Source organism: Erinaceus europaeus, chromosome 17, assembly GCF_950295315.1.
Source record: "Erinaceus europaeus chromosome 17, mEriEur2.1, whole genome shotgun sequence".
NCBI lineage: Eukaryota > Metazoa > Chordata > Mammalia > Eulipotyphla > Erinaceidae > Erinaceus > Erinaceus europaeus.
This window is the reverse complement of record NC_080178.1, coordinates 1,924,485-1,991,488: the sequence shown is the minus strand read 5'-3', so window position 1 is coordinate 1,991,488 and position 67,004 is coordinate 1,924,485. Positions and strand designations below refer to the sequence as shown.

Below are 67,004 nucleotides of genomic sequence, written 5' to 3'. Positions count from 1 at the left end.
ACAATGACAACAATAATAACTACAACAATAAAACAGCAAGGGCAACAAAAGGGAATAAATAAATAAAAATAAATTTTAAAAAAGGAATTCAAAAAAAAATTAAAGCTTCTAGGGACAGGATGGTCCGGGCTGGAAGACAGCAGGATGGTTCAACAAAAGTCTCTCCTGCCTGAGGCTCTGAGGCCCCAGGTTCTATCCCGAGCACCGCCAGCAGCCAGGGCTCTAGTGAGTCTCTCTGTCTCTCTCTCTGTATCTCTTTATATCTCCCCATCTATCTCTCCCTCCCTCCATCCCCATCTCCATATATATATATATATATATATATATATATCACTAAAATTAATATATTTTACTTTTATTTATTTTTATTATCTTTATTTACTTGTTGGATAGAGACAGCCAGAAATTGAGAGGTGATAGAACGGGAGAGAGACAGAGAGACAGACACCTGCAGACCTGCTTCACCGCCTGTGAAGCGACTCCCCTGCAGGTGGGGACCGGGGACTCGAACCTGAGTCCTTCCACATTGTAGCCTGTGCGCTCAACCAGGTGCGCCACCACCTGGCCCCATAAAACTTACTTTAAAAAAAAAAAATTTATATTTATTTATTTTCCCTTTTGTTGCCCTTGTTTTTTTTATTGTTGTTGTAGTTATTGTTATTGATGTTGTCGTTGTTGGATAGGACAGAGAGAAATGGAGAGAGGAGGGGAAGACAGAGGGGGGGAGAAAGACAGACACCTGCAGACCTGCTTCACCGCCTGGGAAGCGACTCTCCTGCAGGTGGGAGGCCGGGGGCTCGAACTGGGATCCTTATGCCGGTCCTTGCGCTTTGCGCCACCTGCGCTTAACCCGCTGCACTACCGCCTGACTCCCTAAAATTAACTTTTTAAAAAAGAAACAGGACTACCTTTATGGATCAGGGGCCCAGCCCCAGGCACCAAGCACTTGCTGAATGAAATGCTGGGGTGTCGGGGCACCCCGCTTCACACCCCGACATGGGCACTCGAACCCAGGGTCAGCCAGTACCGGGAGCGTCCTGGGTCCCTTCCCATGTCGGGGCGGCTGGATAGGGTGTGGAGGTCTCACGCCCCCCCTCCCCAGGAGCGTCCCCTGATGGGCCCCTGAAGCTACTGCCCGACGGCCACTTCGACATGGTGGTCATTGACGAGTGCGCCCAGGCCCTGGAGGCTAGCTGCTGGGTCCCCCTGCTCCGTGCCCGCAAGTGCGTGCTGGCCGGAGACCACAGGCAGCTGCCGCCGACCACCGTCTCCCTCAGGTGAGGCCCAGCCCCACCTTGTCTCCCTCAGGTAAACAAAGCCACCGGCTCCCTCGGGTGAGCCCCCAGCCGCACCTTGTCCCCCTCAGGTGAGGCCCCTGCTCCCCGTCCTCTCCCACCTCCCACGCAGGAGCCCCCAGCTGCACTTCCAGGCCCGCCCCCAGTCCTCAGGTGGGGTCTGTCCCCCCCCCTCCCCCCCCCCCCCCCGCGCTCTCCCACCCCGTCCCCTCTTCCTCTTCTCCCTGGTGCTGAGCACAGCCCCCTACACTGGGTCCCGCCTTCACCGTGGGCCGCCCTGATCTGGACGCCCCCACCACCTCCCTCCACTTCCTGTCTGATGGCAGCGTGGGGGGAGGCGTGTCCCAGGTCCCCATTGTCACGGGAGGGTCACGCAGGCCCCAGGATCAGGGGACCCCAGGTCAGGAGGGTCCCCAGTTGGGGGTGTCGCCGCCTCCCTCTCCCGCAGGGCCGCGCAGGGCGGGCTGGCGCTGAGCCTCATGGAGCGGCTGGCGGACGCCGTCCCGGAGTCGGTGCGCCTGCTGACAGTGCAATACCGCATGCACCGCGACATCATGCTCTGGGCCTCCCGCGCGCTCTACGGCGGCCGGCTCCTCGCCCACCCCTCGGTGGCCGGGCGCCTGCTGCGGTGAGTAACAGCCGGCCCGGCCTTGCCCTGCCCTGCTGCCACCACCCGCTGGGCTCCTCACCCTGTGTCCCCTCACCCCTGTGTCCCCTGAGCCCCGTGTCCCCTCACCCCTGTGTCCCCTGAGCCCCGTGTCCACTCACCCCTGTGTCCCCTGAGTCCCGTGTCCACTCACCCCTGTGTCCCCTGAGCCCCGTGTCCACTCACCCCTGTGTCCCCTGAGCCCCGTGTCCACTCACCCCTGTGTCCCCTGAGTCCCGTGTCCCCTGAGCCCCATGTCCCTTCACCCCTGTGTCCCCTGAGCCCTGTGTCCCCTCATCCCTGTGTCCCCTGAGTCCACCGTGTCTCCTGCCCTATTTCCCCTGAGTCCTGTGTTCCTCACTCACCCTGTGTCCCGAGTCCCCTGTTCCTCACCCTGTGCCCCCTGCCCCCTGCCCCCCACCCATGTTCTCCAGGTGGAGTGAGCCCTGCAGCTGTCTTTCCAGCAGGGGAGGTGGGACTGGGGTTTGGTCTGCTGTCCTCTGGATCCCGCCGTGGTTCCCCAGTTCCCGGGGGACAGGGTGTGAGCTCTGTCTGTCTGTCTCTGCCCCTGCCTTCAGAGACCTCCCGGGCGTGGAGGACACGGAGGAGACGGGCCTGGCGCTGCTGCTGGTGGACACGGCGGGCTGTGGGCTATGCGAGCTGGAGGAGGCCAGCGAGCTGTCCCGGGGCAACCCCGGTAGGCGGGGCGGGGGGAGCAGTCTCGGGCGGGACCCAGGGTGCCTCTGCAGGCTCACGGGGGCCGGGGCTCACCCTGCCTTCTGTTACCTTTTTTCTTTGATATTATTTATCCTTTCGTTGCCCTTGTTTTTTATTGTTGTAGTTATTGTTGTTGTTATTGATGTCATCATTGTTGGATAGGACAGAGAGCAATGGAGAGAGGAGGGGAAGACAGAGAGGGGGAGAGAAAGACAGACACCTGCAGACCTGCTTCGCCGCCTGTGAAGCGACTCCCCTGCAGGTGGGGAGCCGGGGGCTCGAACCGGGATCCTGACTCCGGTCCTTGCACTTCGCACCACGAGCGCTTAACCCGCTGCGCCACCACCCGACCCCCTTGCTGTTACCTTTTAACTGCTGCTGTTTCCTCTAAGTCTGGGAACGGACCTCAGCCGCCAGAGGCCTGTGCTCCACCCGCTGAGCCGTCTCCCCGCCTCCCCACAGGCGAGGTGCGACTGGTCAGTCTGCACGTCCAGGCGCTGGTGGACGCGGGCGTCCGGGCGGCCGACATCGCCGTCATCTCCCCCTACAACCTGCAGGTGCGTCTCCTGCCCCTCCTGTCCATCTGTCCGTCTGTCTCCTCCCTGCCCAGCCGCTTCCCGGCCACGTTTCCCGGCTGGCTCTCCCGGTGGCACAGGGTGTAACGAGGCCTCGCGGGCTGTCCCTGGGCAGGTGTCCCTAGCCGGCCGCCATGCCCCCCGCCCCGCCCGGCTGGAGCTCGGAGGGCGCACTGTGCTGGAGGCGGGGTCCCCGCGCCCCCGGAGCCACTGCCGCACCCCTTCACTTTCATTCCCTCTCTCTCTCTGTCTCTCTCCCTCTCTCCTGAGCATCCCTGGGTCAGGGGGTGGGGAAACATACTTGCCTCCCAAGCTTGAGGACGGGCGGAGTCCTGTGGGCAGCCTGGCACGAGGGGGGTGGACACGTCACAGGCTGAGGGGACCGGAAGCCTTGGGGGTGGGGCTGGCTCATTGAGAGGTGCTTCTGCGGGGGCCGGGTGTCCACCTTGGTGGCATCGCCACTGGGAATGTCTTGGCTGTCGTGGGGGGCCGGCACTCGGCTGCCTGTGACAAGCCTCCCCCACCCCCCATAGGTGGACCTGCTGAGGCAGAGCCTGGAGCCCCAGCACCCGGAGCTGGAGATCAGGTCTGTGGACGGCTTCCAGGGCCGCGAGAAGGAGGCCGTGCTCCTGTCTCTCGTCAGGTCCAACAGGAAAGGTGAAGCTGGGGGGCTGGGAAGACGCAGAGACCCCTGCCCCAGCTGCCCTGCAGGCCCAGTTGACGACAGTACACACCCACTTGCCTAGTGTCCAGTCTGATCATGTCTCTGGAGTGAACTGAGGTGGGGCTGCATTGTGCAGTCTAGTGGCAGCCCTGCCCACCCTCCACGGACTACTGGGTGCTGTGCAGGGTGCTGAGAGAGGAGAGACCCCACAGCCCTGCCCACCCTCCATGGGCTCCCTGGGTACTGTGCAGGGTGCTGAGAGAGGAGAGACCCCACAGCCCTGCCCACCCTCCATGGGCTCCCTGGGTGCTGTGCCTGGTGCTGAGAGAGGAGAGACCCCACAGCCCTGCCCACCCTCCGTGGGGCTCCCTGGGTGCTGTGCATGGTGCTGAGAGAGGAGAGACCCCACAGCCCCGCCCACCCTCCATGGGCTCCTGGGTGCTGTGCATGGTGCTGAGAGAGGAGAGACCCCACAGCCCTGCCCACCCTCCATGGGCTCCCTGGGTGTTGTGCATGGTGCTGAGAGAGGAGAGACCCCACAGCCCTGCCCACCCTCCATGGGCTCCTGGGTGCTGTGCAGGGTGCTGAGAGAGGAGACACCCACAGCCCTGCCCACCCTCCATGGGCTCCCTGGGTGCTGTGCAGGGTGCTGAGAGAGGAGAGACCCCACAGCCCTGCCCACCCTCCATGGGCTCCTGGGTGCTGTGCCTGGTGCTGAGAGAGGAGAGACCCCACAGCCCTGCCCACCCTCCATGGGGCTCCTTGGGTGCTGTGCATGATGCTGAGAGAGGAGACACCCCACAGCCCTGCCCACCCTCCATGGGCTCCCTGGGTGCTGTGCCTGGTGCTGAGAGAGGAGAGACCCCACAGCCCTGCCCACCCTCCATGGGCGTCCTGGGTGCTGTGCAGGGTGCTGAAAGAGGAGAGACCCCACAGCCCTGCCCACCCTCCATGGGGCTCCCTGGGTGCTGTGCCTGGTGCTGAGAGAGGAGACACCCCACAGCCCTGCCCACCCTCCATGGGGGTCCCTGGGTGCTGTGCAGGGTGCTGAGAGAGGAGAGACCCCACAGCCCTGCCCACCCTCCATGGGCTCCCTGGGTGCTGTGCATGGTGCTGAGAGTGGAGAGACCCCCACAGCCCTGCCCACCCTCCATGGGCTCCCTGGGTGCTGTGCAGGGTGCTGAGAGAGGAGACACCCCACAGCCCTGCCCACCCTCCATGGGCTCCCTGGGTGCTGTGCCGGGTGCTGAGAGAGGAGAGACCCCACAACCCTGCCCACCCTCCATGGGCTCCCTGGGTGCTGTGCAGGGTGCTGAGAGAGGAGAGACCCCACAGCCCTGCCCACCCTCCATGGGCTCCCTGGGTGCTGTGCCTGGTGCTGAGAGAGGAGAGACCCCACAGCTCTGCCCACCCTCCATGGGCTCCCTGGGTGCTGTGCCTGGTGCTGAGAGAGGAGACACCCCACAGCCCTGCCCACCCTCCATGGGCGTCCTGGGTGCTGTGCAGGGTGCTGAGAGAGGAGAGACCCCACAGCCCTGCCCACCCTCCATGGGCTCCCTGGGTGCTGTGCCTGGTGCTGAGAGAGGAGACACCCCACAGCCCTGCCCACCCTCCATGGGCTCCCTGGGTGCTGTGCAGGGTGCTGAGAGAGGAGAGACCCCACAGCCCTGCCCACCCTCCATGGGCTCCCTGGGTGCTGTCCCTGGTGCTGAGAGAGGAAAGACCCCACAGCCCTGCCCACCCTCCATGGGCTCCCTGGGTGCTGTTTCTGGTGCTGAGAGAGGAGAGACCCCACAGCCCTGCCCACCCTCCATGGGCTCCCTGGGTGCTGTGCCTGGTGCTGAGAGAGGAGAGACCCCACAGCCCTGCCCACCCTCCATGGGCTCCCTGGGTCCTGTGCAGGGTGCTGAGAGAGGAGAGACCCCACAGCCCTGCCCACCCTCCATGGGCTCCCTGGGTGCTGTGCATGGTCTCCCATGGGTGCTGGAGTCAGAACCCAGGCCTTGTTCTCCCAGCTGAGCCTCTCCCACCTGCAGGTGAGGTGGGCTTCCTGGCAGAGGACCGACGGATCAACGTGGCGGTGACCCGTGCCCGGCGCCACGTGGCTTTGGTCTGTGACTCTCGTACGGTGGGCAGCCACCCCTTCCTGCGGACCCTGGTGGAGCACATCACCGCCCACGGCCAGGTGCGCACGGCCTTCGAGTACCTGGACGACCTCGTTCCTGAGAACTACTCTCACGAGGGCTTCCAGGGCCCCGGCCCCGCCGCTGCCAAATCCCAGGGCACTGCCACCTCTGCCAGGAAGCCCCCCAGACAGCGGCGGGAAGTGGCCAGGCCAGAGCAGAAGGCGGCGGGCGGGAGGCCCCGAGGCCTGGAGAGCCGGACCAGGCCCAGCCTTGCCCCCACCGAGGGCGGCCCCCAGAGAGCTGACCGCTTCCGGGAGCTGCTGGTCGAGTTCCTGGCGGATGGGCGGACGCGGCTGGACTTCCCGGCCTCCCTCAGCGCCCACGAACGCCTGCGGGTGCACCAGCTCGCCGAGGAGCTGGGGCTGCGGCACGAGAGCTCGGGGGAGGGCCGGGACCGCTTCCTCACTGTCAGCAAGAGGGGCCCCCCCCGAGCCCGCCTCCACACAGCCCTCGGCCCCCGGCCCCCCCCACGCACAGCCCCCGGCCCCTCTGCCCCCGGCCCCCAGCCCCGCCCCCGCACAGCACCCGGCCCCCTCGCCTCAGGCCCCCAGCTCCCCCCACACACCGCACCCCCAGCCCAGAGGCCAGGCTCCCCCGGACCTGAAGGCCTTGCACCTGGAACGGCAGCAGAGGGCGGGAGGCCGGGCCAGGCTGGATCCTGGGGGGCCGGAGCATCGCAGACCAGCCCCGAAGAGCAAGAAAAAGGAGGCGGGAGGTGAGCAGGGCCCCTCACACCGCACCGGCCACCCCCAGGCCCCCTTTGCAGAGTGAGAACTCCTTCCTGGCTGCACCCTCCCCACACACCACTTGGGACTTTGGGGGCCCTCCCCTGCACACGGGACTTCCCCACTCCCGGGCGGTTGGGGTGTTTCGGTTTCACACAGAGAGAGCCAGCGGCCCAGGTAGGGCCCTGAGTTCCGTCTGGGGGAGGGGAGTTAGAGAGCATCATGGTTCTGCAAAGAGACCCTCCTGTCTGAGGCTCCAAAGTCCCAGGTTCAGTCCCCTGCCCCACCATAAACCAGAGCTGAGTAGGGCTCTGGGAAAGAAACAGGGAGGGGAAACAAGAAGGGCAGCGACACAGCACTGTGTCATTCGTGACGGTCCCCGCATGAGCGTGAACCTTTAAAATGCTGTTTTTATTTATTTACCTCATGACTAATGAGCGAGAGAGAGACAGAGATCTAGTGTGATCACTCCTGCCCCTGCGACATGAGAGGTGGCGCCAGGAGCTCCCGGGAGGGCAGACCCTCCCCGCCGTGCCGGTGCCCTGGCCTCGAGCCCTGTTCTAGTCAGTGGGGTCCGGGGTCCCTGCGTCTGTGACATGTCGCAGTGACCTGCCAGTCCCCAGAGTCTGACCCAGGGCCTCGCGCCTAGTGGGGCAGCTGCTCTCCCGCCCTGGCCCCGGGGGCTGGGGTCAGTGTGACGGGGCCCCGGAGGGTCGGTGGCGGGCGGGGGGGGGGGTTGCTGACCGCTGCCCGCTCTCCCTCAGGACGCCCCGCTGCGGAGCAGGAGGACTTCGACGCCCTGGTCGAGGCCGCCGTGAAGGCCGACAGCACGTGTGCCCTCGGCCCCTGCGTGGCCAGCGTGGTGACCCTGGGCCAGCTGTGCCACCACTGTGGCCGCCGCTTCTGCCTCAGCCACCACCTGCCCGAGGTGACGCCCCTCCCGGGGACCTGCAGGGGGCACGTGGGGGCACCTGCCGGGCACAGGGCAGAGGTCAGGTGGGGGCCGACTTCCCCTCCGGCTGGGGACTGGCCAGGGGCCGGGGGATGGTCCCTGCAGAGGCAGAGGCAGACGGGGGGCGTCAGCACGTGTGCCAGCCTCCCACATCAGCCATTAGGGGACACCCCCTGCCCACCACCGACCGACCCTCCAGGGCCTTTCACACCGACCACCATCCCCACCCAGGTGCACGGCTGTGGAGAGAGGGCGCGTGCCCAGGCCCGCCAGAAGCTCAGCCGGGAGGGCGCCCGGGGACCGGGCAGCGGCGGCAGGGGGCGCACCCTGGATCCCACCAGGAGGGCGCAGCTGCAGCGACGGCTGGACCAGAAGCTAGACGTGCTGACCAGCCAGCGCAGCCGCAGGAAGGAGCGGGAGAAGTGATGAGAGCGGACAGAGGGCGTCCCCGTCCTGCCGCCTGCTCCTCTCACGGACGCGTCCCCACCGGCCACCGGGCCTCCAGGAGCGCGCCTGCCCTCGGACCGGGGGTCTGTGTCCACCTGCTGTGTGCCCCCGGGCTCTGTGTCCCCCCGGGCTCTGTGTTCCCCGGGCTGTGTGTCCCCCCGGGCTGTGTGTCCCCCCGGGCTCTGTGTCCTCAGGGCCCCAAAGTTATTTCGACATGAAACTGCTCACACACTGCTCAGCCTGCCGCGTCTCTCCCCGGCATTGCCGTCTCCTGGGGGGAACCAAGGCTGGGCACCCGCGGGTCTGACTTGCTGCCCGTGGGGGAGGTGGGTCCAGCGAGAAGTCCTTGCCCTGGGAATGGTGACAGGAAGAAAGTGTCCACTGCAGGGAGCAGACTCCCCCCCTTCACTTCTGAAAGAAGGGGCACCACGGCCGCTCTGTCGTGCTCGGGGCTTCCCCTGCTGCTGTGCGTACTGTGTGTGTGGTGCCAGGGGGCTCAGACCTGTGTCCTCAGCGAGACGTGTTCAGAGGCCGCCCCCTCCAGCTACGGGCGACCAGAATCCATCAGGCCCACCCCGGCCCGGGCCCACACGTTGGTGCTGGAAGGGGGCTTTCTGCGTCGGGCGCCAGCCTGATGCCGAGGTTCCTGGATCCGATACCCACCTGAGCTCCACGCGCCCTCCCCAGCAGGCCCATCTCAGCTGAAGGCATCTGTGCAGCCAGAGCCTGTGCGGACAGCTCCAAGGGGACCCTGGCCACCACCCCGGAGCCACTGGCCTCCAGCCACACCGGTCACAGCCGGGAACTGCCAGCCCCGTCACCACTGTTTCTGGGACTTGCCGCTGGGGTCTTTGCTGGGGCTCTGGCTTGCAGGACTCCACTCCTAGTGGTCTCTGCGATTTCAAGGGTGAGGGGTGGAGAGACAGACAGATGGAGAGAAAGAAGGGGAGAGAGGGTGAGGGATGGAAAGGGGGAGAGACAGAGGAGAGGGAGGGTGAGAGGAGGGAGAGGGAGAAAGAGAGAGGGAGAGACATCTTAGCCCTGTGCCCTGCTCTCAAAGCTTTCCAAATGCTGGTATTTTGTGCACTGGCCGGAGGCTCGAACCCAGGTCCTCCTTGTGCCCACAGTCCAGTGTGTGCTCTGCAGGGTGAGCCCCTTCCTGGCCCAATTGCTATTTTTTAGCTTTGTCCCCTGGACCATTTCCTCCCAGGCTACCTGTCCCCGGCTCTATGTCCTCTGGGCCTTTTCCTCCAGAGTTCTGTGTCCCCTGGCTCTGTGACACACACACACCCCGCCTCTGTGTCCCCTGGCTCTGTGACACCCCCCCCCCCAGCCTCTGTGTCCCCTGGGCCTTTTCCTCCCAGGCTCTGTGTCCCCTGGGCTCTGTTTCCCAGAGTGTTTGGTCCCTGGGACGACCCGGCCAGCAACGCCTGTGCCCCGGAGGACCGGAGTGGGCAGGGGCACTCCTGAGCAGGACATCTTTATCCCTGGGTTACAAGCTGGCATAGGGAAGAGTGGCACTCGTGCCAGGGCCTTAGCAGAAGGGCGGCCTTATTTGGTCTGGAAACTTATTTGTTTGGAGGGAACAGGAGCGAGGGAGCCGAGTCCCCCGGGCAGGCTGTGCTCCCTGATGCCGGGGAGCGGCAGCCGTGAGCCATGTCTTCCCATCACCCTCTGTGCCCGGCCCTGGGTTCTCTGCCCTCCCCGGGGATGCCACCCACCCTCTACCCAGGGAGGCGTGATTGGCACGCTGTTGGGGTCTGCTCACCGTTCCAACCTGTGTGCTGAGTTGGGGTGGGGTGTCTCTTTGTTCCTGGGTGTGGTGGGGACAGGAGTGTCCAGCTGTGTTTTTTTTTTTTTTTTTTTTTTTATCTTCGAGAAGTAGCTGGAAGTTTCACTGTGCCTGGGATGCTTATTTTTTAAATGTTTGTTTCTTTGTCAGTGCACTGCTCAGTTCTGGCTTATTGTGGCGCCGGGGGATTGATACTGGGACTGTGGGGCTTTAGGCACGAATCTCTTAGCATAACCATTATGCTACTGCCCCCCACCTCCCACCCCTGGACTGCACGAATCTCTTAGCATAACCATTATGCATGCTATCTGCCCCCCACCTCCCACCCCTGGACTGCTTATTCACTCATCCAGAGGCAGAGACGGAGAGAAGCAGAGATAGACACCATAGAGGGGCAGGGATAGATAGCATAATGATTATGCAAACAGCCTCTCAGGCCTTAGGCTCCGAGGTCTCAGATTCAATCCCCCGCATCACCATAAGCCAGAGCTGAGCAGTGCTCTGATAAAAAAAAGAAAATAAGGGAGCCGGGCTGTAGCGCAGCGGGTTAAGCGCACATGGCGCCAAGCACAAGGACCGGCGTAAGGATCCTGGTTCGAGCCCCCGGCTCCCCACCTGCAGGGGAGTCGCTTCTCAGGCGGTGAAGCAGGTCTGCAGGTGTCTGTCTTTCTCTCCCCCTCTCTGTCTTCCCCCTCCTCTCTCCATTTCTCTCTGTCCTATCCAACAACAAGGACAACAAAATGGAGAAAATGGCCTCCAGGAGCAGTAGTGCAGGCACTGAGCCTCAGCGGTAATCCTGGAGGCAGAAAAATACTATATATATAGTATTTCTTACCAGGTATTTCTTATTGGATGTATTTCTTATTAAATAGAAATTGAGGTGGGGGAGACAGGGAGAGAGACAGGTGCCCTGCTTCCCCACTTGTGCGTCTTTCTCCCCCTGCAGGTGTGGACTGGGGGCGTAAATCGGGTCCTTGCTCATGGCAATGTGCTCAGCCAGGTGCACCACCACCTGGCCATTTATTTTCCCCAGAGTCCTGCTCAGTTGATGGTGCTGGGGATTGAACCTGGGACCTCAGAGCCTCAGGCATGTAGGCTTTTTGCAGAACCGTGATGCTGTCTCCAAAGCCCTTCTGGTGGCTTTTCCCTCTGATAGAGAGTTCTAAGGGAGGTAAAAAGAGACACCTGCAGCCCTGCTCCACCACTCAGGAAGCTTCCTCCCTTGCAGGTGGGAAGCGGGGCCTTGAACCCGGGTCCAGGTGCATGGTGACATGTGCGCTCAACCAGGTGTGCCAGTGTCCAGCACCAGGTTAAAGCTTCCTAGACCGCGTCTGTCACCCCACCTCTTTGACTTGTGTCCCCACCATCCTGGGGTCTCTCACACCCTGGGTGCTTGGACTCGGCCCTGGAGTGTGCTAGTTCCGCTGTGAGGGAACCCCGGGCCGCAGGACAGGTGTATGCCGTGTGCATGAGGCTGCCAGGGGGCCCTGTCCCCTCTCTGCTGTCCCCTCGTCGTCCGTCCCTCTGCCCTCACCCATGCCGGTCAGACAGTGGCATCCCCCGGGCTCATACGCTCGCCAGCCCCTGCTGGGTGCTGGGGTCTGACTCCTGCCTGCCCACCCAGAGGCCCCGGGCCGCCTCCACTTCCTGGGCCACTGTCCCCGGGGCCCTGGAGACAGGACGCGGCTAAGCCCGGCTCTCAGCCCTGATGCCTCTTCCCCAGAGAATGCCCATCCCAGGAGGCTGCCCACAGCCTCACATGGTCCTTCGCATTTCCTATACGCCAAACCCCCCCCCCCCCGAGAGGGTGATGAGACCCCCCACCCCCTCTGCCTGGGCCTGCACAGCTGACCAGCTCAGTCCCCAAGGGCCCTGCCGTCTACAGGGCAGTGCCTGGAATCTGCCTTCATGTTCAGAATTAAACAATATTTTACTTACTCATTCTCTGCATCCAGGGTTATTGCTGGGGCTTAGGGCCTGTCCTGTGAATCCATTCTTTTTATTTTTTTTGTATTAGATAAGACAAAGATATTGAGAGAGGAGGGGAAGACAGAGGTGGGGAGAGAAAGACAGACACCTGCAGACCTGCTTCACCGCCTGGGAAGCGACTCCCCTGCAGGTGGGGAGCCGGGGGCTCAAACCGGGATCCTTACGCTGGTCCTTGTGCTTTGTACTATGTGCGCTTAACCCAGTGCACTACTTCCTGGCCCTATTTATTTATTTATTTATTTATTTATTTATTATTGGATAGAGACAGAAAAATTGAGGGGGGAGAGAAAGAGAGACACCTGCAGCTCTGCTTCACAATTTGTGAAGCTTTCCTCCTGCAGGTGGGGACTGGGGGCTTGAACCTGGGTCCTTGTTCATAGGAACAAGTTTGCTCAACCAGGTGGTGTTCACAACCTGCTCCTCCTTTTTATTTTAATGAGAGAGAGACAAACTCACTTTCAGAGAGAAAGAGGCATCAGCGCCCTGCTCAGCTCTGCCAGATGGTGGTGCCAGGGACTGAACCTGGGACCTCAGAGCCTCAGGCCTGAAAGTCGTTTGCAATCAGTTTTCATCAACCATCAGACATCCTGCTTTAGCATATCCCATCTGTTGGTTTGTTGAGTTCCTGATTTTCTATTTTTTCATATTTATTTTCCCTTTTGTTGCCCTTTTTTTGTTGTTGTTGTAGTTGTTGTTGTTATTGATGTTGTTTTTGTTGGCTAGGACAGAGAGAAATGGAGAGAGGAGGGGAAGACAGAGAGAGGGGGAGAGAAAGACAGACACCTGCAGACCTGCTTCACCGCCTGTGAAGCGACTTCCCTGCAGGTGGGGAGCTGAGGGCTTGAACCGGGATCCTTACGCTGGTCCTTGCACTTTGCACCACATGCGCTTAACCCACTGTGCTACCACTCGACTCCCTATTTATTCTTTTTTGTTGCCCTTGTTGTTTTATTGTTGTAGTTACTGCTGTCATCGTTGTTGGATAGGCCAGAGAGAAATGGAGAGAGGAGGGGAAGACAGGGGGGGAGAAAGACAAGACATCTGCAGACCTGCTTCACCGCCTGTGAAGTGACTCCCCTGCAGGTGGGGAGCTGGGGGCTCAATCTGGGATCCTTTCGCCCGTCCTTGCAATTCGCATCACGGGCACTTAACCCACTGAGCTACCTCCCGGTCCCCCAGACTTCTTTTTAAATATTTATTTATTTATTTATTTATTTATTTATTTACTATTGGCTAGAGGCAGAGAGAAATTGAGAGTCAAGGAGGAGGTAGAAAGGGAGAGACAGAGACACCTGTTCACCACTCGTGAAGCTTTCCCCCCTGCAGGTGAGATGGGGCCTTGAACCTGAGTCCTCATGCACAGTAATGTGAGGACTTAGCCAGGTGCGCCACCGCCCAGCTCCCTCAATCACCTGGCTTCCTCTCGTTGCTTCATGTGGTGGATATTTGTGAGCGTGACCAGGTTGAAAGGTGTCTGTCCTCACTTCCGTACCGTGAAGCAGTTCTCCCGTGCTGAGTCTTTCTCTGGGGACTCGCTCCACTGAGCGGACTGGTGTGGACAGTGACTCTGGCCCGTGCTGTCCCCCACTGGTGTCGTCTTTGTCTGTTGTCAGATTTCAGAGCTGGGGCGTTACTCCCCAGCTTCGTGCCGGGAGCTGCAGAGAGCGGAGCCTCTTCTCTCCTCCCTGAGCAACCTGTGTCATGTGAGGAGCCTCACATGAAGGCCTGGCAGAAGGCAGCCCCATCTGCTCCGGTATTTTTGTGTTCCTGCTAGTGCATATGCCTTGACTCAAAATAAATAAATAAATACAAATAAAAAATAAACCTCTAATTTACTTACTGTTTCGTGTTTATTCCGACACTGATTCCTTCTGTAGGGCAGGAATAACTTAGAAATAAGTAGTCCATGCTTCAAGATTCCATGTTTTTAGGATAACACGCCACACAATTATTTTCTTTCTTTTTAAAAAAATTTCTATTATTTATTTTCCCTTTTGTTGCCCTTGTTGTTTTGTTGTTGTAGTTATTGTTTTTCTTTTAGCAATATGTTTTATTATTTTTATTTCTTTATGTATTGGGTAGAGACAGCCAGAAATCAAGAGTAAGGGGGTGTGATAGAGAGGGGGAGAGACAGAGAGACACCTACAGCCCTGCTTCACCACACATAAAGCTTTCCCCCTGCAGGTGGGGACCAGGGGCTCGGACCTGGGACCCTGCGCATTGTAACTCGTGCGCTCAGCTAGGCGCGCCACCTCCTGACCCCGTAGTTATTGTTGTGATTGATGTCGTTGTTGTCGGATAGGACAGAGAGAAATGGAGAGAGGAGGGGAAGACAGAGAGGGGGAGAGAAAGACAGACACCTGCAGACCTGCTTCACCGCCTGTGAAGCAACTCCCCTGCAGGTGGGGAGCCGGGGGCTCGAACCCAGGTCGTTGCACATTGCAGTGTGTATGCTCAACCAGGTGCACCACCACCTGGTCCCTCCCTGCTTAAAAGTTCTGACCATGGCCCTGCTCAGCTCTGTTGGGGCTCCTGGGATCAAGCCTGGGGCCCCAGGCGTTCAAGTCCTGTGCGTTGCAGACATGTGGCCCTGGCCTCATTTGCGTTATAGTTGGATCCCTACCGCTTGAGCGTCTGTTTAAATAAGCCAGTAATAGTCTAGTCTTTCCATCTTCTGGCCGTGCAGGGATCTCACTGACATACAGTTTCACTGCTCCGTTTTCATTCCTTCATTTTTTAATATTTATTTATTTATTTATTCCCTTTTGTTGCCCTTGCTGTTTTGTTGTTGTAGTCATTATTGATGTTGTCGTTGTTGGATAGGACTGAGAGAAATGGAGAGAGGAGGGGAAGACAGAGAGGGGGAGAGAAAGACAGACACCTGCAGACCTGCTTCACCGCCTGTGAAGCGACTCCCCTGCAGGTGGGGAGCCGGGGGCTCGAACCGGGATGCTTAACACCGGTCCTTGTGCTTTGCGCCACCTGCGCCTAACCCGCTGCGTTGCACCCCGACTCCCCCATTCATTTTTTTTTCCCCAGAGCACTGTTCAACTCTGGCTCATGCTTATGGTGGTGCAGGGATTGAACCTGGGGCTTCAGAGCCTCAGACACGAGTCTCTTTGCATCACCATTATCCTATCTACCCCGCCCTCCATTTTCCATTCTCATTCTTTGTGAGAGAGAGACACTGCTGCACTAGAGCTGCCCCCAGTGTTAGTGATAGTGCCATGTGGTGCCAGGGTTCCATCTCGAGTCGGAAGCACAGTGAGGCAGGTGCCCTGCCCAGTGAGCTATCCCCCTGGTCCCCCAATGTGATCTGAAGCCATGTCCTTTGGCAAATTCCCAGAAGAGGGAGCTAGAGTTAAGGCACCTTCTGGGAGTTGCGGGGGGCTCCAAGGGGGCAGTCCTCACCTGCACCCAGGCCAGACGGGGCCCAGCTGCAAGAGGCTCTGCCCAAGAGGGGAGGGAAGCTAAGGCTCGGCTGGGCCCGGGTCCTCCCTCAACCCGCTGCCCGGTGCTGCCCGTCTCCACACCTGCTGGCATGGCATCCTTGTCCCAGGCTGCGCTGTAAACAGTGGAGACAGGAAGTGTGGGGAGGAAGACACTGAGATCCCCTCACCCCACCCCCCTGTTGTGCTGGGGAGCCGCGGGGCCATGGGCCGGACACAGGGCTCTTTGTCCAGCTGCCCAGAGGCTTCCAGGCTGAGCCACAGCCCCCCACCCTACTTCTCCTCTCTGTGTCCTCCCTCAGCAGCCACAGCCAGCCCCTGGCTCACTCTGGGGGTGACCCCTCAGCTTCCTGCCTTTATGAGACGCACAGAGAGTGTGGAGAGCGGGAGACGGCTGTGGGGTTGAAGCACATGCCTACCAGGAGAAAGGCTCCCTGGGGTTCTGGCCCTGGCACCACATGGTAGCACCACGGATGGCACGGGGGTAGCTCCGCAGCAGTGGGGCCATGTTGTGGGGCCTCTCTCTGGAGGTTGTTGGTTTTTCTCCCCCAAAGCAGCCCCCCAAGCCCCCTTTTTCGTGCAGCACCTGGGAATGAGCATTAAACAACTCCAGCGAGAGGCCTCCCCAGCCCAACTCACAACTCTGCCTGCCAGGCCATCTGCCGGCTCCCCAAAGCCCCTTCTCTCTGGGTGTCTGGTCGGGGTGGGCTGGGCGTCCTTGCCATCCTTGTGGGACGCGAGAATGAGCTTCCCGCCCCGGCCCACCAGGGAGCACAATGCCCTGCCCCACGGGAAACCCTGCGAGTGGTGGGGTGGTGCTGTGTTGTCTCTCTTCTCTTTCTTTCTTTCTCTCTCTCTCTCTCTCTCTCTTTCTTTCTTTCTCTTTCTTCCTTTCTCCCTTTTCCTCCAGGGTTATCTCTGAAGGCTCAGTGCCAGTACTATGAAGCCACTGCTCCTGGAGGCCATTTTCCCCCATTTTATTGTATAAGACAGAGAGAAATTGAGAGAGGAGGGGAAGATAGAGATAGCTAGCTAGATAGACAGATAGATAAAGACACCTGCAGACCTGCTTCACCACTGTGAAGTGTCCCCCCTGCAGGTGGGGAGCCGGGGGCTCAAACCAGACCCTTGCTGGGTCCTCGGGCTTAGTATTATGTGTGCTTAACCCACTGCGCCACAGAGCCAGCAATGTTTTCTCCCTCTCTCCCTCTCTTTCTGAAATTGGAAGGTCAGAAATGTCCAAGAGGAGCAGTAAGTGGCATCGTGCAGGTGTAAGTCCTCAGGGGAATCAAAAACTGTTTTATTTTTATTTACAAAGGGTAAAAAGCTTCCATGGGGTTGGCGGGAGATAGGGCACCGGGGTTAGTTGACAGAGCTGTTGTCAGAAGCCAGAGAGGCCAGAGGCCACGAGGCAGAGCATGGCGGAGTGGCCACGGGGGTGTGGGGACAGGATGGGCTTCCAGGGTGGAGGGCTGCAGCTGGGAGGGCGGGCAGCCTGTGGGGGCGCCTGGTGATGGGGGCGGGGGGCTGCCTCCGCCAGACAGAAGAGCGACTGTTGACTGACTTGTCGTCGGCTGGAGAATGGCCCCTGGCAGTTCTGAGCCACAGCCAGTGTCTGCTCCTGGGGGGAGAGAGGGGCGGGGGAGCCCAGAGATGGTGGGGGGGGGGGGCTGGGACAGACACTCAGAACTCAGGGGCCCCGTCGGCTTGGATCAGGGGGCACAAGGGCAGTGCCCCCCCCCAGCTCTCGGGAAGGGCCTTCCAGCTGCTCCCTCCAGAGCACAACGCCCTCCCCCAAGTCAGCAGAGCTTAACCGAGGGGACGGGGCACTGTTGCAGGGCTCCAGGCCCCACGCCGACCAAGCCTTTCCCACGGAGCACCAGGGCAGCCGGGACGGCTGCTGGGCCGAAAGGGGACGTGGCATCGGCCGTGTCCGTCTCAGGAGGGCTGAGCAAGGAGCCGGGAGGTGGACAGGGTGGGGCCCGGGGGTGTCCTCCTGTCCCCCCACCACCCGGGCCTGGAGATGGTCCCCGCCGACTGAGGAGAGAGCAGTGTGCGGGTGTGGTTGCTAGTCTCCTGGCCACCGGCGGCCACTCAGTGTCCCAGCCATCCCGGAGCCCACAACCCAGACACGAGTCCATGGCACAGGGGGCCGTCTGGCTCCTGCCCCCCAGCCCGGCCCGGCCCGGCCCAGGGTCCGAGTGGTGCCGCCCGCCCGTCAGGCCGAGTTCCCGCGGGGAGCCTGCATCTCCAGGGCCTCCCCCGGCTCTCCGGGCTCCCCGCCGTCGCGCAGGGCCCGCTGCAGCACCACCCGAAAGGGCTCCCACAGCCGCTGCGAGCGGTCGCGGCCGGCCAGAAAGTAGACCACGGGCTTGGCGCCGGCGTTGAGGCTCAGGCAGAGGTCGGTGACGTACTCGGGGAAGGGCGCTGGGATGTGGAAGACCCAGAAGAGGAAGCAGTCGACGCCCAGGTAGATGGACGACACCAGGAACACGGCCACCAGCGCCAGCACCACGTGCGTGAGCTTGGCCGAGGGCCGGCGGCGGGGGGCCCGGCACTCGGCGAGCAGCACCAGCGCCAGGCAGGGCAGCACCATGAGCGGGCAGCACACCAGGAAGAGCAGCACGCCCAGCCCCGCGTCCGCCCGGCCGCAGGCCGCCGCGCCCGCCGGGCCCAGGAAGGCGCAGAAGTAGTGGTGCAGGCCGGTGGCCAGCAGCGCCAGCGCCCAGAGCAGGCCGCACGCCACGGCCGCCAGATGTGCGGGCCGCCGGCGCCAGAACCAGCCGGGCCACAGCACGCAGGCCAGGCGCTCGGCGCTCAGCGCGGGCAGCAGCCCCACACCCGCCAGCAGCCCGCACAGCCCGGCCAGGCGGCACAGCGCCCCCAGGTAGGCGGCCGGGGCGCCCCCCACGGGCCCGGCGCTCAGCGCGGCGGCCAGCGCCCGGCTCAGCAGGAAGGTGGCGTCGGCGCCCGCCAGGTGCAGCAGGTACACGGCAAAGGGCCCGCGCCGCGCCCCGCAGCCCAGCACCCGCAGCACCAGAGCGTTGCCCAGCAGGCCCAGCAGGCCCAGCAGCAGCGCCGCGTACAGCGCCGGGGCGGGCGGCGGGCCCGGGCTCAGCTGCTCCATGCTCAGGAAGCCGCGGCCGCACAGCTCGGGGGGTGCGCCCGGGCACAGCTGCTGCACCTGCAGGACAGGAGGGGCCGGTGAGCGCGGCTCTGGACCCCGAGGGCGCGGACCCCTCCCCGTCTGTGCCCGGGGCGTCCACCCTGCCGCCCAGCCGTCCCAGCCGGGAACACAGTCCGGGAGGGCAGGACGGGGCAGGGGTCCTGAGCTCCATGCCCACGTCGCCTGTGCTGACGGGCACTGCTCTGCTTTGTGCTCTCTCTCTGCTCTGCTTTGTGCTCTCTCTCTCTCTCTCTAAGCATCTTTATTGATTATTGGATGGAGACAGCCAGAAGTTGAGAGGAAGGGAGAGAGAGAGGCGGGGGGTGGTGGTGGTGGAGAAACAGACACCTGCAGCCCTGCTCCACCACTCGCGACATTCCCAGGGGCTTGAACCCGGGTCCTTGTGCACTGGAACATGTGCGCTTGGGCAGGTGTGCCACCGCCCCTGCCCCTCCTGCCTTCCTCAATCACCGTCACCATCAGCATCTTATTCCCAGCAGCACCATAAGCCAGAGCTGAGCAGTGCTCTGGTTTTTCTCTCTGTGTCTTCCTCCCTCTGTCTCTCCTCTCATTAAAAAAAAAAAAAAATTGGGATTGTGCCGTAGCGCAGCGGGTTAAGCGCATGTGGCGGAAAGCGCAAGGACCGGCGTGAGGATCCTGGTTCGAGCCTCCGGCTCCCCACCTGCGGGGGGGGGGGGGTCACTTCACAGGCGGTGAAGCAGGTCTGCAGGTGTCTGTCTTTCTCTCCCCCTCTCTGTCTTCCCCTCCTCTCTCCATTTCTCTCTGTCCTATCTAACAACAATGACATCAACAACAGCAATAACGACGACAACAAGGCTACAACAACAAGGGCAACAAAAGGAGGGAAAATGGCCTCCAGGAGCAGTGGATTCGAGGTGCAGGCACTGAGCCCCAGCGATAACCCTGGAGGCAAAACAAAACAAAACAAAACAAAGTCAGTGGCTGCAGAGACAGCATGATGTCTTTTATATTATCTGCAAAAGGACTTTCAAGCTGGAGGCACCAAAGGCCCCAGTTTCAATCCCCAGTATAAACCGGAGCTGAGCATTGCTCTGGAAAAGAAAGAGGAGGAAGTGGAGGAGGAGGAGGAGGAGGAGGAGGAGGAGGAGGAGGAAGTTAGGGGCTGGGCAGCGGCACACTCGGCAGAGTGCACACGTCAGTGCGCAAGGAGCCCCTGCAGGGGAGGCAGCCTCACGAGTGGTGAAGCAAGGCTGCGGGTATCTCTCTTCTCTCTCCCTTCCTCGTGATTTCTCTCTGTCTCTGTCCAAATATATACACGTGGATGTGTACAAGGGAGGAAGGAAGGGTCCACAGGACCAAGATAAAGAGATGCAGGCAGCAGCTGGGGAGGGTGGCTCACTGGGCAAAGGGCTTGCATTGCATGAAGTCCTGAGTTCCACTCCCAGCACCACCGCGCATAGCAGAGCAGAGCAATGCCCTCATCCCCCTCTCTCTCTCCCTCCCTCCCTCCTTCCCTCTCTCCCTCTCTCTCTCTCTCTCTCTCTCTCTCTCCCTCTCTCCCTCTCTCTCACTCTCTCTCCCTTCCTCCCTCCCTCTCTCCCTCTCTCTTTCCTCTCTCTCTCTCCCTCTTCTTCTCTCTCCCTCCTTCTCCCCCCCCCCCCTCTCCTGCCACCAAGGCTTCATTAGAACTTCTCACCTGCATGATTCCACTGCCCGGTGGACTCTCCCCCCCTTCTTTCCAGATGTAGTGTGAGAGAGACAGAGACGAAGACACCACAGCACCGCTCCACTGCTTGGGAAGCGCCCCTCTGCACCGTGCTCCCATGTGGTGTTGGGGACAGGGCCCCAGGTGCTTATGCAGGGAAAGGTGTGCCCTCTAGCGGGTGGGCCACCTCCCGGCCCCCGTGCGCATTCCCTTGTCCACCTTCTACGCGCTTGGCATTTTCACACCAGTGCGTGAGAAGATAGATTTTGAAAGTACACGGGTTACTGCAGGTTACTAAACAAGCCCTCCAGAGTGGGCCAGGGCCTGGGCTGCTGTAGGACCTTGTCCAGGGAGATGGGGGGGTAGAGGCACCCCTACTGGGCCCTGGGGACACTGGGGGGTTCTTGGGAACCCTGCCCCTCCCTCCCCTGTCCTCGCAGCCCCAGCCCTGCGCCTCTCTGCACACTGCCCACCCCCCCCCCCCAGCTGGAAGGGTCAGTACCCATCACTCAGGACTCAAAACCTAAACCAATCCCCAGGACCCCCCAGTGTCCTCTCCCAGTGTCCCCAGCCACCTCCCAGTGTCACCCAGCTCAGGCAGACAGCTCACACCTGCAGGCCTGTCCTCTGCGTCCAGGGTGTTAACACAACTTGGGGAAGACTCCCTGCAGTCACGGCAGGCACCCGAGGGCTCCTAGTCACGACTACCACCCACTGCACTCACTGACCGGCGCACTGCCTCCCACCCTTGGCCCTTCCTGGGGGAGAGGGTGGGGGGGGGCTCCAGACCACAGAGCAGCCGGACAGCTCAGGAGGGACCCAGCTCCGGGCCAGGTGGACGGGCTGCACGCAGGGCCCAGGCCACACCCAGCCTCCACTCTGGACCCACAGCCTGGGTGTGGGGGCCGGAGGCTGCAGAGTCCCAGGCGGGGGTGGGGGGGTGGGGGATTGTCCCTGCCAGCCACATTATCCTTTGCAAGATGCCCCCAGGGCCCCCCAGTCTGCATTCTGGGGCCTTCAAGAGGGAACACTCTGGGTCAGTGGGCAGTGCAGGGAAACGGGGTCCAGGACCCTAGCAGCTTCAGAACCTCACACTGCTGTGAGACTCCATTTCCACAGACATGGGACAGGCTGCATGGGGTATATCCAGGGTTCTTCCAATTGAGGGGTGCTCCTGGGAACTCACCAGGGTCTCAGCGTGGGGAAAGCTGGGGGGGGGGAGGGCAGCCTGATGGGTTGTGAGGTTCGGAGCTGGGAGAGACCCCTGCCCAGGGAGATGCTGGCGGGGAGACTCAGAGTGGACAAGCAAGCAGCTGGTGACCTGGTGACACTGGGGCACCTGGCACAGGAAGAGCGAGGTCAAGGGAGTCCCCAAAGTGTGTACGGAAAGGGGGACTCAGGATGCCCGAGGGGCCCTGCTGTCCCCTGACCCAGCTGGAGCATGGGGCCTGGGTAGAAGGAGCTGGCCATGCCCTGCCACTGACAACCACGCCCACAGCCCCCGCACAAGCCCCGCCCTCCATGTTGGCCACGCCCCAGACCAGATAAAGACCCGCCCGCCGCTAGCACAGTCCCCGCCCACAGCCCCGCCCACAACACCAGCCCCGCCCGCAATGCCAGCCAAAGCCCCGCCCTCCGCGTTGGCCACGCCCCCGACCAGACAAAGACCCGCCCACAACACAGTCCCCGCCCACACCCGCTAGCAAAGGCCCGCCCACAACACAGTCCCCGCCCACAGCCCCGCCCACAACACCAGCCCCGCCCGCAGTGCCAGCCAAAGCCCCGCCCACACCCAGCCCTGGGCTGACCTTGCTCTTGCTGGTGGGCTGGGTCTCCCAGGAGCAGTTTCCTGCCATGTCTGGGCTTGGGGGGCTCAGCTTCTTCCCGCTCTGCTCTCGGCTCCCAGGCCTCCTGCACCCCAACCTGGAAAAGGCAGGAAGGATCCTATGGAGGGACCTTGTCCCCAGGCCCCCACCACAGAGCCCCAGCCCCCTGAGTCCTCAGATCCATTGCTCTCTGGGGACCTGACTCTGGGCTCCCACCTTTTGGAAGAGCTGACCACCCCCTCCCCACTGGGCAGGGGACATGGGGGACAAGCCGGCTGAGGCCACAGCAGGTCACACCCATCTCCCCCCTTCTCCCCACCCGCCCCCGCCAGCTGGTAGGCCTCTCGCCCTCTTTCTTCTCACCTCAGATTTCAGGGAGCCCAGTGAATTCTGGAGATTCACAGTAAAAAACCGGAGGGGAGGGAGCAGAGGCTAGCTCACTCAGAAGAGCCCGTCTTCATGCCAGAGGCCCTGGGTTCGAGCCCTGGCGCAGCATGGTAGCACCATGGACAGACAGCACCAGGGGGAGCTCCGTGGCCAGTGGGGAGCTGCTGTGCTGTTTCTCTCTCTTTCTCTCTCTGTAAACACTGAAGGAACTGACTCAAAGCCGTAGGTGTCACCAGAGCTGCTTTTTAAAACAAGTTTGGGGGCTGGGTGGTGGCACACCTGGTTGAGTGCACATGTTACAATGTACAAGGATCCAGGTTCGAGCCCTGGCCCTCGGGCCCCACCTGCAGGGAGAAAGCTCCCCAGTGGTGAAACAGACCTGCAGGGGTCTCTCTGTCTCTCTTCCTCTCTGTCTCCCCCTTCCTCTCAATTTCTGGCTGCCTCTATTCAATAAATCATAATAAACAAAAGAAAAGAAAGTTTGCTTTTGAAGGTGGCACTGGGCTGCCTGCATGTGAAGTGTTGCCTCAGATCAGCCTCCCCATCCACTTTCTTCACTCTTTTTTAAAAAAATTCTTCTAAGATTTATTCCCTTTTATTTTTATTTATTCCCTTTTATTTTTATTTATTCCCCTTTGTTTATTTATTTTGTTTATTTATTCCCTTTTGTTGCCCTTGTTTTGTTTTTTTTTTAATTTTTTTATTGTTGTCATCGTTGTTGGATAGGGCAGAGAGAAATGGAGAGAGGAGGGGGAAGAGAAAGACACAGACACCTGCAGACCCGCTTCACCGCCTGTGAAATGACTCCCCTGCAGGTGGGGAGCCGGGGGCTCGAACCGGGATCCTTGCGCCCATCTTTGCTCTTTGCGCCATGTGCGCTTAACCCGCTGTGCTACCGCCTGACCCCCCTTCACTCTTTACTTTAGAGACGGGGTGGGGGTGAGAGATAGACAAGAGAGACACAACTTTGCCTCAAGCTCCACAGAGCTCCCCTGTGGTGGCCAGGGAAGGTGTGTCCTCTACCAGGTAAGTTATTTATTGGCAATGAGAGAGAGAGAGAGAGAGCGCGCCAGCCTAGAGCACTGAACCTGGGCTCACACATGCAGGGCACACACCATCCCCCCTCCCCTGTTACCCTTCCCCCACCCCAATTTCTCCATGGTTCTTGGCTCTGAGTGCAACAGGGGTCCCCAACAGCCAGCCCCACAGGGGGAGCTGAGTGGAGGAAGATAATTTCTATAGGGAGGCTGCCTGGGGGAGGTGACCTTTGTAATAGGCCAAAGTGGGGAGACCTGCTGTGGAGGGGTGTCCTGATTGAGACTGCAGGCCCTGGCCCTCCTGCCCGTGAAGCCCTGTCTCTGACATAAGCTCTGCCCGCCCACCTCACGGACCAAGCGTTGTGCAGGGGGAAGAAACTGAGGCACAGAAGAGGGCTGCTCAGCCTGGAGGAAGCAGGCCGGGACTCCCCCCCCCCCCAATTCCTGCAGCAGGCCGTCCCACCCCCAGCTCCTCTGGAGCCTTGGCCACTGTCATTGGTCGGAAGGTGGCCTCCCCCTCTGCCCGCCCCTTCTGTAACCCTTGGTCCCCCGGAGCACCCGTGGGTGGGGCATGTACCCTGGCTGAGTGGGGGCCCTGCTCCTCCCTCACCGCAAGGGATGCCCCTGCATCTGCCCACCCTGGGGTTTGGTCTCCCCCACCCTGAAGCCTCGGGTGCAAGCCCGCCCACCCCTCCATAGTGCTCCCCACTCTCCTGGGTGGCTCTCTGGGCCACCCACCTGCAGACGGTCCTGACCAGCCTGGGCCCTTCACCAGGGGGCTGGAAACCCACAGACTCAGACACCCCCAGAGCAGAGGGTGGGGCCGGCCCGGGATGCTGGGCTCGGATGGGTGGTGTGTGCCATCATGGCAAGGTCTAGGGGCGGGTGGGCCCAGGGGGGCCACGGAGAGATGTGTGTGGACCACGTGCAAGGTGTGTGTGAGCGTGTGCGTGTAGGGACGTGCAGGGGCGTGTAGGGGCGTGCAGGGCGTGCAGGGGTGTGGGGGGGTGCAGGGGCGTGTAGGGGCGTGCAGGCGTGTAGGGGCATGTGGGGCGGGTGCAGGGGCGTGCAGGGGCGTGTGGGGGTGCAGGGGCGTGTAGGGGCGTGCAGGGGTGTGGGGGGGTGCAGGGGCATGTAGGGGTGTGTGGGGGGTGCTGGGGCGTGCAGGGTCGTGCAGGGGCATGTAGGGGCGTGTGGGGGGTGCTGGGGCGTGCAGGGCGTGTGGGGGGTGCTGGGGCATGCAGGGGCGTGCAGGGGGTGTAGGGGCGTGTGGGGGTGCAGGGTCGTGCAGGGGGTGTAGGGGCGTGTGGGGGGTGCGGGGGCGTGCAGGGGTGTGGGGGGGTGCAGGGGCATCCAGGGGCGTGCAGGGGCGTGCAGGGGGTGTAGGGGCGTGTGGGGGGTGCGGGGGCGTGCAGGGGGTGTAGGGGCGTGTGGGGGTGCGCATGGAGGCCTCCAGTGTGGACTTGTGTGACGAGACCCCTGACCGCTCAGCTAACTCACTCCTGGACCCCCAAACACCAGTCTGGGGGGCCCTGCCCCACACCTGCCTGCTGGGAGCTGGGTCTCCGGACTCCACTCACCCTCTATTTCCACCCCTCCCCCCGGCCACCGCAGCACCGGAACACAAGGTGGCCTGTTCTCTCACCTGGGACCCCTGGCCCCCGAAGCTTTCCTGGGCTAGCGGGCGTGTCCCCAAGCCACGCCGGCTGTCATGCGTGAGAGAGCTGGGCCTGCCTTACCCACCGGGTGTGGCCCCGACTCGAGGGGACCCCCACTCACAGAGGACGGCCCCACCGCCCAGGGAGATTCTCAGGGTCACCCTAGCTTCACTGGGCAGCGGCAGGTACTCTGTGGGGTGACAGCTCGCTGAGGGGGGCTTCTGAACACCCCTTCCCACCTGCCCTGCTCCCCGACACCACCCCGGGGACTACCTGCTGCTGACGCTCCTCAGAGAACCTCTCCTCTCCGTGTGGTTGGCTCCTGCCTGTGGCCGCTGACCCCCCCCAGGCCGGGTGGTCAGCTCAGAGCACTGCCCGAGCTCAGAGTGGAGGCGCCCCCGCCTGGAGAAGGAGGGGGAGGAGGGGGACGAAGGGGACGAGGGGGAGCATAGGGAGGAGGAGGCTTGGGGAGCAGAACCGCCCCAAACCCACGTCCAGGCCAGGCTGGAGTGGGAGCAGGGGCGTGGGGGGAGGAGGCGCTGGGATGAGGCTTGGGGAAGGAATGCCCCGCTCCTCCGCTCCGGAGGGCCCCCCCACCTCCCCAGCCCTGCCAGGAGCTCATCCCTAGGCTGGTGACGTCACCTTGGCCAGAGCACTGCTGGCAGAGTCCAGCTGCTCCCCAACCTCCCGCGGCTCGAGGCTGCAGGGACATAGGCACAGCTCAGAGACTGTTGGGGTCTGTAGACACAGGGGTGGGGGTCCCGCTGCAGCTGCAGACTCGGGAGGGACCCCCCACCCCATCAGATGTCCTCAGGGGCTGATACTGGAGAACAGGAGAGGACATTGTGGGAGACCCTCTCAGAGCCTTTTGGACGGGGCTGGGATTGGGGGTCACCCAGCGGCATCCTCTCTCCCCCTCACCCCGGAATCTGACAGGTTCCCCCACCCCCTGTGGGCTTTTGGAAGCAGGAAACCCCCCACCCCACCCCCCACCCCTGCGCGCCCTAATAGCATTCAGATGGTGCAAGTGGAAAATCCTGGCCAGCCTGGAGGCTGCAGGCTGGGCTGCTATGAGTCAGTCTCCCCACCCCGAGCCCCCCCATGGGGGGTCATGAGCTACAAGCCAAAGCAGGGGTGCAGCAGTGGGGAGCTCCCAGAGGTCCCACCCCTCGCCCCGCGCCAGCTTCTTCATGGCTGGAGAGTTCAAGGGATACAGCCGGGGCCAGAACTGGGTGCTCTGTGGGGTCCTGGAAGAGAGCCCAGAAGTGGGGTGGGGGGGCTGCACTTGCGGGGGTCCACATGCGGGGGTCCACATACCTCCTGTCCACCACCCTGGGCAAATTTCAGAGTGAAGGTGGAGACCCTGAATCTCCCTGCGGTGCCCCCCCCAATCTGGGTTTTCTATTATTTTTTAGGAAGGGTGCCAGGTGGGCTGTCAATGCACTGGAGGGTGTCAGCACCCCCCCCCCCCCCCCGTGGGACAGGCCAGCTGGAACCCAGCTGGGGTGGGGCGGCTACAGCAGTGTGTGTGTGTGTGTGTGGGGGGTGCTGTGGAGGCCAGCCGCCTTATTTGGGAAGGAAACTGGGCCGGCAGGGAGAAAGGCTCCGACAGTCACATTAGCCAGGACAGGCAAGAGGGATGGACCCGGGGCCTCGAAACTGGGCTGACCAGCATGGGGTGGGTGTGCTGCGTTCCAGTGTCACCCAGGGTCCCCTCCTGGCAGTGGGCAGACCTGGGGGCACGGGGTCCTACAGCTGCCCCGAGGCCAGATGTCCCCAGGCCCCTCTTCTTCGGCCATCCGGTGGAAGGCTGGAAAGCAATTTCAGGGGCAGGGTCAGATCAGAGGTCTCCCCTGGGAGTCAAACGGCCGGGCTGGCTTCCTGAGTGGAGTGCACGCCTTACCACCCGGCAGGCCCAGGGTTTGAACCCCAGCACCACACGGACAGAGAGGCAAGCAGGCTTCCAGGGACGGTGGGTGGGTGCCCTGGGGTCTCTCCTTCCCCATCTCCCTGTCTCCCACTCCCTGGCATAGGCTCCCCGTGGGGGAGGGGGAGGGTGTTCCAAGGGTTCGAGGCCCCTAGGGTGGGGGGTGTCCATCCCGCTTGTCCTGCTGGCTGATGTGAGTGACTGGCCTTTCTTCCTGCCCGGCCTGACTCCTCCACACATTCCGGGGCTCCTGCCAGCAGAAACAGGAAATGCCATGGCTTCTGCACGTTTCCTGGGGTTTCGGTGCCCTGCCCCCGGTGGTGGGCTGGAGCTGGGCTCAGGTTCAGATCTGGAAGCAGGTGGTGGGGAGGCCCCCAGGCCTCCTGCTGTAGGGCAGCTATGGGGGGAGGTCCTCGGGCTAGGACGGTGGAGGGGAGGGCCGAGCCCTCAGCTGCACCGGGGTCTTGGGGGGGGGAGCCTGTTCCAATGTCCACGGCCCCTGCATTCCTTGTCAAGAGTTCTGTGAGCAGGGGTTCAAATCTTGTGTGTGAATCAGCCCCACCCCCCCAGGGTTTGATCTGAGGCTCCTAATGATAAGGCCTTAATCTCCCAAAGGGGGCAGTGGTTCGCCAGGGAGGTAGCCCAGAGTCAGAGCACAGGACGGTCAGTCCCGGGCCCCACCTACCACATGCCGGAGCTGAGCCCGGCTTGGGTTTGATATATATATATATATATATATATATATATATGTTTTATTTGATAGCACAGAAAGAAACAGAGAAGAAGGGGGAGACTGAGAGAGACCCCTGCAGCCCTGCTTCAGCACTCGTGAAGCTTCCCCCCTGCAGGTGGGGACCGGGGCTTGAACCAGCTCCTTGTGCCCTGTGATGTGAGCACTTAACCAGGTGCGCTACCACCTGGCCCCTTGGGTTTGATATATCTATCTATCTATCTATCTATCTATCTATCTATCTATCATTTGTTTCAATTGATAGAACAGAGAGAAACTGAGAGGGGGGGAGACAGGGAGACAGACCCCTGCAGCCCTGCTTCACCACTCGTGAAGCTTCCCCCCTGCAGGCGGGGACCGGGGCTTGAACCTGGGTCCTTGTGCCCTGCAATGTGTGCGCTTAACCGTCCGTCCCCTAAATCTAGTCTGTCCCCTAAATCTAAATGCACCCGTCCGTCCCCTAAATCTAGTTTTTGATGATTTCGTTTTCCTAGTGGAGCTGGGCCCTCATGCGTGCGTGGCTTCCCCAGCCAGGTCACTTTCTCATCCCTCCACCATCTCTCTTGTTTTAAAGGTAGAAACAGAAGAGACTGCGGGGCTGAAGCTTCCTTCACGGAGGCGGGGGACTGGGTCACACATGCGGTAAAGCGACGCACTGTCCAGGTGAGCTGTTCTGCTCCAGCCCGGGGGGAGCCTGTGGTTACAAAGGGTCAGAAGGCAAAGAGGAAAGGGGAGGCGTCAGGCGGTAGCGCAGCGGGTTAAGCGCACACAGCGAGATGTGCAGGGACCGGCGGGCCTAAGGATCCCGGTTCGAGCCCCCGGCTCCCCACCTGCAGGGGAGTCGCTTCCCAGGCGGTGAAGCAGGTCTGCAGGTGTCTGTCTTTCTCTCCCCGTCTCTGAATTTCTTTCTGTCTTATCCAACAACAATAGCAGTGGCAACAACAACAATAACAGCAACAACAACAGTGGAAAAAGACAGCCTCCGGGAGCAGAGGATTTGTAGTGCAGACACCAACTCCCGGCGATAATCCTGGAGCAAACAAATAAATAAATGAAATAGATAAAGCTAAAAAAAAAGGCAAAGGGGGGTTGGGCAGTAGTTCAGAGGGTTAAATGCACGTGGCACGTAGCATAAGGATCCAGGTTCGAGCCCCCGGCTCCCCACCTGCAGGGGAGTGGCTTCATAGGCAGTGAAGCAGGTCTGCAGGTGTCTGTCTTTCTCTCCCCCTCTCTGTCTTCCCCTCCTCTCTCCATTTCTCTCTGTCCTAGCCAACAACAATGGCATCAGTAACAACAATAATAATAACCACAGCAACAACAACAAAACAAGGGCAACAAAAGGGAAAAAAATAGCCTCTAGGAGCAGTGGGTTCATAGTGCAGGCGCAGAGCCCCACCAGCAAACAACAACAACAACAAAAAGAGCAAAAGGGATTCCATAGACATGATCAGTTACCCATCATTTATTTATTTATTTTACCTGAGCCCTGCTCAGCTCTGGCTGGTGATGGTGCAGGGGACTGAACCTGGGACTTTGGAGCCTCAGGCATATAAGGCTCTTTGCAGAACCACTATGCTATTTACCCCCGCCCCTGCCCTTCAGTTATTGATGTTAAGAACACTGCTGTGGATACTGAGCACATAGTCTGTGAGCCCTGGCAGGACAGAAAAGTAGAGTAGGAAGTCTCACAGTCCAGCTGCCCCAGGGTTCACAAAGCCATACTTTGCCCCCCTCCCCCAGCTGCTTTCTCCTCATCCAAAGCTGCAAGGAGGAGGGAGCAGGCCAGAACCTGCTTAGGGTGGTGAGGGGCTCCTGGGCTGGGCCTTGAGTCACTGGTGTGAGTCTCAGGCTGCTGAGTCCTGTTTCTTTTCTTCTTTTTTTGTTAAATTATTTATTTATTTCCTTTTGTTGCCCTTGTTTTATTGTTGCTGTTGGATAGGCCAGAGAGAAATGGAGAGAGGAGGGGAAGACAGAGAGGGGGAGAGAAAGACAGACACCTGCAGACCTGCTTCACTGCCTGGGAAGCGACTCCCCTGCAGGTGGGGAGCCGGGGGTTCGAACCGGGATCCCTACACTGGTCCTTGTGCTTTGCCGGGGGTTCGAACCCTTACGCCGGTCCTTGTGCTTTGCGCCACGTGCGTTTAACTCGCTGCACTACTGCCAGACTCCCCCAAGTCCTGTTTCTCTCCGGCCAAAGTTTCAGGAGTCAGTAGCCTTGTGTGGTCATGACGGAGAGGCCTCCCTGGGCTGAGGACTCCCTACAACACCCAACAGGAAACAGAGCCCTGAGGCCCAGATGACTGTCACCTGACCAGCCAGACCTTGGCCCCCAGAGTGGGGGAGCAGCTGAGACCCAGGGGCTTGGGTGGAATAGGCAGGCTCTGAACCAAGTCAAAGAGGGTTTGTGACCAGGGCTGAAGACAGCAGGGTGCTGTCTAGATGCTGCAGGCACTGCATGCACGCGTCGTGGGCCCTGTGTTTTACCGTTTATTTTTTATGTTTCTTTATTTTATTGCCTCCAGGGTTATTGTTGGGGCTCAGTGCAGAAACTACAGATTCACTGCTCCAGGTGGCCATTTTTTCTTTTCAGAGAGAATTTTTTAAAAACATTTTTTATTTTTAATTTTTTAAAATTATTTTTTATATTTACTTATTCCCCTTTGTAGCCCTTGTTGTTTTTATTATTGTTGTTATTGATATTGTCATTGTTGGATAGGGCAGAGAGACATGGAGAGAGAGGAGGGGGAGACAGAGGGCAGGGGAGAGAAAGACAGACACCTGCAGACCTGCTTCACTGCCTGGGAAGCGACTCCCCTGCAGGTGGGGAGCCGGGGGCTCGAACCGAGAACCTTAAGCTGGTCCTTGCGCTTTGCGCCACGTGCACTTAACCCTATGTGCCACCGCCCGCCTCCCCCCATTCATTCATTCATTCATTCATTCATTCATTCATCCATCCATCCATTCATTCATTCATTCATTCATTCATTCATTCATTCATTCATTCATTCATTCATTTTTAAAGATTTACTTATTTATCGTCATGAGCTACAGAGGACAGGGCGGGGGATTCAAACCCGGGGCCTCAGGGTGCAAGTCCTGCGCACAGCCACTGAGCTGTCACCCGGCCCTAATCTTCCTAAAGCATCAGAGGACAAACTTAAAGATCCACGTTTTTTTGGGGGGGGCAGTCGCCCACCTGCAAAGCAGAGACTGCGGGAGACCAGCAGCCCGAGGGCCCCCCGCCCTGAGCCTTCGCCCCCAGGCGCTGACCGGCCCTTCCGGGGCTGCGCTCCAGACAGTTCTTCCAGGGGGATAAGCCCCGCCCACAGGAGGCGGAACCCCACGGGAGGGGTGGGGCCGATGGGCCCGCCCACCAGAGCCCTCCACGCCCATTGGCTGCGGGCGGAGGGGCATCCCCGACGTCACGAGTCTCCACTCCGCCCACGCTCCCAGGGCGGGGACCCCGCGCCTGCGCAGTGGCCGCGGCGGCCGCGCGGGGGTCCGGCCGGTGCGGGGACCCATGGCGGAGCCTGGGTCCGAGTCGGAGCCCCTGCTGGGTCGCGCCCACCGAGCCGGACAGCCGGACAGCCCCGCCGGCCGCAGCGTGCCAGCCGATCCCGGTGAGCGGCGGGCGGGCCCGGGGCGCGCGGGGTGGGGGTCCCCCCGGGGTCCCCGCGCGTGTCCCTGCGGGCGCCCCTCGACCCGACCCGGGTCCGAGCAGGCGCGGTGCGCCAGGGGAGGGCAGTGCCCTGGGGACCCCGGCTTAGGGGGAGTCAGGGGTGCCCGGGAGGGGGTCCTGGGGGGGAAGGGCTAGGGCACCCCCCAAAGGCCCCGCAGGGCCCGGGGACCGCCCCCTGCACCCCTCGGGTGCCCGCGCCCACCTGCTCACGTGCTCCGGGGAGGGAGGCAGCACCCCTGTTCCCCTCTGGCTCGTAGGGGGGAAACTGAGGCACAGGCGAGGCGCACCCCGCAGCCCAGAGGTCACGCGGCCAGGAGGTGGCTGAGTTGGGGCTCGAACTCCGGGCCAGGCTGGCTGCGATGACACTCCCCCCCCCAGCCCGTCTGGTTCTGGTTCTGGTTCAGGTGGGGGGGGGCTGGGGCTGCCTGCTCGAACCCGGACCCGCACTTCCTCCTTGCTCCCTCTTGCCCTTCCTGTTTCTGGAAGGGAAACGCGGGGTGGAGTCCTGGAGCCTGACACTGGGCACCGGGGGCGAGGGGCCAGCCCGGTCACACCCCAGGGCTACAGCCGCCCTGGCAGAGGAGAAACTGCGGCCGAGCCCCCCGGAGCCCCCCGCCATCACAGCCTGCGTGCAGGTGGCCCCTAGACCCAGCCTGCCCCGGTCTCCTGGGTGCCCACCCTGCCACCTCAGGCTGCCCCTAGGACGCCTCCACCGCAGGGCCCTGGGGACTTTGGCCGGGTGCTGCCCAGCGCCGTGTCACCTCTCAAAGTCTCAGCTAAGTGGGGTGCTGACCGTAGGGGTGCCGTGAGTGCTCGGGGACCCCCCCAGCACCGGGCTGGGCCGTCGGAAGCCCAGGCAGAGTGGACACCGGCGACTAGGACCTTGCCACGCACGGAGAAGGACACGGTCGTCAGCGGGGCCACCAGGCAGCCACACTGACCTCGGGCAGGGAATTGTGTGTTCCCTGGACCTGGCTGTGTGGACCAGGCACAGCTGTCCCCAGGGCGCTGACTGGCATGTCCCCGGGTGGTCCTGCTGCGTGCGCCCGCTGGCTCGGGGTGAGCAGGGCCAGACTCAGAGGACAAGGGACGGCTGTGCTCCAAGGACAGCACACGCCAGTGCGGCCCAGCGTCCCAGGTGGCTCAGGACAGTGCCCAGCTCAGTGCTTGTCGTCTGCCTGGGAGGGGACGGACCTAGATGTTGGGGGTGGGGTGGGGACAGTGAGGATTCCAGCCGGCACATGTTCTTGGGGTTGTGATGTGGCCCTGTGGGCGCTGCTGCGACAGCCCCGCTGCACCCCGAGGTGACCAGAGCTGAAGCCCTCTGCTCAGGGTCTGGCGTCCTCAGATCCGCTGTCCCCTGTGGTCCCTTGCCATCCCCATGCCCGTCCCCGCTGCCTCAGAGAAGCTTCACGGGAGGGGAAGGTGCCGTCACCTGGTCCCCTTCTGGGGCCCCACCAACCCTGTGTCTGTCCCCAGACCCCCCCCCCCCCTGTAACAGGTTGGGGGCCACCACGGAGTCGGAGTCTCACCTCACTCGACCCAGCATTCCCTGCAGGCTGGCAGGAAGGGTCCCCAGGCAGACCTGGGCGCTCCCTTGGCTGGGTGACCTGGGGGCAGTCTCCTCACCCCTGGGACCCCAGAGGGTTTGACGAGAGCCCCGAGTGTGGGGTGTCACTTGTGTCAGGGACCTCAATGGCAGGAGGGCGCACTGCGTCGGGGCCCCAGGGGTGCAGGGACACGGCGCTGGAGGGACAGGCAGAAGGACAGAGCCGGCCGTCTGTGCCAGGCCTTGGCGGTACAGTCGGCTCTCTCTCGCTGTCCTCCACTGTCCCCTCTGGGTGCTGGGGGAGCCGGGTCATGCTCACAGCCCCAGGCGGGGTGGCGGGCGGGTGTGTGGCTCCAGGTGGCGCCTGGGTGCGGAGCCCCCAAGGTCTCTTGAGCCCCTCGAGCTCCTGCCCAGCCCCCGGCGCCCCCCAGCTCAGCCCTGTCCTCGGTCTACGTGCTGGCCGCCCCTCGGCCTCATCAGCCCCTGTTCCTCTGTCCTCAGGTTCTGAGGCCAGGAGGGACGTGTGCCTGGACCGGGCGGTGGTCTTCATCGAGGACGCCATCCAGGTGGGTTCCCCGGCCCGGCGGGTCTCCGTGCCCCCTCCGGGATGAGTGGTGATGGGGCACCCTGGAGGGGGGCCGAGATGTGGGGGGCCGGGGGCAGCTGTGCACCGAGCGAGCACCCCTGCTTGTCCGCCTGGCAGCTGGGGTGGCACTGACGCCCGCCCCTCCCCGCCCCTTCCCGCCCTCGCAGTACCGCTCCATCAACCACCGCATGGATGCCCGCTCGCTCTGGCTGTACCGGTGGTATTACTCCGACCTGTGCCAGTGGTGAGGACTCACGGAGCAGAGGGGTGCCCAGTGCCCGGGGAATAGGGCTGCCCTTTCTCTCCCTCTTTCCTGGGAAGGAACTGGGCAGAGGGGCGTTCCTGCTGGTGAGGGGACCTTGCCAAAACATTCCTGCCAGTCGGGCTGGCTGAGCCCCGCCCCCAAGCCCCATGCGTATTAACTGGCACAGGCGAGTGACCCTGGACCAGAGTGGGGTGCCTCCCCTGCTCCCTCCGCCACCTGCAGCCTTTGGTGCATTCTGCCCCCTAACCCGCCTTCTGACCCCAGGGGGTGGCTGCTGTGATGGCGTACTTATTCGTTTGTTTATTCATTTATTTACTCATCTCCTGCTGCGCCCGGGCTTCACGCACGCATTAGCGTTACCGACTGCACTGTCCCCAGCCTGGCTTCTCTTTCTCTGTAGAATCTCAGACAGAGGGGCCGGGCGGTGGCGCAGCCAACCGAGTGCACACGCTGCAATGCACGAGGACCCGGGTTCGAGCCCCCGGTGGCCACCTGCAGGGAAAGCTTCACCAGCGGTGGAGCAGGGCTGTCGGTGTCTCTCTGTCTCTCTCCCTCTCTGTTTCCCCTCCCCCTCTCAATTTCTGTCTCTATCCAGTAAATAAATACACGAACGCAATAAAAATAGTATCTCAGAAAGAAGGAGGCTGAGAAAAAGAAGAGGGAGAGAGAGAGGGAGAGAGGGAGAGAGGGAGAGAGAGAGGGGGGGATATCTGGGGCTTTTCCAGGCACTGTTGTCAAATTCCCATATGGTGCTGGGGTTCGAACCCAGGGCCGTGTGCTCAAGAAGACTCACGCTGTACCGTGTGAGCTGTCCCCTGGCCTGCTTGGTGTCTTATTTCTAATTTTTTTAAAATTTAATTTATTTATTAATGAGAAAGCTAGGAGGAGAGAGAAAGAGCCAGACATCACTCTGGTACATGTGCTGCCGGGGACTGAACTCAGGACCTCCTGCTTGAGAATCTGATGCTTTATCCACTGCGCCGCCTCAGGGACCACTCTACGTTTTATTAATTTATTTTATTAGAAAAATTGAGAAAGGAGGGGTTGGGAGAGAGACAGAGACACCTGCAGCCCTACTTCACCGCTTATGAAGCTTCCTCCCTGCAGCTAGGGACTGGGGGCTCGAACCCCAGTCCTGGTGCACCGTGATGTGTGTGCTTAACCAGGTGCGCCACCGCCTGGCCTGGCCCCCATTTTATTTCTGTTTAGCTGGCTGTGAGATAGAGAGAGAGAGAGAGTTAAGGGGGGCCGGGGCCCCAGTCCTGTGCCCTTCCCTGGTGTGACCAGCCTGCCCCCCCGCCCCTCCCCGTCACCCCAGGGTGCTCAGTGTCACCATCTTCCTGGACCTGGCCTTGGCCTTTGTTGAGAAGCCCTCGTCACTCACCATCACCTCAGACGTGCGCTACCGGGGCCCCCCCTGGAACCCGCCGTGCGGGCTGACGGAGAGTGTGGAGGGGGTCTGCCTGCTGGTCTTCGTGGCTGGCGTCTCTGTCAAGGTGACCTCCTGCCCCCTCCTCTCCTCTCCGGAACCCTCTGCCCCCTGCCTGGCCCGCAGCGGTGGGGTGGGGGCCCCTGCAGGCTCCTGGCCTCGCCCCCCCGTCAGCCAGTTTGGGGAGGGGCATCGCAGGAGACCCCTGCCCACTGCCCGATCGCAGGTGGAGGGTGACCCAGGGCTTGGGCGCGGGGGGGGGGGGTGTTTTTCCACACTTCCTCATTGTCAGCCTGGCAGGTGGCCCTGAGCTAGGGTGTGTGGGGGGGTTTCCCAACGGAACCGGAGGTGTTCTGAGGGTGCTGCTTCCTGCCGGGATCTGCAAGGGTGGGCCTCCGAGGCGTGACCCGGGGCCTGGGCGGGCTTGAGGGGCCTTCCCCGTGCAGTTTCCCTCCTGGCCCCCCACCCCCACCCCCAGAAAGCCCCGTATATGCCCGGCGGTGGGGGAACAGGCAGGTCACTGCTGCCACTGTTGGGAGCTCCTATGTCCCCTGCCCACCTGCCCTGTCCCCCATGACCTGGCCACTCTGCCCCCTCACACCTCCGTGGCCCCCTGTAGGGCTATCTGGTGGGCTGGGCCCAGTTCCGCAGGAGCTCCTGGCTGCTGGCCTACGTGGTGGTGCTGGCCGTGTCCCTGGTCGACTGGACGGTGTCGCTGAGTCTCCTGTGTAAGGAGGTAGGTGCCGGGGTCCCGGGAGCTCCCCCTACTCTGCGGCCATCTCCTCGGCCGGGCGAGTGATCTGTGAGGGTCTCTTCTTGGGAAGCAGCCCGTGGGATGTGCTCCCCTGCCCGCCCCGTGTCCCCACCCTGCCCCTTAAGACCGTGCCCTCCTACGTGACCCCCTACCCCGGCCGGGCTCCTCAGGGCCAGCGGGGGGGGGGGCATCTGGAGGACAGCACCTCCCGCCGGCCCTCAGTCCTTTGTCTTTGGTGTGGGGGCCTCCCGGCCATGTTTTCATTCTTGGGGGCGGGGGAGACACTCAGCGCCTTCCTCATCTTGGTCCTGCTCCTGGGCTCCGGGTGGCTCCGGGCTGTGTGCTCTGCCCATTGGGCCGCCTCACCATCTCACTGCCTTGTTAGAAATTTCAGTTGTTCTTCATTTGACAAGATAGAAATTGAGAGAGGAGGGGGTGCAGAGGGAGAGAGGCAGAGGCAACTGTAGTTCTTTCTTTTTATATTTATTTATTCCCTTTTGTTGCCCTTGTTGTTTTATTGTTGTGGTTATTATTGTTCTTGCTATTGATGTCGTTGTTGGATAGGACAGAGAGAAATGGAGAGAGGAGGGGAAGACAGAGAGGGGGAGAGACAGACAGACACCTGCAGACCTGCTTCACCGCCTGGGAAGCGACTCCCCTGCAGGTGGGGAGCCGGGGGCTCGAACCGGGATCCTCACGCCGGTCCTTGCGCTTTGCGCCACCTGCGCTAACCCGCTGCGCTGCCGCCCGCCTCCCCTTACAGTTCTTTCTTTACTGCTCGTGAAGCTCCCTCCCGCAGGTGGAGAGTGGGGCCTTGAGCCCAGGTCCTTGGGTGACGTGTGCTTACCCAGTGTGCCGCCACCCGCCACCCCCATCTCTCTGTTTCATCTTTTAAATTTTCATTTTGTTTATCGGTGACTCAGAGAGGAGCAGAGACACAGAGCATCAGGGTCTCACGGGTGGTGCTGGGGATTGAACCCTGGACCTCGAGCTGGAGAGCCCTGTGCCTTATCCCCTGCATGTGCCCCATCCATTTCCTCCAGCCTGGTGGCCAGGGCGGTCAGACCACAGGAGACGGGCTGCCTGGGAGGGCCTTTTCCCTGTTCCCGGGCTTGGACGGGCCAGCTCCTAGGGCCCCGTCCCCCCTGTGTCCCCCTCGCTTCTCCAGGCCTGGGGCCGTGACAAGGCTCCGGTGTTGGGCAGGACCTTGGTGGGCTGGGTGACTGTGCCGGGGGGCAGGTCGCCCTCCCTGTGACCAGTGAGGAGCCCGGCCTGGTCTCAGCCACGGCGTCCGGCTCCACGGGGTGGGGGTGGGCCGGGGGGCCAAGGGAGGGGGCCCTGTCTCGGAGCAGGGGTGGGGAGCCCGACCTGGGGGTGGGGTGGCCGGGTCCTGGGAGGCCAGGTGTGCCGGGGCCGGGTTGCGGGGTCCCCCTGGGTCTGGGGACGCTGGGCGTTCGGGGTGACCCCCGGTGTCGCAGGCCCTGCGTGTCCGCCGGCTCCTGCGGCCTTTTTTCCTGATGCAGAACTCCTCCATGATGAAGAAGACCCTCAAGTGTATCCGCTGGTCGCTGCGGGAGATGGCCAGGTGGGCCGCGGGACCCCCGCCCAGGCCGCCACCACCACCCGAGCCTGGGCGGTTGGGCGCAGACTCGCCCCTCAGTCCCTGGGCCCCGCCGGGGGGCGGGCGGGGGGCGGCTCTCAGGGTGGGTCCTGCGCCAACCGCCCTCTGTCTGTGCGTCCCAGTGTCATGCTGCTCCTGGCGCTGCACCTGTGCCTGTTCACCATGTTCGGGATGCTGCTGTTCACGGGGGAGCAGGTACCACCGTGGGCACCGCCAGCGCCCTCCGGGACAGGCCGGGCCGGGTGCTGGGGGAGCTGGGGCACGACCCCGCTGGGTGGGCCTGGCCTGTGCTCACAGCTGAGCTCACAGACGCCTCCTCCGAGCAGGACGACTGGGAGGACCGCGAGCGGCTGGTCTACTTCCGCAACCTGCAGGAGTCCCTCACTTCCCTGCTTGTGCTGCTCACCACCGCCAACAACCCGGACGGTGCGTGTTGCGGGGAGGGGGCTGCCGCGGGGGAGGGGGCTGCCGCGGGGGAGGGGGCGGCCGCGGGGGGGGGGGGTGCAGTCTCCCTCGCTCCGTTTATCCTTCTTGCTCTTACTTATTTACTAATGTTTGATCATTTATTTTGGGTAGAGGCAGTGAGAGACTGAGAGGGAAGAGGATGAGAGAGAGAGAGAGAGAGAGAGAGACACCTGCAGCCCTGCTCCACCGCTCATGAAGTGTGTCCCCCGCAAGTGGGGAGTGGGGACTTGAACCTGGGTCCTTGTGCACTGTAATGTGTTCACTGTGCCACCCCCCCACTATTTAGTATTTAAAAAATTTTTTTTATATTATTTTAATTTATTTATTCCATTTTGTTGCCCTTGTTGTTTTATTGTAGTAGTTATTATTGTAGTCATTGTTGTTGGATAGGACAGAGAGAAATGGAGAGGGGAGGGGGAAGACAGAGAGAGGGAGAGAAAGACAGACACCTGCAGACCTGTTTTACCGCTTGTGAAGCGATACCCCTGCAGGTGGGGAGCCGGGGGCTTGAACCAGGATCCTTATGCGGGTCCTTGTGCTTAGCGCCACCTGCGCTTAACCCGCTGCGCTACAGCCCGACTCCCAATTTAGTATTTTTTATATTTATTTATTTTCCCCTTTTGTTGCCCTTGTTTTTTTATTGTTATTGATGTCGTCGTTGTTGGACAGGACAGAGAGAAATGGAGAGAGGAGGGGAAGACAGAGAGGGGGAGAGAAAGACAGACACCTGCAGACCTGCTTCACCGCCTGAGAAGCGACCCCCCTGCAGGTGGGGAGCCGGGGGCTCGAACCGGGATCCTTACGCTGGTCCTTGTGCTTCGCACCATGTGCGGCGCTTAACCCGCTGCGCCACCGCCCGACTCCCTGTTGAGTATTTTTAAAAAATTATTTATTTACTGGACAGAGACACAGAGAAATTGAGAGAGGAGGATGTAGAGGGTGGAGAGAGAGACCTGCTCTACCACTCATGAAGTGTCCTCACTGCAGGTGAAGATGGAGGCTTTGAACCCAGGTCCTTGTGTCTTGTAGCAGGTGTGGCCGACCAGGTGCGCCACCACCCACACCCCTGCTTTTTATTTTTAAATTTCTTTTGTGTTTTCCTCTTCCTCTTCCTCTTTCCTTTCCTTTCTCTCTCTCTTTCCGTCCTTCCCCCTCTCCCCATCTCTCTCATCCTGCCTGCCTTTTCCTGAGAAGCCGAAAAGGACTGAAGGGGGCAGGAGACAGCTCAGTGTTAGAGCATGGCACTTGTCTGCCTGAGGCCCTGGGTTCAAGCCCCAGCCCTGACAGATGCCAGACTCCTAACATAGAGTCACTAAGCTGTGTTAAAGATGAGCGTGAGTGGGGGGGCGAGGAGATAGCCCACCTGGTAGAGCACAGACCTTGCCACCCACTGCCACCCACTAGGGGTCTCCGTGGGTGCCGGAGTGGGGCTGGAGGCCCCTGCGCCACCCCCCCATCTGCAGGTGGACTGGACGCCCCCTGAGTCCCTCCTGGTTGTGGGGTGTGGCGCTGACCCATGCGGCTCTGGGGTCTGGGGCGGGGGCGGCCTGGGCTTTCACGAGAAGCTCTTCCCGGGGCCCTCTGGGCCTGGTGCGCGGTGGACGGGGTGCCCCTGCCAGGCCGTGATGGACGGGGTGGGGCCGGCCCAGCCGGGCCCGGGTGCGAGTGAGCGCTGGTCTCCCGCAGTGATGATCCCTGCCTACTCCAAGAACCGGGCCTACGCCATCTTCTTCATCATCTTCACCCTGATTGGTGAGTCGGGGCTTGGGGGTCACCCGTGCCCAGGTCCCACGCCCCAGGCAGGTGCTTGAACGCTCGGGCGGGTGGGTTGCCTGACCCTGTGACAGCCCTCTGTGTGACCTGTGACCCCAGACCTGGTCACTTCACCTCAGTGTGACCCCTGACCCTTTGGCTTCACCTCCGTATGACCTTTGAGCCCTGTGATCTCATCTTACTGGGATCTCTGACCCTGTGACCTCACTTCAGTATGGCCTCTTGACGTTGTGACTTCACCTTAGTGTGACCCTTGACCTTGTGACCTTTCTGTGAGTTTTTGGCCTGGTGACCTCACTGACTTCATTCCTGACCCTGTGATTTCACCTGTCTGACCCCTGACCCCCTGACCCCCTGACCTGACCTCAGAGTGGCCCTGCCCCTGGTGGCAGCCCCCGACCCAGTGACTTTCCTGGCCCCCGGGGCAGTTGGGCCCTGTCCACTCTGGACACCGCTGAGGGTGGTCAGGAGCCCCCTGCCCCCAGGCGCCGCCCTGCGCCCCTGACCCCACGCTTCTCCCCAAGGGAGTCTGTTCCTGATGAACTTGCTGACGGCCATTATTTACAACCAGTTCCGGGGCTACCTCATGGTCAGTGCTGGGGGCTGAGGTGACATGAGGAGGGTGGGAGGGTCCTGGTGTGGGGTGAGGGTGGGGGGTCTGCAGTGGGTGACGGTGGGTGTGGGGCGGGCTCTGCTCGCCGGCTCCCTCTGCAGGTGAGCAGGAGACAGGCCCCCAGGCACAGGGCCCCCTCTCTCCCCCAGGGACGCCCCCGGGCCTGTTCCCTGCTGGGTGGGGCGAGCCCGCTGAGCCCTCGGCCCCCCACAGAAATCCCTGCAGACCTCACTCAACCGCCGGCGCCTGGGCACTCGGGCCGCCTACGAGGTGCTGTCCATGGAGGTGCAGCAGGCCGGCCAGCCCCCCAGGTGCGTGCCGCCCCGCTCCCTGGGGGATCCAGAACCCCACTTCCCCCGGCGGCCCGAGGGGCTCCCCGGGGTCACCCCTGTCTGGTTGACCCTGTCTGACATTCGGGGTGTAGCGCCGGCCGAAGTGGGGCTGCCCGGGGTGCCGAGCGGGCCGGGCTCATGGCTCAGGGTTTCCCTCCCTTCAGAATCGGGGTGAAGCCGGAAGACTTTCTGCAGGTGCTGCAGAAGGTGCAGCTGGACAGCACCCACAAACAGGCCATCGTGGAGGTACCCCCGTCGCCCAGCTCCCTGAGCCCTGTGGTGCCCCGCTGTCTGGGAACAGGGTGTCACTGCTTATCAGCCACCCCCCTGCACGCCTCTTCTCCTGGCCCTACTGCCTCAGATCTCTCCCTTGCTGACCTCGATCAACTGTGACCCCAGCTGACCTAGAGTGACCCTGACTGACCTCGGGTGACCCTGACCCTGGGTGACCCTGACCCCTGACTGACCTTGGGTAACCCTGACCTTTGGCTGACGTTGGGTGACCCTGGCCCTGGATGACCCTGACCCTTGGTTGACCTTGGTTGACCCGGCCCCTGACTGACCTTGGGTGACCCTGACCCTGGATGACACTGACCCTTACATGACCTTGGTTGACCACGACCCCTGACTGACCCTGGTTGACCCTGACTGACTTTGGGTAACCCTGAACTTTGGCTGACCCTGGGTGACCCTGACCCCTGGCCGACCTTGGCCACCCACTGAAGGTGCCTCCTCCTTCCAGAAGGTGCTCTCCTACGGTGAGGAGCTGCTGTCGGCTGAGGAGTTCATGAAGCTCTCCAACGAGTTTGACAGGAGGGTGGTCCAGGAGGTCAGCAGGCCCAGCTGAGCCCCAGCCCTGGCTACCGGGCGGGGGTGGCACTGAGCTGGGGACTTGGGGACAGGCCCCAGGAGGGCCGGCAGGAGGCGCCGCGTCCCCCTCCGCCCAGGGGGACATCCGCATCTCCGCACGCCCGTCACGGCTCCCTCCCCCATGGAGGGGTGCCCTGGGTCCCCGGGTCCCGACATGCGTGCGGGGCTCCCTGGTGGCCCCGGTGCTTGAAGGCTGGCGTCTGTCCTCCCCCCAGCAACCCCCCCGGCCCGTCTACCGCTCCCCCTTCCTGCGCACGGCCCAGCTCTTCTTTGGCCATACCTGCTTCGACTACCTGGGCAACCTCATCGCCCTGGGCAACCTGCTGTCCATCTGCGTGAGCACAGGCTCGGGGTGGGCAGGGGCGGGGACGCCTCGGGGCCGGGCTGACCAACTGCCCCGCCCCGCCCCGCAGGTCTTCCTGGTGATGGATACCGACGTGAAGCCCCAGGACCGTGACGACTTCATCCTGGGGGTGAGCTGGTCGTGGGGGCCGAGGGGGACCCCGAGGGAGCAGGGCATGGCCACTGCGCTGGGGGGCTCCGCATTAGGACGGGAGAGCCAGGGCATTGGGCAGGGGTGTACCCGTTGGACAGGGACCTGGGTTCGAGCCCCCGCTCCCCACCTGCAGGGGGAAGCTTCAGGAGCTGTGACACAGGGCTGCAGGTGTCTCTCTCTATTTATTATTGGATCGAGACAGAGAATTGAAAGGGGCGGGGGAGATAAAGAGGGAGACATAGGCCCGCCCCTGCAGCCCTGCTTCACTGCTTGTGAAGCTTCCCCTCTGCAGATGGGGGCCAGGGGCTTGAACCGGCACACTGCAGTGTGTGCACTCAGCCAGGTGTGCCACCACATGCCCCCATCTCTTTCTCTTTCCTTTTCTTATTCTTTCTGTCTCTATAAAATCAAACAGTAGGGGGGGCGGTAGCGCAGCGGGTTAAGCGCAGGTGGCGCAAAGCGCAGGGACCGGCATAGGGATCCCGGTTCGAGCCCCCGGCTCCCCACCTGCAGGGGAGTCGCTTTAAAAGTGGTGAAGCAGGTCTGCAGGTGTCTGTCTTTCTCTCCCCGTCTCTGTCTTCCCCTCCTCTCTCCATTTCTCTCTGTCCTACCCAACAACGACGACAGCAGCAACACTACAGCAGCGATAAAAAAGGGCAACAAAAAGGAAAATAAATTAAAAAAAAGAAAAGCAGTGGCTGGGTAGCCCATCCATGTGCGCCCGACCCCTCCCTGTGTGTTGCCGGACTTCCTTCTGCAGATGGGGCTGGAGGGGCAGGCGGGAGCCAGGGAGGGGAGCCTGGGGGTGTCAGTGGGGTGCTGGCAGCGCCGAGCCTCACACGTCCGGTTTGCAGTGGGCGCGGGGCCCCGCGTGTCCAGTGTGTGCCGGCTCTGGGGGGGGGGGCTCCCGGCAGAAGCGGCTCGTGGCTCCTGGCCCCCAACCCATGCGGATCCCCCCCAGGTGCTGAACTGCGTGTTTGTCCTGTACTATGTGCTCGAGCTGCTGCTGAAGGTGTTTGCGCTGGGCCCGAGGGGCTACGTGTCCAGCCCCAGCAACCTGTTTGATGGCCTGCTCACGCTCGTGCTGCTGGTGTGTCTCCGGGGCCCGGGGGGGGGGGGGGTCCGCTTTCCTCTGCCTCCCCCCGTCCCCGCCCGGCCGTGCCCCTGCTGCAGGCGGGCGACACAGCCCACGTCCCCGTTCCCCACCCGGCACCTGGGGGTCCAGCACGGCTTCCCTTCCAGGTGCTGGAGGTGTCCACCCTGGCCGTGTACAGCCTGCCGCACCCTGGCTGGTATGTGGGGCCGGGGGTGTCTGCGGCTCCCGGGGACACGGCACTCAGCCCCGCGCCCCCCCAGACCGGGGCCAGGCCGGGCGACCGAGGGGCTCAGCCCTGGGCCCGAGGGGACTGGACACGTGACCCCAGGCGTCTTGGGCAGATGACGTCGTCCCCCCGGCTGGAGTGACTGTAGGAGGGTGGGGGGCTTTAAAGGCGTCTTTACCAAGAGAGACAGACAGATCCCAGAGTGCCGCTTGGCCCCTCACGAGCACGTGCACGTAGGGCAGGAGATTGAACCCGGGACCCGGGGCCTCGGTGCCTCCTGACCTGCCCCTGCCCGTGGCCCAGGGGGTCGGGCTCCTGGGGGGGGGGGGCTTGCGCTCCGGAGTGGCTGCCCCCAATCCGCCCGCGTGCACGCCTGCAGGAAGCCCGACGTGATGGGGCTGCTGTCGCTGTGGGAGATGGCGCGACTGCTCAACATGCTCATCGTCTTCCGCTTCCTGCGCATCATCCCCAGCATGAAGGTGCCTCCCGTGGCCTCGCCCGAGACTGGGGGCGACTGGGGTGACTGACTGGGGTGACTGGGGGCGACTGTGGGTGTGATGGGTGACTGCGGTGGTGACTGAGCAGGTGTGACTGTGAGCAGGTGTGACAGCAGCCTGTAGAGGAGCCACCTGTCCCCCATCCTGCCATCCCTGTGGTCATGGTGGTGGTCAGGGTGCTGGTCAGGGTGGTGGTCAGGGTGGTGGTCAGGGTGGCAGTCAGGGTGGTGGTCAGGGTACTGGTCAGGGTGGCGGTCAGGGCAGCGGTCAGGGTGGTGGTCACGGTGGCGGTCAGGGTGGCGGTCAGGGTGCTGGTCAGGGTGGTGATCAGGGTGGCCAGGTCAGGGTGGCGGTCACGGTGGCAGTCAGGGTGGCCAGGTCAGGGTGGCGGTCACGGTGGCAGGGTGGCCAGGTCAGGGTGGCGGTCAGGGTGCTGGTCAGGGTGGCGGTCACTGTGGCGATCACGGTGGCAGTCATGGTGATGGTCACGGTGGTGGTCAGAGTGATGGTCAGGGTGGCGGTCACGGTGGCGGTTAGGGTGATGGTCAGGGTGGTGGTCAGGGTGATGGTCAGGGTGGTGGTCAGGGTGGCGGTCAGAGTGGTGGTCAGGGTGGTGGTCAGGGTGGCGGTCAGGGTGCTGGTCAGGGTGGCGGTCAGGGTGCTGGTCAGGGTGGCGGTCATGGTGATGGTCACGGTGACGGTCAGGGTGATAGTCAGGGTGGTGGTCAGGGTGGCGGTCATGGTGATGGTCACGGTGGCGGTCAGGGTGGCGGTCAGGGTGGCGGTCAGAGTGGTGGTCAGGGTGGTGGTCAGGGTGGCGGTCAGGGTGCTGGTCAGGGTGGCGGTCAGGGTGGCGGTCAGGGTGCTGGTCAGGGTGGCGGTCAGGGTGCTGGTCAGGGTGGCGGTCATGGTGATGGTCACGGTGACGGTCAGGGTGATAGTCAGGGTGGTGGTCAGGGTGGCGGTCATGGTGATGGTCACGGTGGCGGTCAGGGTGGCGGTCAGGGTGGCGGTCAGAGTGGTGGTCAGGGTGGTGGTCAGGGTGGCGGTCAGGGTGCTGGTCAGGGTGGCGGTCAGGGTGCTGGTCAGGGTGGCGGTCATGGTGATGGTCACGGTGACGGTCAGGGTGATAGTCAGGGTGGTGGTCAGGGTGGCGGTCAGGGTGGCGGTCAGGGTGCTGGTCAGGGTGGCGGTCAGGGTGGCGGTCATGGTGATGGTCACGGTGGCGGTCAGGGTGCTGGTCAGGGTGCTGGTCAGGGTGGTGGTCAGGGTGGTGGTCAGGGTGGCGGTCAGGGTGGCGGTCAGGCTGGCGATCAGGATGGCGGTCAGGGTGGTGGTCAGGGTGGCGTCCCCTCTGTGGCCCTGGGGCACAGGCCGTGTCCCCTGTCCTCAGCTCATGGCCGTGGTGACCAGCACCTTCCTGGACCTGGTCAGGAACATGCGGGCGTTTGGAGGGGTCCTGGTGGTGAGTCTGCTTTGGGGTGTGGGCTGGGGGGTGTATCCCAGAGCCCCCAAGACGCTCCGATTGGACCCGACCCCCTTCCTGCCAGAGGCCCCTCACCTGGCCCTGGGCCCTCAGACACCCACGTGGGACCCTGAACTCACAAGGTGCCTTTGTCCTGTCCCTGCGGGTCCCCCTGACGCAGCCGCCCCCCGGTGGCCAGGCCGAGCATGACGGGCCCAGTTATCTTTGGGGCTCCGCAGCCTGGGGAGAGGGCTGGCCATCAGCAGGGGCTACGGCCTCCTGCTCTGGGGGGTCCTCTCTGACCCCCTGTTCCCCCAGGTGGTCTACTATGAATTTGCCATCGTGGGCATCAGCCTCTTCCAGGGCGTGGTGGTGCCACCCGGGAACAGCAGGTGAGGGCGGGTGGGGCTGGGGGCGGGGGCGGGGGCTGGGGGCCAGGCAGCCCAGGACACTAGGACGCACGCCCTCCCTCCTCGCGCCCTGCTGACTGAGTTCACCTGCTGTTTTACTATGTTTTACTATGTTTTTCTTTCATTGTTATCTGTTTGCTGCTGTACTTTTTTTGGTTAAGATTTGCTTCTTTATTTTATTGTTTTTAATATTTATTTTCCCTCTTGTTGCCCTTGTAGTTATTATTGTTGTTGTTGCCATCCTTGGACAGGACAGAGAGACATGGAGAGAGGAGGGGAAGACAGAGAGGGGGAGAGAAAGACAGACACCTGCAGACCTGCTTCACCGCCTGGGAAGCGACTCCCCTGCAGGTGGGGAGCCGGGGGCTCGAACCGGGATCCTGACGCTGGTTCCTGCGCTTCGCGCCACCTGCGCTGAACCCGCTGCGCTCCCGCCCGACTCCCGCTAATTTACTTCTAATGAAAGATGGAGAGAGAGAACAAGAGACCAGAGCCTGCTCAGCTTTGGCTGGTGGTGGTGCTGGGGACTGAACCTGGGACTGTGGAGCCCTAGGCACGAAAGTCTTTTTGCCGGACTGTTATGCTATCTTCTGTTACTATTACTGTTTTATTTATTTTACCAAGACCCCTGCTCAGCTCTAGCTGACAGTGGTGCTGGGGATTGAACCTGGGACCTCAGACTCAGGACGGTCTGTTTGCAGAATCATGATGTTGTCTCCCCAGCCCCGATTATATTTTATTTTTTATTTTATTGGATGGAGACAGAAACCAAGAGGGAGATGGGGAGACAGAGACAGAGAGACCCCTGCAGCCCTGCTCCACCGCTCATGAAGCCCCCCCCCCGCAGGTGGGGAGCCGGGGCTTGAACCTGGGTCCTTGCATGTGGTAACTGGGTGCACCACTGCCTGGCCTCTTAAAGATGAATTCACACCAGAGACAGACAGGCAGAGCACCATCTCTGTTGCCTCTCACCGGGGCTCAAACCTGGGGGCTCTCTCTCCTGCACATCCTGTGCTCCAGGGCTGGGGTCCGAGCCATCCCTGGCCTGCCCGTGTGTGACAGGCATCTTCTGAGCTGCGCTACCCTTCCGGTCAGTGTGAAGGGACCACCCAGAGCAGAGAGGAGGAAGCAGGGAGGAGAGCGGGGCATCTCTGAAAAGAGATGAGCCCTTAAGAAAGGAAGGAAGGGGAGCCGCGCGGTAGCGCAGCGGGTTAAGCGCAGGTGGCGCAAAGCGCAGGGACCGGCGTTAAGGATCCCGGTTCGAGCCCCCGGCTCCCCACCTGCAGGGGAGTCGCTTCCCAGGCGGTGAAGCAGGTCTGCAGGTGTCTGTCTTCCTCTCCCCCTCTCTGTCTTCCCCTCCTCTCTCCATTTCTCTCTGTCCTATCCAACAACGACGACATCGGTAACAACAATAAAACAAGGACAACAAAAGGGAATAAATATTAAAAAAAAAAAATTAAAAAAAAAGGAAGGAAGAAAGAGAGAAAGAAAGAAAGAAAGAAAGGAAGAAAGAAAAGGTTAATTGGGGCAATAGCTAGGTCACCAGGCAGGGTGCTCACCTAGCCATGTGAGTGTGGCCATGTGAGTTTCAGCCCTGGCGCCACATGGGAGGTGCCAGGGCACCAGAGGAAGCTCTAGTGCTGTCTGTGACTGACATCACCCTCCAGCTGCAAAACAAAAACTGGCGGGTTTCACTTGGAAGCCCCCCTCTTCTTCCTCCGCCCTGCGCCTTTTGGGGACCCTGGGGAGCTCAGAGGGCATCTCCGTGTGGGTGATGGACTTCTTGTACCTGCAGCCTGGCCCAGAACAGCTCCATGCCCTGCGGGAGCTTTGAGCAGCTGGAGTACTGGGCCAACAACTTTGATGACTTCGCAGTGAGTGGTGGTGCCCCCCCAACCCCGCTGTCCTGGGCACTCCCCACATCCTGCTCCTCCTCTGGCAGCCCCCCCCCCCATGCCCTCTGCCCCCCGGCCTCCCAAACCCTGCACGCCCTCTGCCCCCCGGCTTCCCAACCCCTGCACGCCCTCTGCCCCCCGGCTTCCCAAAACCTGCACGACCTCTGCCCCCAGGCTTCCCAACCCCTGCACGACCTCTGCCCCCCGGCCTCCCAACCCCTGCACGACCTCTGCCCCCCGGCCTCCCAACCCCTGCACGCCCTCTGCCCCCGGCCTCCCAACCCCTGCACGCCCTCTGCCCCCGGGCCTCCCAACCCCTGCACGCCCTCTGCCCCCCGGCCTCCCAACCCCTGCACGCCCTCTGCCCCCGGCCTCCCAACCCCTGCACGCCCTCTGCCCCCGGCCTCCCAACCCCTGCACGCCCTCTGCCCCCGGCCTCCCAACCCCTGCACGCCCTCTGCCCCCCGGCCTCCCAACCCCTGCACGCCCTCTGCCCCCGGCCTCCCAACCCCTGCACGCCCTCTGCCCCCCGGCCTCCCAACCCCTGCACGCCCTCTGCCCCCCGGCCTCCCAAACCCTGCACGCCCTCTGCCCCCCGGCTTCCCAACCCCTGCACGCCCTCTGCCCCCCGGCTTCCCAACCCCTGCACGACCTCTGCCCCCCGGCCTCCCAACCCCTGCACGACCTCTGCCCCCCGGCCTCCCAACCCCTGCACGCCCTCTGCCCCCGGCCTCCCAACCCCTGCACGCCCTCTGCCCCCGGGCCTCCCAACCCCTGCACGCCCTCTGCCCCCGGCCTCCCAACCCCTGCACGCCCTCTGCCCCCGGCCTCCCAACCCCTGCACGCCCTCTGCCCCCGGCCTCCCAACCCCTGCACGCCCTCTGCCCCCGGCCTCCCAACCCCTGCACGCCCTCTGCCCCCCGGCCTCCCAACCCCTGCACGCCCTCTGCCCCCGGCCTCCCAACCCCTGCACGCCCTCTGCCCCCCGGCCTCCCAACCCCTGCACGCCCTCTGCCCCCGGCCTCCCAACCCCTGCACGCCCTCTGCCCCCCGGCTTCCCAACCCCTGCACGCCCTCTGCCCCCTGGCCTCCCAACCCCTGCACGCCCTCTGCCCCCCGGCTTCCCAACCCCTGCACGCCCTCTGCCCCCTGGCCTCCCAACCCCTGCACGCCCTCTGCCCCCAGGCTGCTCTGGTGACCCTGTGGAACGTGATGGTGGTTAACAACTGGCAGGTGTTTCTGGACGCCTTCCACCGCTACTCAGGCCCGTGAGTAACCCCTCCTCTCACCGCCCGGGTCTGAGTCAGCTTCCCAGGCCCCTGGGGGGGGAGGTGTGTCCTCAGCGTCCCGTCCCCCAGCCCCTGCCAGCTGGTCCTGGACCCCAGGGTCCCTGGAGGTGGTGTCCTCTGTGCCCCGTTGCCCAGCTGGTTCTGGGCCTGGGGCCCCTGGGAGTTGTATCCTCAGCGTCCCGGGGTCCCTGAGGGTGGTGGCCTCAGCGTCCCGTCCCCCCAGCTGGTCCTGGTCCTGGGCCCCTGAGGGTGGTGTCCTCAGCGTCCCGTCCCCCAGCTGGTCCTGGTCCTGGGCCCCTGGGGGTGGGGTCCTCAGCGTCCCATCCCCCCAGCTGGTCCTGGTCCTGGGCCCCTGAGGGTGGGGTCCTCAGCGTCCCATCCCCCCAGCTGGTCCTGGTCCTGGGCCCCTGAGGGTGGGGTCCTCAGCGTCCCATCCCCCCAGCTGGTCCTGGTCCTGGGCCCCTGGGGGTGGTGTCCTCAGCGTCTCGTCCCCCAGCTGGTCCTGGTCCTGGGCCCCTGAGGGTGGGGTCCTCAGTGTCCCGTCCCCCAGCTGGTCCTGGTCCTGGGCCCCTGGGGGTGGGGTCCTCAGCGTCCCGTCCCCCCAGCTGGTCCAAGGTGTATTTTGTGTCCTGGTGGCTGGTGTCCTCCGTCATCTGGGTCAACCTCTTCCTGGCGCTGATCCTGGAGGTACAGCCCCAGCCCCGTCCCCACCCGCAGCTCTGGGGGCGCCCACCCCGGGCGTCAGTCCCTCCGTGGGGGGCTGGGACACCTCCCTGGGATGGGTGGGGAGGGCTGTTAGCAGCTCAGCCTGGCGGGACGGGGTGGGTGAGGAGGGACGGGGATGGGGGGGGTTCAGGGCCCACCTCACGTGCCCTTGCGTGTGCCCCCCACCTCGGCCCCCAGAACTTCCTGCAGAAGTGGGACCGTCACAGCCACCTGCCGTCCCTCCCCGGGGCCCCCCAGGCCTTTGAGAGGAGGGTGGAGCTGCTGTTCCGGTGAGTCCTGGGGCCCCAAGCCCGGGCCTGCTCTGGGGTTGGAGGTCAGGGTCAGGCCAGGCCTTGCTCCCTGGGGGGCATGGAGAGACATCCCTTGGTTCTGGGGGCTTCCACAGCAGGGGCTGTGGTCTCCTTGGGCCGTCGGTCAGCATAGGCCGGCCCTGGGTGCGAGGGCCTGGGTGCCTCCTGGTCAGCGTCCCCACCCCCCAGGGACATTCTGGAGGAGCCCACGGAGGAGGAACTGATGGAGAAACTGAAGCACCACCCGCATCTGGAGCTGTGCAGGTGACAGACAGACAGACAGCGGCTCAGGACACGGCCCCAGGATGCAGGGCGGCCAGACCAGGGGCCCGAGGAGTCAGCACCCACAGCGCCCCGAGGCCGCGACACCCCGAGGCTGGGACAGGCCTCCCATGTCCACATCCACGGCTAGGCCGGGCGATGTCCCGGTCACCGCTCCAGTGACACACGTCCCGAACCTCGGGGTCGAGGCAGGCCCCCCAGCACCCCCCACGTCTGTGGTGCCTTCCTGCTGGTGGCACTCAGGGACGGTCCCCAGGGCCACACGGCCACCAGCAGCCTCCCGGGGCCTTGGGCTGGGCTTGGCGGGGTCAGCAAGAGAGTCCCCAATGCCACCCAGACTCCTGTGTCTTCTTCATGTTGGGGAGAGAGCTGGGGGAGGTAGCCGGGGGGAGGGAGCGGGGGAGGGAGCTGGGGGGAGGGAGCGGGGGAGGGTGCTCAGACTGAGTGCTACTCAGGGAGGGCTGGGGCTGCCCCCTCCCCCGGGGTCTGAAGGTGAATCCTCCGCTGAGCATAGATTCAGCCCCTTTCGGGGAAACTGGGCCTCCCCCCCCTGGACCCCCCTCTCGTGCTCAGGGCCTTGCCTCTGGGAGTCCAGCACTCTGCTCACTGTGGACGCCGTCTTGTCACTTTTTAAAGGTTACGGTGATTGGGTAGGGACAGAGACCATGAGGGAAAGGAGAGAGACAGAGAGACACCCGCAGCCCTGCTCCGCCACTCGTGAAGCTTCCCCCCTGCAGCTGGGGAGCGGGACTCGTCGAACCCCGGTCCGTGCGCAGGGGAACACGTGCGCTCAGCCGGGCTGCTGCCCGTCCCCGACCCCGTTTCCCAAACGTCCAGGACACGACGTCCACTGCGATGTTCTTATGATCTCGCCTGTTTCTGTGGTGCCGGCGTGTCCTGCCTGCCGGACTCCCCACTCAGGCCGACGTTTCCCACGTCTATGGGGACAGACGGGCGGCAGGCGTGGAGACAGCACCGCGTGGGAGCTTCTCCCGGTGCTTTTGGGCACCCTCCCCCCATGGCGGGTGGCAGGGTCCCACCCTGGGGGTCAAACCCGAGCCCGCGCCTTTGGAAACGTGATTTAACCTGATCTTCACTCCCCCCCGCGTGTGGGGGGGTGGTTTCTGGTGTCTGTGTTGAGATTTTCTGTGATTCTTTTTTGGGGGGTGGTGGGTCTGATTCTGCATCAGGGCCCTTCCTGGGGACACGGCCAGTGTGGGGAGGGCTGTGGGGCAGCCGGGCCGAGTGGCCCCTGGATGTTCCGGTTGGGGCCCCGGAGGGGGGTGGCCCTGGCAGCTGGCAGCTCGGTTCTCTCGCGGGCCTTTCATGTGGCCGTGCGGCTGTGCCTGTCCGCGTCCCTGGGCTCCGGTGTCCTGGGGGCACTGAGATAATTGTGGGTTGTGACAGAAAGGCCGCAGCCACTCCCCGGGACGCCCCCGTGGCCCCCAACCCGGGCTGCCCCTGCTAGTGGGCGGGAGGCCCCTCGCTTCAAAGTGGCCAGCAGACGGTGCCCCCCAGCCCCCTGCCCACACCTGCAGCTCCCCTCCCCGGCCCAGTTTGTCTAATCCAGGCCACCCCCGCACACCTGTCGCCAGGTGAAGTGCGGCCTCCCCGGGAGGCCAGTCCTGTGATCCCCTGGTGACAGCTGGGCCAGGGGCGGGCATGGGGCGTCCCCTGTCAGGGCGGCAGGTGGCAGCCCGGGGAGGGGTGGCTCGGGGTGCAGAGTCCTGGTGGAGACGGGCAGCCTGGCCTGGGAACCTTCATTTCCATCAGGGTGCTGGGGGGCAGCTCCATTAGAGAAAGGAGGGGCACCCAGAGACGGTTCACACGGGCTGCCGTGTGTGGCACCCAGGCGCCATATGGGTGAGCCTCGGCGCCGGAGGAAGCTCTGGGATAGTCTGATTTGTCCGCGTTCTCTGTCCTGCACTGGAAGAGGCAGCCTGGGAGCACTGGGATCGTGCGTACTCGAGGCCCAGGCACCTTACAAGAACAAAACCCAAGGCCCCCCTCGCCTGGACTTGGGCTCTGGATCTGTAGAGGTCACACGGGGTGCTTCCCACAAGGGGGCCTGCCTGTCAGCTCGGTTCTGTCCTGTGGGGTGGGGGGTAGCCCCTGTGTTCAGCCCCCGCCCCCGGACCGGCTTCCTCATGGCTTCGTATCCCAGATAAACGGAGAGAGGGAGACACCACTGTTCTGCTCCACCCTCGTGGAGCTTCCTTTGATGCTGCGGTGCTCCCAGGTGGTGCCAGGGCTCAGACCCAGGGCTTCTCCGGTGGGAACCCCATCACCCCATGCCTCCACGGCCTCCTCCCTGCTGAGCTCTCCCGACTGGTCTCATGGCTCCAAACTGACGGACAGAGAGACAGTGGGACACCACAGCACTGGGGTTTTCCTTCTTGGCTCTGTAGTGCTCCCCCCATACGGTGCTGGGGCTTAAGGCTGAGTCGTGTGCACAGCAAGGCAGGTGCCCTGCCCGGTGGGATCTCTCGCCAGCCCCCCCCCCCCCCGCCTTCCTCTTGTTGAAGGAGGCGGAGAGCCCAGAGCACGGCTCAGCTCTGGGACCCGGTGGTGTTGGGGTTTGAACTCTGACGGGCTGAGCAGTCTCCCCTCTAGTCCTCCAGGGTCCTCACCCCTGGTGATGTGTGTGCTGTGCTGGGGGACCTCTGCCCACCCCCTCTTTCTCTTTAGATATTTTTACTTATTATTGGATAAAGACAGAAAATTGAGAGGAGGGGGGAGGGCCAGAGAGACACCTGCAGCCCTGTTTCACCACTCCTGAAGCTTCCCCCCTGCAGGTGGGGACTAGGGCCTCGAACCCGAGTCCTTGTGCACTGTAATGTGTGTGCTCAACCACGTACACCGCTTGCCCCCCCACCCCCCCGCACATGCAGTGCTGGGCATCGAACCTGGGGCCGCGTGGGCAGATCCCTCCTCATCCTGTTCCGTCCCCCCCTTCCTCCCTTATGGGGCTGGGGTTCGAGTCTGGGTCTCCTAGGGTAGGCGCCGCCCCATCTCCCTAGCCCCATGTCCCTTTTGATCTCTTGGGGGGGTATGTCTCACTGTGTCCCCAGGCGTCTCTCTTGCTGCTGGGGAGGGGTGACTGTCGGGAAGATGGTGTTCCCCGATCATGACCAATCAGAGTGGGGGCGACGGTGAGCCCCCAGGAGTGACCGAGCCCCCCAGTTCCTGGGCAGCCAGGAGGGCGGGCTGTGCTGTGAGCCCCGAGTGCTGGGACTTGCAGCTTTGGGTCCTGGAGTTTGTCCCCAGGGTCCTGGACATAGGACCCCCACGGCTCTTGGCGAGTGCCTGGGCTCACAGGGATGGAGGACTCCTGGCCCAGCAGCCGGGACCCGAGGTGTCACCGCCACGCCTTGTGGAAGGGGGGCACGCCAGCCGTGCTGTGCTCACTCCCTGGGGACCTGCAGCCCCGGGAGCCTTCCTGCCGGCCCCTGTGGGGTACCTGCCTTCCTGGGGCGTCCCGGGAGCTGCAGCAAAGCCAGGTTCCCTGTAAGAGAGACAGGTCCCCCGGGACAGGCGTGTCGCTCGCCCCCACCAGCCCCCCTGTGATTTGCATACAGGTGAGAGCGGCAGGTAGGGGACCAGCAGTACCCGCGCCGGCCAGCGGGGGGCAGCAGAGCTCCAGCAGCAGAAGCTTGGAGGGGCCCCCTCCCTCCTCCCCAGCCACAGCTCCCACCCTGTTGGGGGTGGGTGGGGGGGCGCCCCTGTCTGGAGCTGCTCTACAAAGGGGCTCCTCCCAGCAGCCTTTCTTGACTCCAGGTCCATGCTGGGACCTTCTGGGCCACCTCCCTGCCATACGTCCCTGTCACTCCCCGCAGGCCTGGGGGACAGCTGGGGACAGGGACACCAGGCTGGGTGGGGGTCCTCTACTCAGAAGGGGGCTCCCAGGGAGGTTCTTCCCAGGCAGCACAGGGGACTCCAGTCCGACGGCTCACCCCCGTGTGGTGACCCAAGGGGGCGAATCCCCCCTCCTGGTGGTGGTGAGGAGGCAGGCGCTGCGTGTGAGAGACTCTGGAGGGCAGGGGACATGGGAGCTTTGCTTTGGGCTCGACTTTGCTATGAAACCAAAAATGCTTGATGATAAAAAGTTTAAATTGCAGCGGGTTAAGTGCACATGGCACAAAGCACAAGGACCGGCGTAAGGATCCCAGTTCGAGCCCCCGGCTCCCCACCTGCAGGGGAGTCGTTTCACAGGCGGTGAAGCAGGTCTGCAGGTGTCTGTCTTTCTCTCCCCCTCTCTGTCTTCCCCTCCTCTCTCCATTTCTCTGTCCTAACAACGATGACGACATCAATAACAACAATGATAATAACTACAACAATAAAATAACAAGGGTAACAAAAGGAATAAAAAGATCACTCTATTAAAAAATAAAAGAATAAAAAGTTTAAATTTAAAAAACGGTTAAAGTGAAAATTCTGCCATGTATATTCCACAGTTCAAAAAAAGATTCGCTAATTCTCTATTTATAGTAATACAACACACGTTAGCTTTATATCTTTTGAAAGGGAGCTAGTTAGAAAAGCCAGGGCCAGGCGGTGGCGCACCTGGTTAAGCGCACACATCACAGGGCACAAGGACCTGGGTTCGAGCCCCTGGTCCGCACCTGCAGGGGGAAAGCTTCACGAGTGGAGAAGCAGGGCTGCCGGGGTCTCTCTGCCTCTCTCTTTCCCTCTCCATTTCTCTTGGTCCCATAAAATAAAATTGAAAAGAAAAGGTTTATTTTTAAAAAGGTGTTTTTTCCCCCCTGCTATTTAAGTCCCACTTTACAAAGTAACGACAACCAGAAAGACCCAGCTGAAGGCCTGACCTATTTCTGCTCCAAACTCTACTTCCAGAATCCTGCCCCCGCCCCCACCCAGCACTGGTGTTCCTGACGGATTTTCAGGATACCCACCTTGGAGATTCCCCTTGCCCCGGCAGTGGGGGCCATCCCCTCTCTTAGGAACAAGCCTACGAGACCGGAAGTGCCCAGGGTAGCCGTGAGCCCCAGTGTTCTGCCTGGTGGCCTCCTCTGGGGAGTGGGGGCCCGGGACCCCGCTGTGACGCGCTGTGACGAGGACAGGGAATAAGTAGCCTCTAGCTCAGACCAGCCTTTCACCACAGAGACCAGGCGGCTGTCATGCTCCTCTCCGGTCCTGTTTCCAGCATGTGTTCTGTGTTTCTCTTGCTCAAGCAGAAAGACTGTGTGCACAGTCTCTCCTCCCTGGGCTGCTCTCTCACTCGAGGGACGCAGGGGCCACAGCGTCCCAGCTTCTGCTGCTGCTGCTCTGGGTTTGCCCGTGTGGTGCCAGGGTTTGAACCCGGGTGGTGTTCACAGCACCTGCCTTATGAGCTGTCTCTCCGCCTCTTGCTCTTCTTCTTCTTCTTCTTTTTTTTTTTTTTTTGAGAGAGAGAGAGAGACTACAGCACTACTCCACCACCCACACAGCTTCCCGGAGCTGTGGGACTCCCCTGGGGTGTTGGGGCTTAAACTCCTTGTTCCACGGGGACCCCGTTCCATCACGCGCTGGACTGGCAGTGTCCTGTGAGGGCCCCGTCTGGCTGTCACGGGAACCAGCCCCCTTGGTCACAGTCTTCTCCTGGGTGCTCAAGGGAGAAGCAGGGGGGAACTCCAGGGGGACTTTGGGTCTCAGGACACCTGGCTCCAGCCCAAGCTGGCTTCCTCCTTGGCTCCCAGCCTGGCCACACGGCAGGTGCAGGGAGGGCCAGACATTCCTGGTGCGGGCAGGGGGCGGGGGGTGGTGGTGGTGGCCATCCTCTCTTTCCAGCCCTGGGGGCTGGGGCACAGGCCGGCCAAGGTGACAACCTGGGCACGAGGTGGGGACACCAGAGCAGGAGCCATGGCGAGAGAGGCTGGACCTTGGGGTTATTCTTGTTTGTGGTGGTGGGGGCTTCACTGCTCTGGGCTGAATATTCCAGAGAGGATGAGGGAGGGAGAGAGAGAGGGAGAGAGAGCGAGCCAGCAGCACCAGAACACCCTGTGCACAGCTGTGGCTTGAACCCGAGTCTTGCTCATGGCCAGACAGGCCCCCTCCCGGGTGAGCTATGTTTCCAGCCCTTACAGGCACATTGGACGTGATTTTTCCTCTTCCTTCTCCTCCCCGTTGCTGGTGGTGTCTGTCTGTCTGTCTGTGTATGATTTCCAGAGCCCTGCTCAGCCTTGGCTGATGGTGGTGCTGGGAATTGAACCTCGGACCTCACAGTCTCAGGCAGGAGAGACTTTTGCAGAACCATGAGGCTGTCTCTCCAGCCTTCTTTATTTTAATGAAAGAGACAGACAGACCAGAGCCCTGTTCAGCTCTGGCTGATGGCGCTGCTGGGGATTGAACCTGGGACCTCAGAGCCTCAGGCAGGAGAGTCTGTCTGCAGAAGCCCTGTGCTGTCTCCCCAGCCCCACTCTGGGGCTTTATGCTCCAGCAATTCCACCCTCAAGCAATCTTGATTTTTTTTCCACTCTCAGTTAGAGAGATGGAGTGACCCCACAGCACCGCCCCCACCCCACATGTGCCTGGGGCTCGAACCCAGGTCCTAGTGCACGGCGGTATGCTCTGATGGGTTATCTCGGTCTCTCCCCCCCACCCCCAAGCTGCCGGGGACGAGTGTGTCTGTGTGAGCCGGTGCTTAAGGAAGATTCTGTGGTGACACTTGCCCACAGTTGGGGACAATGTGACCGTCCCTGTGCCACCCCTGCTGCCCTGGGGGGTGGGGGTGGGGGACCTGGAGTGGGGCCCAGCTGCGTCCTCACCTTCAGGATGGGTCTGGGAGCCTCTCACACAGGGAGACAGCGGGGCTGTGGCGTGACAGCAGGACACCGGCCTTGGCCGAGGCTCTGACCCGCCCTGGCTCACTCCCCCCGGCTGCCAGGCCCAGGCCGGTGTCCTGTCCCGATGGGGTGGCCAGCCCGGCCCTGTGAGCCTGTGCCCATGACCGTCAGTCTGACTGTGGGGAGGAGCCTTGGGGCTCCTGCAGGGCTGACACCCAGCTCCCCTCCCAGGGGGCACTGAGTCCAAGTGTTCACTCAGCCCAGGGGCTACTGAGTCTCAGTGTGTGCTGAACTCTGCTATGTGCTGAGCCCAGGAGAACTGAATCCCAGGGGGTGCTGAATTCCAGGGGTTACTGAGACCAGGGGGTACTGAGCCCCAGGAGGTGCTGAACCCAGGAGATACTGAGTCTTAGGGGCTGCTCTGCCCCAGGGGGTGCTGAGTCCTAAGAGTACTGAGTCCCAAGGGATGCCACGTCTCAGGGGGTGCTGAGTCCCAAGGGGTGCCAAGTCCCAGGGGGTGCTGAGTAGCGGGGTATTGAGCTCAGGGGGTGCTGAGTCACAGGCACTCTGAGCCCAGGGGTACTGAGTCCAGGAGGCTGTGGAGAGCCTGGCATGTCTGTCCTGCCCAGCAGCTAATGTGGGTGCCGTCTGGGTGCTCAGTGCTGAGGGGTGCAGAGGCCCTGCTCCCTACAGCCCTGGCGGGGCAGCTGAGGGAGCCCCAGTGTGGCCTGCCCTGCTTCCACCTGGCCACCTGGGAATGTCCCAGTCGCTGGGACGCCAGTGACTCGGACCTCCAGGGAGTGAGAGGGGACACAGGAGGGTGGGAGGCAGGTCCTGCGAAGGCTAAGCCCTGGCTGGGGGACCCCCGCAGAATGCAGGTGGCAAGATGAGGCTCCCAGGGCCCCCGTGTGTGTGTGTGTGTGTGTGTGTGTGTGTGGTGAGGGGAGCACACCCCGTGGGCCCTGGTGTCTGGCCCCAGAGCTGAGGGACAGCCCGTTTGGGGTCCTGGCCGTGTGACCACCAGGCTCTTCCTGCCGAAACGCTGTGGGTCACCCAAGGCATCTGGGGTCTCCCTCCCCACGTGTGCAGTGGCCCCCCTCCCCAGGCCACACGCCACCCTCAGTTCCCGTGGCCTGGGGAGCTCAGCCTCGCCCCACCCCGGGGCTGGCACGGAGCCGGTGCAGGGCACAGCCACTCTCTGTGACACCCTGCGGGCCTGGGTGCCAACCGCTTTTGGGGGCCGTCACGTGCCTGTCACCCTCCCCCCCCCACTCCTGTGATTCTGAGGAATGAACCAGTTTCTCATTCCTGGGGGGGGGGCAGACCACCCTGGGCAGGATTCCCCTAGAAGGCGGGGGCCTCTGGGGGTAACCTGTGCTCCCCGTGGCATCCCTGGAGACTGGGACACCCTCGTGGGCACAGAGAGAGGCAGGGGCGGGGAGGACAGGCCTTGATGACCTCAGGTGACCTTGTGGGACCCCCTCCATGTCCTTCACTTGGTCTGTCCTCACTCAGGGGGTCCAGGGAGCCTCGGGTGGGACAAGGTGTGCGCTCTGCCCACTGAGCCCTCCCTAAGTCTCTGAGGGGGCCGTTTAGGGCCCCCGGGCTCCAGCTGTGCAGAGACTGTGAGTCCTGGGGTCCCCCACAAAGGCAGCCCCCCATGCAAGATGGGACAGACCCCAACCCCTGAAGGAGCCTGAGTCTCCAGGTCTCCCAGGGAGGGGGGCAGAGTGGGAGGGAAGGGGGTTAGGCCCTGCCATCCCACGTCCCCGATGTCTCTTTGGGGGGCAGCAGCAGGGGACCCCGCCCGCCCAGCCACAGCCCCGTGCCCGGCTGGAGTCGGCCAGAATGTGGACCGGAGCTGGGGCCCCGGGTTAATCATCAGCTGCTCGAACCCCCAAGACTGAGCCGAGGGCCATGGAATGTGCCAGTCTACCCCCCCAGACCAGACGCAGCAGCAATCCCCCACCCCGTCCTGGCCCGTCACCCCCTTCTCCAGGCAGCTGTGTGTGAGTCTGGGGGGGTGCCCCAGAGACACCCCTGGGAGACAGCCCCCCACCCCCGCAAGCCAGTGCCATCCACACCCGGCCACCCTCCCCTTCTCATGAGACCCCTTGCTTCCTGGGTGCCCATGGTCCCAGCGTGCCAGGTCCCAGTCCTCAAGGGGGGGGGTCACCCCGGGGACACCCAGGCAGCTGTCCTCAGGGCTGCTGACTCACCTTCTCCGGGGATGGAAGCCGAGGAATGTTCCAAAGGTCTGGACAGGCTGTGGGGGGGTCACCTCATTTCAGAGATGGGGGTGGGGGTGGCAGGCCTCAGGCCCACCCTCACCTTGAGCTTCCCTCACAGTCACCCTGGAGAAAGGGAGGCGGCAGACAGACTTGGCCCTCCACCTTCTGTTTCTGTTCCTCCAATTCTCGGGTGGCGTCAGCCAGCCCCGTCCTGGGGAGAGGTCGCCTCCTCAGGGAAGCCCTCCCTGACCATCCAGCTCATGCACCCAGGGTGCATCTTTCTCTCCTGGGGAGCCGGAAGGGCCGTCCCTCAGGGGGTGGGGACAGGGGCCCCGTCTCCCTGGAACCCCAGCCCCTGCTCACCCTGTGTCTGGGAGAACATCTGCCACATATCCTGGGAAGGAGGGAGGGAAGGAAGGAAAGAAGATGTCTGCATGAAGGGAGGAAGGAGGGGTGGGTAGGGAGGGGAGGTGAGTGGATGGATGGACGGATGGATGGATGGACGGATGGATGGATGGAGAAATGAAGGTGTATGGACAGATGGAAAGAGATTGATGGTGGGTGGGTGGGAGTGAGGATAGAAGGATGGGAAGATGAATGGATGGGTGGATAGATGGATAGATGGGTGGATGTGGGATAGATGGATGGAGGACAGACAGGTGGATGGATGAGGGAAAGAGATGGGTAAGGGGCTGAGTGAGAGGATGGGTGTTGGTGACCATGAAGACAGGGATGCGGGAGGGAAGGATGGAAGCTGAGATACTGAGTGTCTCCCCAGAGGACGGTCACCCCCGGGAGATCTTAGGTGGGGACCCCCGTGCATCTCCCATGAGCCCCCCACCCTCTGGCCTTGCTCCCTCTCCCCAGCTTCGCCCCCAGTCTCCTCCTGCACTCCTGACTCCTGAGCCCTCCCAGCTGCCACCCCCCAGACCACCCCCCAGAGCCCACCCGTCCGGGGACCCAGCTCAGCCAGGAGTCGGGGTCGTGCCGGCGCCCTGCTGGCGCCCTGGTTGCCCCCTCCTGTTCATCCACATTAGATGAGAGGGTCAGAGTCCCTCTTGCATGTGGGGACACTGTGCCCAGGCATGTCTCTCGAGGCAGCCTGTCACCACTGTGTGACCGAGTCTCCCGGCAGCCAGCCCACCCGGGTCCCAGCTCGGTTCGAGAACAGGAGCAGAGAGCACCGTGTGGGGAGTCCTGTCTGCCAGCCCCGTGACCTTGGACGAGTGTCTGCCCACTGGACTGCCCGGCCACCACCCGGGGCTGGTTGCTGGCCAATGTTTACCCGTTCTGCTCGGAGAGCTGCTCCCCTCAGCTGACTCATTGCCGGGCTATGCCAGGAAAACTTTCTGGAACCTTCTCCTGACTCCTGGTGGGAGGCATCTGGGTCCCCGGGTCACCTTCTCCAAGCCCCACCTCTACTCTTTAATTTTTTTTTAATTTATTATCTTTATTTATTGGGTAGAGACAGCCAGAAATTGAGAGGGGAGGGGGACATAGTTAGGGAGAGAGACAGAGACACCTGCAGCCCTGCTTCACCACTCATGAAGCTTTCTTCCTGCAAGTGGGGACTGGGGGCTTGAACCCATGTTCTTGAGCATTGTAACATGTGCGCTCAGCTAGGAGGGCCCTTTCCCAGCCCCTCCCTGAACCTCTCTGGTCTCGGTGACCCCAGAGGTGAGGGGGAGTGCACTCCTAGGGGACTCTCCTGCTGGGTGCTTCTTCTTCTTCTAGCGTTTGCCCTTCTTCTATAGCCAGTCAACAGCGTCAGGTTGAGCCTGATGTCAAGTTTCGAGACCTCCTTTGAATCTGGAGAGGTGGCAGTCGTTGACTATGTGGGTCATCGTCTGTCTGGAGCCGCAGGGGCAGTTCGGATCGTCTCTGGCTCCCCAGCGATGGAACATAGCGGCGCACCGGCCATGGCCTGTTCGATAGCGATGGAGGAGGGCCCAGTCATAACGTGCTAGGTCAAAGCCGGGTTGACGTTCGCAGGGGTCTGTGATGAGGTGTTTGTTCTTGACCTCGGCTGACTGCCAACTCTGTTTCCAAGAGTCTGGAACAGAGAAGTTCAGTGTAGGCGTAGGGGACCAGATTGGGTGACGAGACGTCAAGCGTTGGACAGGGTGGGCGAAGATCTCCGCGTATATTGGCAGGTCCGGTCGAGCGTAGACGTGGGAAATGAACTTAGATGATGCCACATCCCAACGAATATCTGGCGGGGCGATGTTGCTAAGAACTGGCAGCCATGGAACCGGGGTGGAACGGATGGTTCCAGAAATGATCCTCATGGAGGAATATAATTTGGAATCGACCAGGTGGACCTGGGTGGGGCTGAGGGGCCAGGACACCAGGACCCCCCCCACCTTCCCGCTGTTCCTGCTCCGTGGCCCTGTAGCATCTCTTTTGATTCTGTCTCTCCTTTTTTCTTTTCTTTCTTTTTCTTTTTTGCCTCCAGGGTTATCGCTGGGGCTCAGTGCCTGCACCACAAATCCACTGCTCCTGGAGGCTTCACCCCCCTTTTGTTGCCCTTGTTTTATCATTGTTGTGGTTATTATTATTGTTGTTATTGATGTCGTTGTTGGGTAGGACAAAGAGACATGGAGAGAGGAGGGGAAGACAGAGCGGGGGAGAGAAAGACAGACACCTGCAGACCTGCTTCACCGCCTGTGAAGTGACTCCCCTGCAGGTGGGGAGCCGGGGGTTCGAACCGGGATCCTTACACCGGTCCTTGTGCTTCATGCCACATGTGCTTAACCTGCTGCGCTACCGCCTGACTCCCTCTGTCTCTCCTTTTTAAAAAAATACTTTAACTTTATTTTTTAACTATTTGATAGGACAGGGAGAAATTGAGAGGGAAGGGGGATAGAGGAGAGAAACAGAGAGACACCTGCAGCCCTGCTTCACTGCTTATGAGACTACCTCCCTAGCACTGCAAAAACAGTATCATCTGTTTTCCATCTACACCATGCCTCGGCCTCGCGTGAGCTTAATGTGCAGCTTGGCGATACGAGAATCCGGCATGAAGCCCAGCCAGTCTATCTTGGCGTTACTCTCGATCGCACCCTGTCATTTCACGAACATCTCATAAAAACTGCAGCAAAGGTGGGCGCGAGGAATCACATCATTGCAAGACCGGCCAGCTCCTCATGGGGCGCGAGCGCTTCCACACTACGATCATCATCTCTGGCATTATGCTATTCCACTGCAGAATACTGTGCCCCAGTATGGTTCCGTAGCCCCCATGTCCACTTGGTCGATTCCAAATTATATTCCCCCATGAGGATCATTTCTGGAACCATCCGTTCCACCCCGGTTCCATGGCTGCCAGTTCTTAGCAACATCGCCCCGCCAGATATTCGTCGGGATCGGGATGCGGCATCATCTAAGTTCATTTCCCGCGTCTACGCTCGACCGGACCTGCCAATATACGCGGATATCTTTGCCCACCCTGTCCAACGCTTGATGTCTCGTCACCCAATCTGGTCCCCTACGCCTACACTGAACTTCTCTGTTCCAGACTCTTGGAAACAGAGTTGGCAGTCAGCCGAGGTCAAGAACAAACACCTCATCACAGACCCCTGCGAACGTCAACCCGGCTTTGACCTAGCACATTATGACTGGGCCCTCCTCAATCGCTATCGAACAGGCCATGGCCGGTGCGCCGCTATGTTCCATCGCTGGGGAGCCAGAGACGATCCGAACTGCCCCTGCGGCTCCAGACAGACGATGACCCACATAGTCAACGACTGCCACCTCTCCAGATTCAAAGGAGGTCTCGAAACTTGACATCAGGCTCAACCTGACGCTGTTGACTGGCTACGGAAGAAGGGCAAATGCTAGAAGAAGAAGAAATGTCGTCATTGTTGGATAGGACAGAGAGAAATGGAGAGAGGAGGGGAAGACAGAGAGGGGGAGAGAAAGACAGACACCTGCAGACCTGCTTCACTGCCTGGGAAGCAATTTCCCTGCAGGTGGGGAGCCGGGGGCTCGAACCGGGATCCTTAAGCCGGTCCTTGTGCCTTGTGCCACATGAGCTTAACCTGCTGCGCTACCGCCCGACTCCCCACAATTTTTGTTTCTTATGCAGAGCAGGGGCACAAACTGACGGTCATATACATTTTTCACTCTGTGTGTGTGTTGGGGGGTGTGGAGACAGAGAGGAGAGACCCCACAGCCCTGCCCACGCTCCATGGGCCCCCTGGGTGCTGTGCAGGGTGCTCCCATGTGGTGCCTGGGCTCAAATCAAACAGGTGCATCTGCTCAGGTCCTTGAAAACGTTGCTGGTCTGGGCGGTGTCCCGTCCCCTCCCTTTCCCTTGGCCTGGTGGCTTCTGGTGGCTCTTAGCGACCCCTGATGGCCCTGGCAACTGTATTTGTTCACATGTGATGGAGGGTTTGGGGGTCCCTGGAGGGCAGGGTGATAGGGTTTTAGGCTTTGTGACAGGGGTGGGTCTTATGACGAGGGGTGCCTCTCCTGGGTGGGAGCCTGCTGGGTGCCCCCCACGTGCCTGTCCTCCCTGTCTGTGCCTGTCAGCCACCCAGAAGACGGCACTAGGATGGTGGATTGTCACAGAGGTACTAAGGGAGGCAGAGAGGCCAGTGCCCTGCCAGCCACATGGCTCAGGAGCACAGAGCAGGGGTCCTTCCCTGCTACAGCCCAGGTCCCCCCCACCTCAGTCTGAGGTCCCATCCTGAGGCCCCCGACCTGGCCTCAGTTTCCCCCGCAGTGCCTGGGCCTGGCTGACCACAAGCAGGTTTCTTCAGCCCCCAGATCTCTGCCTTGCACCTGCTCGCCTAAGTGACTTTGCCTGGATGGTGGCGCATGGGGAGTCTGGGGGTGGGGGAGCTCTCCCGGGCTTAGCAGGAGGAGACGTCTGGCATGGGGACCCCTGTGCTAGGCCAGGAGCTGCCCAGACCATGCCCAAGCCAGCTCATGACCCCCAGGCATCACAGCTGTCACGGGCTGGCACTGGGCGGGGGCCTCGGAGGGGCCACATCCATCACTGCCAGTCCCTCCAAGGGGCCTGCCATGGCTTCCTGGCCTGGGGCCCAGGGAACGTGCTGGGGGCCTGGCTTCTCTCTGCCAACCTGCCATGGCATGAAAAGACTCAGTGTTGGGAGCTGGGGGTGGGTGGGGGGCAGAGTCTGACCTGCCCTGGAGATATGCGGGCTGGCAGGCACTGGAGTGACCCTGTGGGGACACAATTTCTCATCTCCAGTTCCCTCATAAACTCTCTCTCTCTCTTTCATTTATTGGGTAGGAATTGAGAGGGGAGGGGAGACAGAGACAGAGAGACACCTGCAGCTCTGCTTCACTGCAGCAAAGTGTCCCCCCTGCAGGCTGGGGTGGGGGCTCCAACCCAGGTCCTTAAGCATGGCAATGTGTGCGCTCTACCAGGTGCGCCACTGCCCAGCCCCCCATTCTTACAAACTTTGGATGAGAGAGGGGGGCTTCCAGGCAGAAGTGCTCAGAGGTGCTGGGTTGAGTGGGGGCTGTGCAGAGTCCCTGCACCCCAGACCCCTGAGGGACCGTCTTTGGGGTACAGGGGCCCGGGACTCCCAGCCAGCAGCAGGAAGACAGAGCTCCAGCCCGGGGCGGGGGGGGGGGGGGTTTGGGAAGGGTGCTCCAGGCCGTGCCAGCACCAAGGAACCTAGGAGCTTGGGGCTGCCTTTCCAACATTATCTTAATCCCTACTTCCTCCACGCTGCCCCCTCACTGCCCCCCTCCCCGGCTCAGGATGAGGGCACTTGGAGGCCGGAAGCCCAGGGTGGGCACAGACACCGCATTGTGAGCGAGAGTGCCTCTGCCGGTGGGGACCCACCCCGTGGGCCTTATGCAACACGGTGGCTTGGCTGGGGTGCTCCATTGTGCCCCGGGGAATCACATCAGCTCAAGGACTGACTGGGAAACTTTAGACACCACCTGTCCGCTTAGCTGCCCCACAGTAATTTCAGAGGAGCTGGGTTGCGGGGTCGAAGGTGAGGTGGGGGCTCAGGAGGGGCCACCCAGTCCAAAACTTCCGTGGTTCCTCAGTGTCGTCGAGGACTTCTACATGTCTGCTGAGTGCTAGGTCGAACTCTACCATTCTTCTATGGACATGGAGAGAGGTACAGACTGAGACAAAGAGGAGACACCCCACAGCCTGCCCACCCTCCATGGCTCCCTGGGTGCTGTGCCTGGTGCTGAGAGAGGAGAGACCCCACAGCCCTGCCCACCCTCCATGGGCTCCCTGGGTGCTGTGCAGGGTGCTGAGAGAGGAGAGACCCCACAGCCCTGCCCACCCTCCATGGGCTCCCTGGGTGCTGTGCAGGGTGCTGAGAGAGGAGAGACCCCACAGCCCTGCCCACCCTCCATGGGGCTCCCTGGGTGCTGTGCAGGGTGCTGAGAGAGGAGAGACCCCACAGCCCTGCCCACCCTCCATGGGCTCCCTGGGTGCTGTGCAGGGTGCTGAGAGAGGAGACACCCCACAGCCCTGCCCACCCTCCATGGGCTCCCTGGGTGCTGTGCAGGGTGCTGAGAGAGGAGACACCCCACAGCCTGCCCACCCTCCATGGGCTCCCTGGGTGCTGTGCCTGGTGCTGAGAGAGGAGACACCCCACAGCCCTGCCCACCCTCCATGGGCTCCCTGGGTGCTGTGCCTGGTGCTGAGAGAGGAGAGACCCCACAGCCCTGCCCACCCTCCATGGGCTCCCTGGGTGCTGTGCCTGGTGCTGAGAGAGGAGAGACCCCACAGCCCTGCCCACCCTCCATGGGCTCCCTGGGTGCTGTGCCTGGTGCTGAGAGAGGAGAGACCCCACAGCCCTGCCCACCCTCCATGGGCTCCCTGGGTGCTGTGCCTGGTGCTGAGAGAGGAGAGACCCTACAGCCCTGCCCACCCTCCATGGGCTCCCTGGGTGCTGTGCAGGGTGCTGAGAGAGGAGAGACCCCACAGCCCTGCCCACCCTCCATGGGCTCCCTGGGTGCTGTGCAGGGTGCTGAGAGAGGAGACACCCCACAGCCTGCCCACCCTCCATGGGCTCCCTGGGTGCTGTGCCTGGTGCTGAGAGAGGAGACACCCCACAGCCCTGCCCACCCTCCATGGGCTCCCTGGGTGCTGTGCCTGGTGCTGAGAGAGGAGACACCCCACAGCCCTGCCCACCCTCCATGGGCTCCCTGGGTGCTGTGCCTGGTGCTGAGAGAGGAGAGACCCTACAGCCCTGCCCACCCTCCATGGGCTCCCTGGGTGCTGTGCCTGGTGCTGAGAGAGGAGAGACCCCACAGCCCTGCCCACCCTCCATGGGCTCCCTGGGTGCTGTGCAGGGTGCTGAGAGAGGAGAGACCCCACAGCCCTGCCCACCCTCCATGGGCTCCCTGGGTGCTGTGCAGGGTGCTGAGAGAGGAGAGACCCCACAGCCCTGCCCACCCTCCATGGGCTCCCTGGGTGCTGTGCAGGGTGCTGAGAGAGGAGAGACCCCACAGCCCTGCCCACCCTCCATGGGCTCCCTGGGTGCTGTGCAGGGTGCTGAGAGAGGAGACACCCCACAGCCTG

General features: G+C 62.3%; 3 protein-coding genes across 8 annotated transcripts in view; 2 read left to right on the top strand and 1 right to left on the bottom strand.

Annotated features, from left to right (window-relative positions):
• IGHMBP2 (immunoglobulin mu DNA binding protein 2) overlaps window positions 1-8,325 on the top strand; it is a 17,358-nt gene extending 9,033 nt beyond the window's left edge. The window contains 9 exon segments of the mRNA XM_016186287.2: window positions 1,103-1,277; window positions 1,744-1,923; window positions 2,520-2,638; window positions 3,121-3,215; window positions 3,767-3,890; window positions 5,934-6,544; window positions 6,546-6,798; window positions 7,573-7,736; window positions 7,992-8,325. Coding sequence (XP_016041773.2) covers window positions 1,103-1,277; window positions 1,744-1,923; window positions 2,520-2,638; window positions 3,121-3,215; window positions 3,767-3,890; window positions 5,934-6,544; window positions 6,546-6,798; window positions 7,573-7,736; window positions 7,992-8,186 — 1,916 coding nt within the window. The 3' untranslated portion in view covers window positions 8,187-8,325.
• Window positions 8,326-16,721: 8,396 nt separating this feature from the next.
• MRGPRF (MAS related GPR family member F) lies at window positions 16,722-25,718 on the bottom strand. Of its 4 annotated transcripts, none has more exons than XR_009545700.1 (3): window positions 25,472-25,708; window positions 22,099-22,213; window positions 16,722-17,058 (listed from the first exon to the last, which is right to left on the bottom strand). XR_009545700.1 is itself a non-coding variant. In XM_060177298.1 (3 exons), the coding sequence occupies exons 2-3, from the start codon at window positions 22,144-22,146 to the stop codon at window positions 17,656-17,658; spliced, it is 1,014 nt and encodes a 337-aa protein (XP_060033281.1). In that variant the 5' UTR covers window positions 22,147-22,213; window positions 23,285-23,431; the 3' UTR covers window positions 17,072-17,655. The 4 variants fall into 4 exon arrangements, 3 of the variants coding, with proteins under 3 accessions (XP_060033281.1, XP_060033283.1, XP_060033280.1); XM_060177298.1 differs by lacking the exons at window positions 16,722-17,058; window positions 25,472-25,708 and adding exons at window positions 17,072-18,621; window positions 23,285-23,431; XM_060177297.1 differs by lacking the exon at window positions 16,722-17,058 and adding an exon at window positions 17,073-18,621 and having other exon boundaries at window positions 25,472-25,716.
• Window positions 25,719-31,316: 5,598 nt separating this feature from the next.
• On the top strand, window positions 31,317-50,801 carry TPCN2 (two pore segment channel 2). Of its 3 annotated transcripts, none has more exons than XM_060177267.1 (25): window positions 31,317-31,475; window positions 33,585-33,649; window positions 33,837-33,913; window positions 35,253-35,430; window positions 35,983-36,099; window positions 37,641-37,702; window positions 37,861-37,933; window positions 38,065-38,164; window positions 39,890-39,955; window positions 40,501-40,565; window positions 40,803-40,900; window positions 41,086-41,167; window positions 41,664-41,750; window positions 42,007-42,126; window positions 42,205-42,264; window positions 43,249-43,377; window positions 43,530-43,579; window positions 43,989-44,088; window positions 45,500-45,571; window positions 45,890-45,963; window positions 47,777-47,855; window positions 49,062-49,144; window positions 49,771-49,852; window positions 50,069-50,160; window positions 50,371-50,801. In XM_060177267.1, the coding sequence occupies exons 1-25, from the start codon at window positions 31,376-31,378 to the stop codon at window positions 50,447-50,449; spliced, it is 2,190 nt and encodes a 729-aa protein (XP_060033250.1). In that variant the 5' UTR covers window positions 31,317-31,375; the 3' UTR covers window positions 50,450-50,801. The 3 variants fall into 3 exon arrangements, with proteins under 3 accessions (XP_060033250.1, XP_060033249.1, XP_060033248.1); XM_060177266.1 differs by having other exon boundaries at window positions 37,596-37,702; window positions 42,010-42,126; XM_060177265.1 differs by having other exon boundaries at window positions 37,596-37,702.
• The last annotated feature ends 16,203 nt before the right edge of the window (window positions 50,802-67,004 follow it).

Coding starts and splice junctions, on each gene's coding strand:
- MRGPRF (XM_060177297.1), bottom strand. CDS start 22,146: ATGGCAGGAAACTGCTCCTGGGAGACCCAGCCCACCAGCAAGAGCAAG. Junction 18,622..22,098: donor AGCCCACCAGCAAGAGCAAG/GTCAGCCCAGGG, acceptor CCTGTCCTGCAG/GTGCAGCAGCTGTGCCCGGG.
- TPCN2 (XM_060177265.1), top strand. CDS start 31,376: ATGGCGGAGCCTGGGTCCGAGTCGGAGCCCCTGCTGGGTCGCGCCCAC. Junction 33,650..33,836: donor TCATCGAGGACGCCATCCAG/GTGGGTTCCCCG, acceptor CCGCCCTCGCAG/TACCGCTCCATCAACCACCG. Junction 43,580..43,988: donor AGCCTGCCGCACCCTGGCTG/GTATGTGGGGCC, acceptor GCACGCCTGCAG/GAAGCCCGACGTGATGGGGC.